A 61,620-nucleotide genomic window follows, 5' to 3' on the forward strand; every position below is an offset into this window, starting at 1 on the left:
GTCTTTTTAGCTCAATTTTGATGGTAGCTCACAAGTGGTTCTCATTTTCTGCTTCCCAATCAGTCCTTTTGATGTAATTTTTCTGAGCAGCCCCACCACCAAGCACAAAAGCCTTGGCTTCCTCTGCTTAGTTTAGTGGCACAATTGTTTTAACCCTCTCCTTGGAGGTGATGCATCATGAGCTTACCCAAGAAAAAGATATTGTGACAAAATGGTCATGATGCACATTACACACCAGGGCATGGAAAGAAACCTGAGAGTTTAATTAACTGCACCATCTGGAGGCAGGACTTGCTACACCTAAACATTTATCTAAACTTCTTAAAGGTGCCTAAGGATGTCTCTTAACAGCCACCTCCTGTATTTCCATGTTTTCTGTGTGAAAATGTTTCTTTCATTATGGATACTGTGAGTTTAATCCCTGCAGCTGCTTTTGTTAATATTTCCAGCAGATTATTTCCTTATTCTTCTCTTCTCTAGAATGTACAGCCCTATTCCTTCAATACTTTCTTGCAGGCAATGTTATCATGCCCTCTGATTATTTGGATTTCTCTCCTCTTTATTTTCCCCAGTTAGTGAACATCTTTCTTGAGCTCAAAAGTGATCCCACTATTCTTGCTGGAGAATCACGAACACTAAATAAAATAGGAGGGTTGCTTCAGGTACCTCATGATGCTGCCTAGTATTGCATTTAGCTTTCTCATAACAACATAATGTTGACTCATGCTCTGCTGTGACCCACCATAATCCCCATATCTCCTCCTGGAGAAGGTTTGTATTTGTACTGCTGATTATTCTTTCCTGTCTCCCTGCATCTTTCAGGTCTCCCTTCTGTTTGCTTTAGGCAGTGCCTTCCATTTGTCAGGATTGCTCTGAATAGTAATTTCATTTGCAGCCTCTCCTGCTTAATGCCACATGCAAATACAACAGGCATCCTCTCTATTCCATCATCTCAGTCATCAGTGGAAATGTGAAGGGCCTGAACTGATGCAATCTCACACTTGAGTAGCAACTCTTGGTAGCTGCTCTGGATGTTACTCATCTCTCAGAAGATCCATCTAGACAATGTTTTCTTAACTTATTTGTGAGGATATCAGCAGAGAGACTACATTAACAGCATCTCTGTGATTCCTATTGATTTCCACAACTGCTGTATAGCTGTACATGGATCTGGGTTCTTTGAGTTAAAATTCTCCTTTTTTTTTCTATACTGTATATTGATCTGCATCTGTGACTTTCTGCTATAAAAATGATAGTAAAATAATGAATTAGAGTGATGGAATTATTCCTCTTTTTCTTTTGTATTTTTTTTTCTACTTAAAGAAATAGATTGATTCAGCTTGAATATTAAAACTGGAGAGAATATCTACCTCAGCAATAGGTGTCTAATTTCCTGTTATAGACCACAAACATCTAGTCAGAACAATTCTAGAAGGCTACTCAGCTCACCCAGAGATATGCACTGAATGTTTGCTCAGGTGAGTTGACTTTAGGCTCATTTGTCTTACCTGGGTCTTCTCCACCTGCAGTGGGCAGTCAAACACAGGCCTGATTCTGGGCCCCTTAATTTGAGAGCCAATCCTGCCTGCTGAATTCTGTGTAACACACAGGATAACATGCTGTCTTCAAGATGTTCCAGTCGAGTTTTGCTGAATGTTTTTAGAGTGTAGAGGAAAACCAGAGAAAGGATAATATTTACAATGCAATTTGGAGTAATGCTGCAGCACTGGAATTTGTTATTGCTGATCTCAGTAGCTGCTTACAGTGGTGGGTAGTGAATCTGCTAACTGACCTATGAGATCATCTTAAATTACCAATATTGCTTGCAGGTATAGTAATTAGGCATTATCCTGTCAAAAAACTGAGGGGCTGGGAAGGAAAGTAAAGTAGTAACAGAATGAGAAGCAACACTTAAAATTTCTTTCCCTTGTAACTCGATTTCCTTTCAAAACATCTTCTCTTACATATGTGAGAAGGAGGAAAGGATACTGTTTGTGAGAGATCATAAAATAGTGAAGAACTTTTGTGACAGATGTAGTTTCAGCTGAGAAAGTCTTTTCTGGGAAACATGTCACTAAACAATTTGCCTTTTCACAGATCTTCACAACCATAAGGTTGGGGGGGATGTATATCTTGCACAAGTAGAGAAAAAGATGAGAAACTTATGAGAATCCAACTGAAACAAGCAGGCACTAAAAAGCAAAAAAGAAAAGTATCATCACCTGATCACTCTTTGATATCCATGCAAGATCCCACAGCTGGCAGCAGGATGTCCTCAGTGTAAAGTTGCTCCTGTAAAAGTTTGCTGTCCCAAACATCTGTTTACCTCAGGAAAGCCTTGAGTGTAAAATCATGGTAGGTAGAATTTGAGGTCATGTCATGATCTTCTGTGACTAGGGTGTGATCTTGCTGGCAGCTTCATGTGTAAGAAAAGTGGAATGCAATGATTTGACTTTTTCATGTTTTACAGATTTAAGGACCACTCCTGTCCCTACTGCAGTATAGAGTTTTTCTCTACCAAGGACACTCTCATTCTTCATCCTCCTAAGCTGACACAGGCCCTGCCTGTGATGCCTGCTAGCACTTTTACAAGCCTGGCTTTGTTAGACAAAATGTGACTAATTGAAGTCCCCAATTGATTTGGGGTTTGCTGCTAGCATAGAGCTTTCTTCTACTTATCCCTGCTACTATTCTCCAGCATGCCAGATCTCACAGAAAGGATGGAAGAATTAGGAATCACACACTTTGCAGCTGATTCCCTATGCTAAGCACAAATTCTGCCCTGCTGTCCCAATCACACAGTCATTTTTTTAGCTTGTGAAGGGCCTGGCTATTAACCTGAGCTGTGAGATTATTTCTGCTTTCTCTCCTTGCAGGGCTGGCCTAGGCCAGCTATGTCCAGCAGGAAAAGCAGTGGTAAGTGAGCTCCACCTAAAGGCTTATCCTCAGCTCTCTCCCAGAAAGGAAGGAGAGATGCACAGAGATTTCATCATGCCTGAGCCTCACGCTGTGCTCCTCCTCCAGGGGAAAGTGTAGGTTACTCAGCAAAATCTAGGAGCAATCAGTAATGCCTTTTGCCTCCATGCAGCCCGGTGTGCTGCTGATCTTGCCTCATTTTGTATTTAGCACCTGTTATTTTATTGTTTTCAAGGTCATTCATGCAGTTGTATTGTCTAACAGCCATGGCACTATCAAGGCTTAAATGCATAAAAACATGTTCATGAATATGTAAAAGCAGGGTTGTTCTTGTCTCTATATGTTTCTCTTTTATAACTCATCAAAAGACTGTAATATAAATAATTTTCAAAAAAGCTGTAATTATCCAAGTCAAGGCTATAAACTACAGCTTTTCACATTCCAGAACAAGCACCATCTCATCCTCCCTGTGTGTGTGTGTGCACATACACATCATATTCCTGTGTCTATCATTACAGTTTAAGGGAAAATATCATAATGTTTTGTTCTGAAGCTCATGGTGCCTGCAGATGAAAAGCCACAATTAACACATATATTTTTCCCCTTGAGGCTGTTTCCAAGCTGGAGAATACAGATGAAGAGTGTTGGACTACCTGCTCCTCATTGTTCAAAGCTTCCTTAAAGGAGGAACCAAATATAAACAAAGAAACAGCATGGGAGAAATCAGGGAGCAGGGGAATGGGTTTTCCCAGTGTAGGGAGTCTCTTGTGCATAAAAAGGAATTAAATATGTGAGACAGTAGCAGCTCTAGTCCCTGGAGTGGTAATATTTGAACATATGCAGCTCATATAATATTAGAATCACTTTAAAGTTTGCACAGTCTTGCTGCTGCAGGTCACACTTCCAGTTACTGAGGGTGTTTGGACAGTGTGGAGATGTCTGACATCAGCAAGGTGAGTGTTTCTACACATTAAGAGGTGCAGGGTAGGTAAGGATGAGCAAGGTAGGTGAGAGGGATGAAGAAAATTAATATAACTGTGTTTTCCTCAGTTATGAGCAGTTGCCTTGTATCTAATATCTGATGCTCAGGACCAATATCCTGAGCAGGTTCTTTGCAGGAATGGGTATCTCCCTCCTTGCCTCCCACCAGCCTCAGGCAGGAGGCTTTGCTGGCCAGGCTTTGCTCTCACTGAAGTTGCTGATTGCTCTTCTTCTGTGTGAATGAAGGTGGAGTTAAGTCAATATTGAGCACCCTTGAAAAATCCCACTCAGAATTCATTTAGTGTTTATTCAATTGAGTATTAATGGTGGGATTTCTTTGGCTAAAGGAAATCCTTTACTGTCTTTTCATCTACATTATAGTGTCTTAGTTCCCCCAAGCATCCTCTGCTGTGTTTCATCTTCTGACATATTTTCCCCCACAGTCTGTAAAGGAAAACTCCTTTTAAAATATTTTTCCAGATTTGAGAAATGGCACAATTTCTAAAACAAAAACAATTTTGTTGAAGCTCCAATAATCTCTTTCTCAATACTCTAAAGGGGAACAAAACAAGAGTTGGGAAAATCTGCATTAAAAAAAAATTAAACCCATAAAAAGCACAGATGGAAAGAGTAAACACAGACATGCAGCTTCTCATGGGATCACCCTGATCCCTTTTCTACAAAACATTGTCTGGAATATTTATTTGGCTCCAACAAGTCATTCCTGAGGTGGCCACAGGGAGCTGTGTTTGAGCAGCCAGCTGAGGGACTCAGGAGGATTTGGGCACCAAGTGATGTTTCCTTTCAGGATAATGAGAGATTGAGACCACCTGCTTCCTAAAGTTTGTCCATCTTGCAAATGGTGCTGAAACATAGCTGCTTTCTAGTAGCAGTGGAGAGGGTCTTCTAGAGTTCCTTTCTCTTCTCCAGGCTTTCAGAAATGGCAGAAGAGGGATGTCTGTGAAATAGAGCCTTGTTTTGTGCATATATGTGCATATACATTTACACAGGGATATGGCACACAGATCAAGAGTTACTACTTCTAATAGTACCAAACTGCATCTTGGTAAAGCTGTGGGGCTGATTGCCCTTGCCAGTGTTTCAGTTCTGCAAAAGCATTTTTAAGTCATTTTCAAAGAACAAAGCAGACAGTGAGCATGTAAATTCAACACTTCAATACTATTAATGTAAGTTCTTCAAATCTAATTTCCAATTCACTCAGACACCTACCAGGGACATTTTCAGCCTCACAGTTTTAGATAAAAGTCTCTCTGACCAGCAGAGGTTGTCTCTGCCTTTCCTACAGGGACTACCTGGGAATGTACATCTGCAGAAAACTCAGCAAACTCAAGGGCAAAGAGCAGCTTAATATTTCTGCCAATGCTAAGAGCCTGCTTAGCTCACTCAGACTTTATTGACACTGCCTTTATTGACAACTGCTCTGTGATTTTACCTCCTCACTAATGCACAGCTTTTGTGGGAAAATATGATCATCCAAGACAGTGGAGACTCATCACAGACTCTCATCCACCTGAATGAGGGGCTTTGATCCCCACCTGTTACAGAGTTCGTGACTGAAGATTTCAGGATATTCATCTCCAAAAATAATTTTGGAGGCAGAACTAAATCCAACAAGTCAGTGGCTCTAGTGGTAGGGTAGGGAGCTGGGGAAATTAATCCTGGCACACAATTTACTGCAGCTCCCCAGATTAATCTTTTTTGTACAGTAATTGACTACAGTACAAAATATCTGTGCAATCCTCCGTGATTTTTATGTCTGAAAAACCTCAAAATAATGGAAAATTATCAAGTCTTGAGACCCATGTAAAGCTTGGAATATTAATTGTGCATCTGAATAAAAACAGCTGTAACTCAGGACCTGCCCTTTAATTCTTTCAAGAATAAAAGATCATGTTAATATATGTAGATTAGCTGGGAATATGATTAACTTCTTTTAATATTTCATGGGATGTGCTGCTGGTTAACATCTAAAGGAAGTATTAATCCTGACTCAGACAAATTATAGATGTCCTTTTGTATTTTTATAGGTGGTTTTGATTCCTTGACCTTTTCTGAATGGGAAAATGGGATTCCTTTCCCTTTTCTATTAGGGAAAAAAAAAAAAAAAAAAGCAGAACAAAACACTTTGATATATCATTCTTGGTCCAAGCCAAACAAGATTACTTCTTCTTAATTCCTTAATGAACTCTGAATTTTCTTATCTTGATACACAAAGCATCTTTTTATATAGAACCACCAGGAAGCATTTTAGTGCATTAAACTGCTTACTAACATAGTTTGCAGTGTACTGGTGATTGCCCTCTCTCTTTTAAACAATAAATAGAAATTGTGACCCTTTCCTTGCAAAATAAAATTAATCGACTCACAATTTGGATTTCCAATCAGCTTATTTGTATACAAGTTTGCAACACAGCAAACTTAACTGGGCTGCTCACTTCCATCAGTCTGATGCACTTTTGTGAGAATATCAGTCTCACTACCTGGTAGCCATACTGTAATCTGTCTTAGAAAGCTGTCAGCTCCTTGTCTTTCAAATAATTACAGTCAAAGAAAGCTCCCCCTCCTTACACCAGCTTTTTTAAATGGCATTAGAATTTTTCAAAAAATATTTATGGCCCAAGTCAGAGATAAAATGCTCTGCTAAGCAGAACTGTGTTTTGTAGAGGGTTTAATCCTGATTCAGACAATTTCTGTACAAAGCTACTGTCTCTAAACAAGTAGAATTAGACACTGAAAAACACTCACCCACAGGAGGGAGCTCAGAGGCTTCTCTTTTTCTCACATCAAGGGCTAAGAACTGAGTTTAGACACACAGAGCATCAGACTGTTCCTGTGGGACAGTAACCTCTCCTTCTTTATTTCCCTCCTCTTTGACAGAAACATTTTGCCTGCAACTCACACAGTCCTGCCTGAGCTTTGGGGCTTTTTGGCAGGTCTGGAAGGATTTGGTGAACAGATTTAAACTAAGGCTCACATGAAAGCCCACCACAGGCTGTGGTGTACCATGGATGCCAGTGAGTTTTACTTCTCCTTTACTGCATGAGTCCTCTGACAATAGCTGACAAAATCTCTGATAAAGGCCACTGGGAGACAGCCAGGCTCAGGAACTCTTGGCAGAAGTTCTTCCAGGTCAGCAGGCAAGGTGAGGTGTTGTCAGGGGGGATATCTCCAAGGGAGAAGTGAGTTATTCCATTTAATGATTCTTATAAAGGTTGAACCAGTGTAGGGGCTTTGAAACTGGGAGCAAAATAATTAAAATTTGCTACGTCATGGGCTCTTTCATTCTGGCAAATCACAGATTATTTCTGATGGGCACCAACTGTGGGGGCATTGTAAAGCTTTTCTTACAAGCAAAGGACACCACTGAAGCTCTGGTGTAATATATTGTCTGAATAGTCTCTGCAGTCAGATATGATCACCTGCAGTCCTTGAACCTTAACCTGTCACTGTTTTATTAATAGAATATTACTCCATTAACTGTTAATGTGAGTCCTTCAAGGGTGCTGCCAGTTGCTGATAGTGGGTGAATGTGTAGAAGGAGGTTTTTATGCTTGGTGTGTGACCCTGAGCAAGTCAGCCAAAGCATCCTCTGACACAGCAGGACTGTTTTGAGAAGAGTCTCCCTAACAGGACACTGACAGACTGGTTGGGCCCAAGGGTCTTGGCTTTCCTGGGGTACTGAAAGACTGACCAAACACTAAGGGTTTGAGGAAATCTCTCCTTTTCACAGACACCTTGACTACAGTCAATCCAGCTGAAGCATAACCCCAACACTGCTAGGACAGGTGACTTTCACAAAAAAGCCAAGCTCATTTCAGAAACTTAATCAAAAGAGAAGAGAGCACAGGAAGGTGACAGTGGAAATCTATATCACCTTATCCTGAGCAAACCACAGGGTGATCACAGCTCAAGCAGCCTTTCTGTGGGGGAAGATGGTGCCTGAAGGGTGAGGTACAGTGAGAGGAAAAACAGGGACAAACCCTTCTCATTCAAATCCCAGCAAGAGGATTCTCTTGCAAAGAACAAGCCCCACAGTATCTGGAAAGCTGGACATTGTTATTGAATTTAAGAAGCCCTCACACAGTAGTCTGACTTGAAAAACAGAGCTTTAGTGTCCAGAGTGGTGTGTGAGTAAGAAATCAGGAAGCCAGATCATCTCCAAGCACCATTTAGATTCTTTCTCACCATGAGCTAGATGTTGTAATTTTTACCTGAAGCCCCATTTTTGTTTGCTTCAGTACACTATCTGAATTTAACACAGGTAGCACTTGTGTGCCTCATTTAGAACTGAGTTTCCTAAAATACTGACCAAAAAAGTATGAAAATATGGCTTTATAACTGACTTTGGGAAATTTGGTTATGAAGAAGAGCTTCTCCTTTTCTTAAATGCTAGGATGAAGATTCTGACAAAGCCAAAAGAATTTGGAAATTTGATTCATTATTTAATATCAAGTTGTAGATATTTACAACTGTTTTGTTTTGCCATTTATAATTTCAGTTATAATCCTTCCATGCACTTATTCAACTCAACAGTTCAATTAGGTAATGTTGAACTCAACTCAACATTTATGCCTGGCAACAGCCTTTAAGGTCACAAGGTGATGATTTCATCAGAGGAACTGAGGAAAAAGTGGAAGGAATGGGGTGAGGGGAGAGGGAAAATAAAGCTTTTGTTGAAACACAAATTTCTTTTGTGAGGCTGCTCTGGGCAATTACAGTTCTGGGTTTGTGTTAGTGAGGGGAGTGTGGGTATAAATACCTGCCAAGCTCTCCTCTCACTACAGACATTCTCTTTTTTTGCTAAATTGGCTCAGGCATGGTCTCTGCTGAGCCCTGCTGTCTCTTCTTACCTGAGGACCACCATCAGTGCCATGCTGTTCTGCCAGGTCCCATCCAACCCTTTTAGCCACTTGCAGCACCCAGATTTTGTGTCCCCCCCATTTTGCACTGGCAAAGGAGATCAGTGGCAGCACAGCCCAGGGGGAGGTGATGCTGGATATAGCAATTATCCCCCAAACATTCCCATTCCTTAGATAGCTGCATAGTGCTGCTGGTGTGCAGCAGTGTCTGTGCCCACTCTCAGAGGTCATGCATATTTTGCAGTGTAGTTATTTTGCTATCAAAGGTATTGCTGACGTTTTGAATAAAGACTGGAATTTGCTATATATAATTAACAGTAGGGGGTGGTGCTTTTTTGGATAATGAGATCTTTAGATGCTGGAGGTTGAAAGAGAGTGGAAAAGGGATGCACATATGATCTTTCATATAAAGTATTCTGGTGATAATGCCCAGCTCATGCTCCCTAGACTGGCCCTTTGATGTTCAGACCATGTATCAGATGTGAAAGGAATGACTGACAGTCCTGGAACAACACATGTGTCTAATGAGCTCACTGGGGCTCATCACTCCCAGGTCTGACATTTCAATCTGAGCCCCTCAGCTTTTGGATTCACAAATCCAAAAAGGAAAAAGAAAAGACTTCCCCTCCTTGCCATGGGATCCTGACAGACATTGCTGTGTATGGGAGCCAATCCAGTCTGCCCCAGATAACCGTAGGGCTGTGCTCACAGGGGCTAGTGACCCTGAATCCTTACACAGCAAAGATGCTTCAAAACCCTCATGACTTCTACCAAAACAATGGTTCAGCCAGGTTGCTGTGAACAGCACAGACTGCATATGCTGCCACTTAAGAATGTAAGAATTTTAATATAAGAACTGTTATGTTGTTCCCTTGAAGTCACCATAGACTGTGACTGAACCTTCCAAAACCCTCATATTAATGGAGGAGGGACAGAGTTTCTCAGCAAATACCAAATACCATTTCCAAACTTTGGATCCCCTGTTGTTTTGAGATTTAGGATCTGGGGATTGTTTTGAGATTTAGGATCTGGGGGTTGCCTGTCTTTAAAAGGCAGAATGATATCTGCTTAACGGCCTAAGAACTGTAGATGAAAATAAGTCCTAGGTTTAGTCATCAATATGATGGCTCAGGTTCTGCACATCAGCAGATCTACTCAAATTAAGAAATTACTCCATCTAGTATGTGGCATTTTAATATTTGATTAGTTTTTAACTTTTGAATAATGGCTTTTGCAATAGATGTGATATGTCACATTTTTGGTCTTTTAGAAGGGAATAGTGAGTCTCATGACCTTTCCCTTCCCAAGAGTTGCCCAGCCACTGAACTCTGATGACACATGGTGCAAATAATTGTCTCAGCTAGGCTGGGTATTCCAAGCATGGCATTTCATATCCAGTTCACTTTTCAATGGTTTATTTGTAATTTCTGCTAAACCACATTTTAAGTTATCCAGCATTTGGATACTAGGTCAGTAACAGATGACCCTTGCCAACAGCACAGTTTGCTTTGAAGGCCAGTATAACTAGAAAACTAAGAATAAATTCATAGGTTAAGAGGTTGTCTGTGGGAACTGATGCCCATCCTCTGTCCAAATGTCATTTTCCAGGTTGCAGTGCTGTCATCTGGCTGACCTTCTTCTCTGTTCCCCTGCTGCCCATGGCCTATTGTAAAAGCACCTCTCCGTAGTCAGAGCTGAGTCTGAAAAAGAAGAAACTCTCAAAAATATCCTTTCAGAAAAAAAGAAAGGCTTCTTAAAAACAAGTCCTCACACTTTTGCCTTTGTCACAGCCCACACTGCAGCACCATCCAACAACCCAGGATATTTTGTGCTTCTGCTCTCAGATTCAAGCCAGTTGGTCCCGTCCTGTGCTGGGAGCGCCGGCCTGACGGGATGGTTTCTTGGGAGTCTTCCCCCACAGCAGCACCCCATTGTCCTCACTGCCATGGCCTAGGAGCTGCACTCCATTCTTGGATGGTTTCCCTCACATCAGCACTCCACTCCTGGATGGTTCCCCCACAGAAGCACTCCACTCTTGGATGGTTCCCCCACAGCAGCACCCATTGTCCTCACTGCCATGGCCTAGGATCTTCACTCCACTCTTGGATGATTTTCCTCACAGCAGCACTCCACTCCTGGATGGTTCCCCCCACATCAGCACTCCACTCCTGGATGGTTCCCCCACATCAGCACTCCACTCCTGGATGGTTTCCCTCACATCAGCACTCCACTCCTGGATGGTCCCCCCACAGCAGAGCCCCGCTGTCCCTGTGCCGGGCCCTAGGAGCTGCACTCCTCGCAGTGGCAGGAGAGGATGTAGCGGTAGGTGGCTGTGAGCCGCATGCCCCCCGAGCAGCGCAGCCTCATGGCCTTCAGCTTGGAGGTCTGGGGGCGGCAGCAGTGGCAGCTGGAGCGGAAGGGCTGCTTGAGGACGGCGCTGAAGGAAACCAGGGGCTCCGAGCGCGAGCTCTGGCTGCAGCGGCCTTCGCAGCGAGCCAGCAGCACCATCTGCCAAGGAGAACACAGCGTTAGGAGACCTGTCCCAGCACACAGCTGGCACAGCTGGCAGCACCATCTGCCAAGGAGAGCACAGCGTTAGGAGACCTGTCCCCAGCACATGGCTGGCACCAGGTGGGAGACTCCTTCCCGCCTGGTTTGGTCACTGCATCCCAGCCCCACACCCTGCTTTGCCCTGGGCTGTGTCTGAGACATTGAAGGAGATAATGTGGGTGTGATAATGTGGGTTTCCCCCTGAAATCCCTGGTGTTGGAACCCAGAAGCCTGGGAGTTTTGAACTTTCTGTGTTTTCCTGCACTGAGCCTCAAAAGAATGCTGCTTTTGACCTGAGGCCTTGGAGAAGGCTTCCAAATTTGAGTGATGGAGTTGGAATCACTGGTGTGTAGTTTGAATAGAAGTGTGTTATTTCACATGGTGAAGGGTTTGGAATTTAGGATTTTAGAATATAGTCATAGGTACTATTACTATAGGGCGTTGTCCTTTTTTTCCTTCTTGTTCCTTCTTCTTTTTAGTTTTAGGTAATAGTTTTTGGTTGGATAGAAAGTACTGCACTGTGGGTCACAGATGTTTGGTCATTGGGTCAAAAGTATAAGTAATAAAATTATTATAATGTTATATATAATTATTATAATTATAAACAATGTTAGTTTTTAATTGGACAATTAGCCTTTAAAAGACGTAACTAGCTAGATCCACCAACATTTTCTCTCTTTTAGCTTGTTAGCTAGAAGTGCTGAAGAACTCACTGCACTATAGATAACAATGAATAAACAGATGAGTCCAAACACAAAAATCCTCTCTCTCGTGCTTTCAATCTCTGACTGAAGGCAGGAAGAAAAAAGAAGATTAGTCACTAATATGTGGTGCCACTAATACCTGGCACTGACACCAAAGACTTCAGGACCCGGACTGACCTTAGGGCTCCAAATGATCACAGCCAGCCCTGCTTTCCAGACACCATGACTGCAACTGCAATGTGCTGACTCCAGATCCATGGCAGTCAAGCCCTTAAATCATCAGTCAGGCTGATTCTTTGGTTGGATATTTACCAGTGTTTTGAGTATACATACCACTGATCAGCAGAACTGGTTCTCATGTCTCAAGTTTAGATATATGAACATGTGAAGTAGAAATATAAAGAAGATGCTCAGTGCATTGCTTTAAAGAAATATGTTTCTAGCTCATTTCTTTGACAAAGATCACCTTGAACATGTATTTGCAATTATATCTGTATCTATCTATCATTGCATCAGTTGTATCTCTGTAAAATGCTCTGCATAGCATAAGGCAGTGAAAATGTAAAAGTTGAACTGGTTGCCAAACAGGAAGATTCCCTAGTGAGATTTTCAAAAACAGTGCAGCTCCAGGTTTCTTCTTCAGAGTTCAAATGTGAGCTGTGACCAGAACAAGGTAACTTGCACAACTGGAGACACGAAGGAAGGAAAGTCCATGAGCAGTCACCTTCTCTCCAACAAGCCCTTGAGCAAAGATACAGCATTAAGCACTACATAAATCTTGAAAAGGACCCTCTAAAGCTCAGCAAATGATGTGTTAGAAACAGCTGTTACCACCTTGATAACGGGTGTTGTACAAGTTTAAACTTTCATGGGGACAGAAATATTAAATCCATGTCAGCTAATTTTGCTTAACCAATATAAACTTCAATATCAGCTTATTACATCATCTCAAATAGGCAGTAAAACAGTTTTAAGTCTTTCCTATAACCAAGGCAGAGCATTACATTTTAACTACGCTACACGTATCTCATGTTTTTTTCCAGAAAATCTGAAAGAAAAACTACAGATGTGACAGCAAACACTTTACAGTGCTAAACCTTTTTAGGCTTCTTTCATTACACAAGCTCAACTGGCTGCAAATCTCTAAGTTATGCAGGCAGGTACATTGAATGTTTAATTTTCTCTTTAGTCAGAGTTGTAAGGAAAGGTAAAATAAAAGAGAGAGAATATTCCTGAAATCAAGTAGGAAATGCTGGCGTTGTCTGTGTCCACAGGAAAGGTTCTGATCATCCATTGTACAGTGCTTAAAAATTCTCTTCCAAGAGTACTTGCATGCTAAATGTTTTGCTTGAAAATGTATTAATGTATTAATACATTAACAACTACACTTCCAGTCAACAGAGGTCACAAAGAAGATGTCTTCATGAGCTGATGATCTGTGCTTGGTGCCATCTTGCTTCTTAGTTAGAGAAGGGCTTTTGTTGCTTTCTGACAAACCTGTCATCCTTTAAGATTTGTAGCATAAATTTATGGAGTCCTTCCTGTGGTAGTGCATATTCATACATAAATCAACTTCAGCTGTTTGTACTTATATGGTGGGAGGGAAACTTCAGTATATTTTGAGTCATACCTGAGCTTCAGACCTATCAGCTACACCAAGCTCCTTAATAGCAGAATCTTTAGTGAACAGAGAACATGAAAGGGACAATCACTGCAGTGCTGTCACCCCATTACTCAGATAAAGATCCACTTTTTCCCCCTTGGTAAACAAACCTCACTTCCCAGGCAGGCAGCTGGTCAAGTACCTAATTGGATACCAGCAATGCAGCTATCTAATCCTGCCTGTATTGCAAGGGAAAGGAGAATATTGGGACATTTAACCCAGTAATTCCCTTCCCAGCATCTTCACAGCTCTTGTTGGGTCCCCTGCTTTGACCAGTTCACCTCACTGTGCACTCTCTGTCACAGGCTGTTCCCAAATGTTTGGCTGAATCACAGAATCACAGAATTTACCAGATTGGAATAGACCTTGGAGATCATCAATAGATTTTAGGGGCAAAGAGCAATCCAACAGCTCTGACAACTGTTTGAAGGCTTCAAAAACAACAGAGTTGAACTCTCCTCAGGAGTGGTACAGGGGGATGTACAAAAGCCATATATTGCTTTTTGGGAGGTTAAGGGTATTATTTCTATGATTTCAGCCCAAATGTGACAGCACATTGTCGTAGGGGTGACTCCTGATGGTTGATGTTTCTGGAACTGGAAAAATCACTTTCCACAAAAAGTATTTTCTGACACTGTTACCTCAAAAATTTTTATGACACACATCTGTTCCTGTATCTGCAGGTACTTTCAGAAATGCCAATAAAAATAAAACATGCCCTCAAGAAACTGGCAGGATTAGAGAAGAATTGCCCAGAGTAATTATAGGGTAAAATTATCTGATGTGCCAATATCTCTGTTTCAATATCTTTCTCATAAACAGCTGGCTTCCTAATGCAAACCCAGCCAATATTTAGTCAATGTGCCACTAATTTCTAATTTCTAATTTCTAATTTCTAATTTCTAATTTCTAATTTAAATTTTGTAATTTATAATTATAATTTACAATTCATAATTTCTAAGCCTTGTCTTTAAAAACTTGTTTTAATCTGTGAAGACTCTAATTTTAATCTGCAATTTTGCTGGCTGCTTAGTTTTTCATAAGATTAAGGTCAGTATTTATATAATGTAGAATCACACAGTGTTGGTTTTATGCCTTGTTTTTTGGATGACAGTGTAAACTCTTGCCAATGGTGCAAACCCAAGTTCATGAAGTTGAACTTTCAGGCTAAAAAAAAAATCAAATTTCCCATTTTAATAGCTTTCTAACCTTCTGGGCTACCTAAAGTCCTAACCAAAATTTACCTTCCTCTTCATAAATCCAGAACAGCACCAGTGGATTTTGGCAGGTGTAAAAATGAGCTGGAAATAGCATGTACTTTGAAAGCCTTTTAATCAATTGCACCAGCTGCTTATTGCTTAGTGTACTATAGTGTAATAGAGATTATCACCTAAATAATTAGTAGTGCTATGATGGCATAGCACAATGATACAGTGGGTGTCTATATATAGTAAAAACATGTGGGTATTTTATAACCTGACACCTCTTGGCTCCCCTTGGCCCCTGCACATGTGGGTTTGTGCCTGTCACCTTGCAAGGCTGGATCCAGAAATACAGTGTCCTACAAGGGAGCCATAAGGGTCTATGAGCAACTAGGGAAGAATATTATTATCATTATCATTATCATTATCATTATCATTATCATTATCATTATCATTATCATTGTTATCTAAAGTCAATGGTCTCATAGGTACAAAAACGAGAAACCTGAGTCTGAGGCAATATTTGACTCTGATTATTTGCCCTGTATTCTGGAAATCCAGAAGCTGTGAACTGATTTGTTATTAAAGGTGTTTGTAGTCCTCTTTTTGCACCTTCAGCAACAAGCTGAAGCCTGAAAGCAGAAGGGCTGAGGTGCCTGAGAATAGATTTTCACACAGTTCTCGTGGCCTGGCTGCAAGCAGGCATTACTGAAAATCTCCTGAGCTACCTCAGGAGTTAATGTCTCCAAACATCTGCTAAATCTTTCTTCATCTGCTCTGTGTCTCCCTGGGCTGGATTTTTTAGTGAGAGACTGTCAGTAGTAGCACACTTCTGGCACATCTGGATGAAGCACTTGTGACAGCCAAAACTGGAATTTGGGAGGCTCTGGGAGTAGTGAGGGAACCCAGCACACTGATGGAGACCAGTGAGTCTCCATGGCAGAGGTCAGGGTAAATCCAGTATAGTCAGGAAAGGCAATATCTCATGAGTTGATACAAACATTTCCTTGAAGACAAAGGAAAACACTGCTTTTCTGGAACAAATGGCCTTCTTCCATCCCTCTTTTGTGTCTCTTTTGGATGTTTTGTTACTATAATAGATGATGTTTCCAAAGGATTTGGAAAACTGTTCTCATCGCCTGCCTGAGGCCAAAGCAAAAGGGATTTCAATGATTAAATTATATTGGCTGGATGTTTTACAAAACTGCTTCCCATGTGGGTACAATTGGCAGCCTCCACAGAGAACCACAGTGGACATAATCCTTTTTCAATCAGGACAGACAGCAAACATAATATGTCTTGCAATTTCTGAAGCCACTTTTAACTTCTGTAACTCTATGCTGCACCAAAAGGGAAAAAGTGGAGTGAGAAAGGATATCTCAGTGAAACCAGTCTATCACCCCAAAAAAGGGCAAAGGCTCTGCTTGACACTGTCAGTCCAAACTTCCACAATGGAAACTTGGTGGAAACCAGAGGTACCACAATTCCCACAGCTACTCCCACAGAACTATACTTTTTTTGTCTTGGTTACATTTTATCACCATATATATATAAACAGACATTGCATCTAGTTTTAATTAGCATGTCTAATATTTCTCTGTGTTTATATGCTCCTAGATCCAGAACAGAAGCCTTATGTCTACCAGAATTATTCAGATTCCCCAAGACCTTAAAACCAAAACCAAACCAAACCAATAACAAAGCAAAAAACCAACCAAACAAAACGAAAAGAAAACAAAAAATTACCAAACCCCCTCCCCAGAAAAATAAAAAAAAATCTCAAACAACATAGAAGAACTTGAAATAAGAGAGTTTTCTAGGAAATATTTCACTGTGTATGGAAACTGTTTTCATTTTCCACTTCATGAGAAAGCCCATACAATTCACAGCATTTTTATAGAAGTGTTCTTGAAACTGTGGTGGAATTTGGGAAGCCAAAATACGTAATAATACATTCAAATATTATTTCCATTAAAGGCTTGATGTGAAAAGAATCACTGACTTTTGCAGCCAGAATTGCTAATGTTTATGTCAACAGCTTTTTTCCTCAAAACTCAGTTGTGAAATTATATGGTTTTCATTACATCTTCTGTTTTCTTTTCCATTAGTCCCAGTCCTAAAGACCTGATTGCTTCTCTACTTTACTCTGTCATTGGGGATGCTAAAAAAGTGAATTGTCGACAGGTTCTCTTCCTTCCTTCCTGGAATCCTTCCTCATTTTAGATCTAACAGGAGACCAGAAAAGTGCAGAGAAGGGAGGACTGCTGGCACACAGACACCTGTAAATGAAAACCACCCACACACCTACACTTTGTCACTTTTGCCTCTTGCTGAAGTCAACTGCAATAAAATCAATATTGCACAAAGAGATGCCCCTCTGCAGTTCTCTCAGTTAATGCTATGTCTCCCAGATGGTAGGGAGTTCTGGTCCAGCCTAAAGCCAAATAAAAAGATCTCTCCTGAATCTCAAGTAATGCATGATTTTACTGTTTGGATTCAGAAGAAGTAGGGCAAAAGTCTCTGGGCTCCCACTGCTGTGAATCAGGCATGGTTATACAAAACAGGCAGACAGCACTGCTGAGAGGGCAGTGAAAGGCAGCCCAGAGCAGAGCAGGCTCCCTGTGCCCAGTTTTGAGGCTGTCAGCCCCTCTCTGCTGAGCAGGCACAGCATGAGCCTGGCTGCAGAGGCTTGGCCAGGTCAGCAGCTGTCCTGGTGCACAGAGCACCCAGCAGGTCTTATTTTCTGTGGACACTTCTCTCTATGCTGTGTTTTAGTTTTTGTGATCTGCAGCTGCCTGTGGTGTTCCCTCAGCCCTGCACTGATTACTGGAAGCAAGGCATTCCTTCTGCACACGAAGGCATCTGGGGGTGTCTGCAGCCAGCACTGCATCCCCCTCAACTCTGCATCCCCTCTCCTTGTAAATTCTCCCAGGATCCCTGCTGCTGGGCTTTGCCACCAGGCAGGCACCCCTCTTGTGATAAACCCTGTCACACACTGGCCTCCCATCCCTCTCTTACCCAACACAGGGCTGGCAAAAGCACTGGAGCTGGCAATAGTTCCTCTCCTTAATCCTGGGATGTGAGTGCCTGAGGCAGAGCCCCTTCCCATGGGACAGAGGAATGGCCCAGTCATCTGAATGTACAGACTGTGTTAACTCAGACAGAACAAATTAGGACAAGAAAAAACGGACCAACAAGGATTTTCCCATTGTTTCTCCCAGTTCTTTTTCTCCACACAATGAAATAAATGGCCGTAGGCTACATGCACAGGCTGCTAAACCATTTTGACACAAAACATTTCAGGCTTGAAATCCCAAATGAAAGTCAATCTTGTATTTCTGTCTGCTGCTAAGCCCTACAGTTACCATCCAAGTGTCATTCTGCATGAAAATAAAGGCTTTGAAAAGGGTGTGGGCAAGGAGAAAATTAGCAATGTTCTTCACAACCTTTTTTTAATTACCATTTTATAAGTTCTTTAGCTCAGTAGATGTGCTACTATCACTGTAATTATGAACTTGTTCCAGATTAAACATTCACTTGAAGAATGGGGTGATCTAAACTTCCAAACTAGCTCATCTCCTGTGACCATCAGCTGAGATCCCAAACCAGCTCCTTTGAATCTTGTAACTTGCTGCGTGTAAACTTGTGAATTGTGAATTTCTCCCTTTGAAAAGGTGAAAAGCGAGTCAAGAGCCTTTATCTCCAGTCCCAGTCCTTACGTACACACAAGATATCTTCACATCTGCGTGTGGTCAATAGGAATTTACACTGAGAAAATCACCCAGAGGGGCTCATTTTACCAACTCCTCCTTGCAGGATCGTGCTGTGAGAGGTGAGGGGGGGCCTTACCTTGGAGCTGCACTTGTACAGGGGGTGGCTGATGGAATCCACGTAGTGGTGCCTCATGCAGCGGCTGGGGTCCGAGTCCATCAGGAAGGACCCGTCTGTTTTACTGTCCGTGTCTCCCACCATCACCAGCAGCGACAGCATGGAAATCGAAGCTGCGAGTACATGATTTCCCATCGTCGAGGAACTTCTCGCTGGTAACAGCAGAGGGAGGTAGAGCATCAAAAACCTTCCAAATTCTGGAAGCCAGTTCCTTTCCAGGATGGTGAAAAGTCTGGTTTATGTGTCTGGGCTGTCATTCTTCTTCTCAAGCTGGAGTCTGATGAACTTGTAATCCATCGAAGAATCTCCTGCACAGCTGGAATAAAAGCAACATAAATCACAATCCTGAGAAAAAGGACCTCTGGAGAAAATAGACATAAATAATATTAAGGCACTCAGGACATTTGCTAGCCAAAATACCTACTCAGAGTGAGCATCATTCCCACAGTACATAGGGAATATGTCCTTAAGGAAGGAGATGTCAAGGCCTTGTTATTTTTAGCATTGTTCTCTCATTTCAGGGAGAACCTTTTGACTTTTAACATCACAAGTGATGCAATGCCATTCTTTTCCACTTGGTGATGACCCTATAGTGTTCCCCTCAAAACTGGTGATTAGTGATACATCAGAAATTTTTGCAAATCGAAATCTGTGTCCACTCAAAGAGTCCAAGAGGGGCAAAGCTTGGCTGCTTTCTGCATGACAGATGGGAATGCCTGGCCTAGGCAGCACATGGGAAGGCTGGAGGCAGGCTGAGCTGTGGCTCTGGCCATACCCTGCAGGGACAAGGGACACCCCCAGGGTGGAGGGATGCTGAAAGTCTGAGCCAAGGCATGAGCCAAGTTGAGAATTGCTGAGCCCCAACCTGCACTGCATGAGGAGATACCCGGGCCCCTGGCTGCCCTGCCCTCTGAGCACCAAACCCCCATGCACACACATGGACAGGCTCTCCTTGCTTACTTGTCAGGCAGCACTTGCTCCGTGTCAGTCTCCTCTCTGCTAATTGAAGGGCAGCATCTGAAAAATACATTGATTATTACATAACATCCCAGTACTGTCCCAGCTATCAGCTGGGAAAAAATGTGTTCAGATGGAGACATATGGCTATCTAACCAGCACCTGGATTTCTGGTTCATGTTGGAGATCACAAGATTCCCCAGGAATCAGGTACAGGACAGCCCCTGAAATGTGCCCAGAGCTTTGTGCCAGGGGAAGGAGAATATCTCCATCAGCTGCTTCTTCACAATCCCTTGATCCTTGTCACAAAGCCCTTAGTCACAACTGGGTGATTAATTTCACTTTCACTACAAACAGATATAACTTGAAAGAGCTGTGAATTATCCATCTAAACACAGCCCACCGGAGGATAGTCAAAGGATATTCATCAGTACAGCTAAAAGTGCAAAGACTTTCTGAAGAAACTTAAGATAAAACAGTTCCCTACTCACAAAGAAAAACTCCCAGAGCCTCTTGGGTATTTAAAGAGCTGATGTGTGCCTTTATTGCCTTATACAAGCTTCTTTCAAAACTGCTTTCTGGTTTGCTGGCAGTTCTCTAAACCGGCTGATACTCGTCTCCCAGTCAGCCTCCCCACCAGAGTGCTCGATGATTTGCATATTGCTTTACAGCCTCCTCCAGCACTTCTGTGAGAGGAGTGCCTAGCAGTGACAAACACTTCCAGAGTTCATCCAAGCTGGGATGGCGCTGATGTGACATCCAAAGTCTCATGCTGGGAACAAATGTTATTAGGGATGCTCTGTGTGTTAGACAGACAAAGATGCTCTGTGTATTCGATGTTTTTGTTGTTGTTGTTTCAGGCTATTATCCATGTGCTTAAGTAGGAAAGAAAAAATTATGTGACTGTGGATTTAAATGACAGAGTGACATATGACCTGGTATATTTTTCTCAGCAAATGGGGCATTAAAAACCTACCATGTCTATGAAGTATAAAGAACTTTAACAAACAACACCAAATGCTTAGGATCTCAGACACATTTATGCACAGCCTCATTCATGTCAATAAATATCCCTCCAAACATTTTAGCAGCATAGGAGAGAAATCTCTCAGTCATGGGAGCTGGGACAGACTCCCTCCCCGAAGTGAACTCTGCTACTCCAGTTCATGCAGATGATGCCCAAGGATTAGCTAACAGGAGGACGGATGCACTATTATTTTCTCCATGTTTAACCTTTTACCTACATTCCTATTCTTTTTTTATAAAGAGGCTGACCAAAACATGCTGCTTGGCAAGGTCTCCCTCCAACATAGTTAATCATTATTACACACCCAGTAATTCCTTCTCTGTCCAAATAAATTTACTTGATATTAGACGGTCTCATTTCATGTGATATTACACCCAGGGATCCCCATTTCCCATTCTCTCTGTCCCACTGTTAATTCTGTGCTTCAATATCTTCCCATGGTTTTGATCAGTATGATTTAATGCAGTGAGAGAAATCTGAAGTCCTGGCTCAGTTTTCAAAGGCTTATCTCCCTAGTTTTCTTCAGGAAATAATTGGATGACACAGAGTCTGCCTCATGAAAACACTCTGAGAAAGCTGGAAAGACACAGGGAAAAGTGTGAGAAAAGGAACATGGCTGTACCTTCTTCAGGACAAGCATAGGACAAAAAGTATTAACACTTCCACAACCTTTTAAAGTCACCCTCAGTAACAAAGAAATGTAGCAGGTTTTGGTAACAATACTTTAAAGAAGTATAAAGTATCACATATTTATAAGAAAAAAGAGAGAAAACCATTGTAAATATGATCCATCTCTTGTGAAATAATTGGATACAGTTGTTTATGGACATACTGATAAAATGCGTAAATGTATCTCCTGACATACCTATGAGAAGTATGCACATACATTTTCCAAGTATATATGCTATATATATATATATAACATATATAGAAGAAAAAATCTTACAGGGATGTTTAAACACATGGAAGTTAGGGTGTAGATTTTTGATTCTGTATAAAAAGGTCAAAGTATTTTCACTCACATTACCATGATGAGGTATGTTGACATGACATTTTCCATTTCCAGCTGATATTGTGCAATGTCACTTCACTTGAACTTAGCATTATTATTATTATTATTTTTATTTTTAAAATTGCATGCCTTTTGAAATGCTGTCTGAAATGATAAAATCCTAGATAGCACATGCTATCAAGATTGGCATAAGTAGTTTCCAGTCTATACTTCTGTCCAAAACACAGAAGCAAGTACAATTGTGATCATAAATCATCATTACAATGACATTTTGTTTCATTTGGAAAAGACAGTTTTTTATTAAAAGCAACAATTTCACAGAGAATTTTTTTTCTTCTATTTCAGCTTTTTTCCTCACTTTCTTTTCATGCAAAAACTCTGGTAGACAAATCACCTGCCAAGCTAACAAAAAGGAAGCCTAAACCCTCCCTCTTTACAGCATCCTGTAAAGAAAAAGATGCAAACATGACTTCATACCCTTAGGCTGAAAATTTGCTACAAAAATATATGGCCTAACAGTGGATGAAAATCACTGCTCCACATTTTTTTCCAGAATTCACTGAGATATGGGAAGTACATTTTGTTAGCAGTGGCTTAGTTTCCTTTCCATATAACTAGTTTCCAAGATTTCATAGAGACATAACATATTAAAGCTTGTCACAGCTGTTACCTAAAACTGCTACAGCTGTTAACCTAAAAACTTGAGGGAAAAATAGAAGACATCCCACAGAAAAACCATATTAACATACAGCTAAGACTGTATTGCATATGGACATAGGCTCAAAGTTAGGGTTATTTTTCCAACTCCACATTCTTATTAACTGCTTTCTGAATAATAAAGATTTCTTATCATAGTTTTAATATCACTTAGAGAGTGGTGAAGGCTAAGGTTTTGTTTTGTTTTAAGGACAGAAGAACATTCCATCATCTGGAATTATTTAGCCAGTCACTTTGTGAGAACGTAAACAGAAATTCCCTTTTTGCTATGTATCTTGGAAAAAATAAAAAGCTGAGCAATTCTCCAAAGGTCTATTGGATCTGCACACTTTTACCCTGGGAGGTAGGAAGGGAGCAGTGGAAAAGCTCATTTGTGCTGTTCTTCTTCTAGTTAGTTCTTCCCTAAGCCCCCCATATTAGGCATGCATGTATGTTCAGCTTGGCCTTCATTTGCTGGGCATTTTCTATGTTTGAAACTCTGCTTGAAGATGAGGGCACCATTTAAGTCACTCAATGCTTTTTGTGTTTTGGAGGCTGCCAAAACCCCATTGAAGCAGTGGTGTGTGTATATAACTTAAGCCTGGCCTTGCATGCTGTGCATATTTAGTAAACACAATTACTTGGATCCTACCATGTGGTTCCCTCAATCTGAATTTGTTATGTAAACAGAAGAGTTGCAAGACTGCTCAGTTTCTCCAAACTCCAGACTTAAAAATGTATAGCCATGTATATGTATATATATGTGTGTGGGTCAATTCACTGCTGCTGCTCTGACCAAAAAAAAAGCCACAAAGTTCTTCATGAGACAAAAATGGATTTCTCAAGAACTTGATCGAGTTTGGAAAAGTTTTTGTTTTCTAGGAAGATGGGAATTTGGGGGCTTCACTCTCCAGGATCTGGATCGGAGTGGAAACAACTGTGATGGGCAAATTATTCAGTCAGGCTCCAGTTAAATTCTCCACTGCCATGACAAAGGCAGAATGGTCTGTTCCCAAAAGATCCTTCAGCACCCACAGCACTGGGGTGGCTTCCAGCCCACACAGCCATCCACACCATGTCTGGGAACAGCTTGGGAATCACTGAGAGCTGTGGGACTGAAGCAATCTGAGCCATTCCAGAGAACAGTTCATGGAGTAGGAGAGGCAACCCCAGATGGGATGCTGTGTCCCACACTGCTCTCTGCAGAACCACCTCAGAGCCTTTGCCAGTTCCAGTATAACTTTTAGCTCTGTAAATAAATGCAGTCATCTTTTTATCTAGCTATTTTACTGTGGCCATTTCTGTGCCAGCAGTGAAGGAGCTGGCCTCCTGTGTATGCTATCAAAAATCCTCACTTCACTCTGCAGCTGCCTGTCAGAACACCTGACAGAGCCACTGAGTGACCACATGGCAGCCAGGCAGCAGCAGGTGAACACAGGCAGCCCCAGGTGTCTGAGAAATGTCTCTACACAACATTTGAGCAGGTTTCTTCCCATCCTAAGGCAAGGCAAATACCAAACCAAATATTTTGAGTGAGACCCTTACAGGTCTAAATAAGTGAATGCTCCCCCAAGGTCTTCTTGTTCTTGAGAGGGTTTGCTTGACTGGCACCCAGCTGATTTGGAACTTGTCCCTCTCCATGCCAAGGGAAATGTCTCCATCCATGGTCCAGGAGCTTCATCCACCCATTACACAGCAGGGCAGTGTGAGCCTGCATGGGGGTACACAAACAGCACACACTCCTGGACAGAGCTGGCAGCAGCTGGTGGGCAAGAGGAAAGGGGAAGGAAAAAGGCAGTAAGAAGGAAAACAGGCTCAAAAGTAGGAAATTCAAGCTTCTTCATCTGGTTGTCCATGCTAGAGGAGTCCATCTTCTGGTCCTACTAAGGTTATGCTGAGAGAAACTCCTGGAAAGCATTTTTTACTGGGAGACTTCCTTAAGTCTGTTAATATTTCAGGAGATTAATGCCTGTGACTGTAAGCAGACTGAAAAAGAAAAAATAGGAAGACCATGGCATTGAAGCAATTGCAGCAAACATAATGGGAGCACCCTGGGAGCCCCAGCACACGTGGGGTGAGCACACATGGGGCTGATTCCCTGGGCTTGTTCAAGGCTCCAAAAGTGTTCCTGCCGTGGGGACCCAGTGCATGAGGTGGAACAAATCCAGCTGAATGGCACTTGAGCTGTCTGAGCTTCCCTCTGCTTTTGAAGTTCCCAAGAATATTTCCAGCATTTCAGGTAGTAGGAGAGGGGGAGCAGGAGGTGCCTTCCTGCTCAGTGGTTGGAATAACAAACTCCAGTGGGCACAGCGGGCTGGCACCCGGCCAGCAGACAGGCACAGGCCAACACGGAGAAAAGGGTTTAATACACTGGCAAAGAGTAACTGCAGGGGGACAAAAGACTGCTTGTATTTTTATTCTTTCCTTTTCCTGCTTCCAGGAAGCTTTAAATAGATTGATTAGGGGCATGCATGGGATATCTCTCTAATGAGGGAGTAGAGCCTTTTAATGGTGAGGTGATGCCAGCCTTGGATTCTTTCTTTATTCTTGTGTCTCTCTGAATATCAGAGTAGTCATGGTCTCGAGTCTCAGACAGCAGAGGAATACAATTTTCCACTTGGTCATCCATCCAGAGGGTGCTGGATGGGATTAGTCCTTGGTGAAGCACCAGGTGCAGGGCAGGGCAGTCTAGGGCTGCCCATCCCTCTCAGAAGGCAAACCAGCAAGGGTGGCTGCTGGCTACAGTGCAAGTGTTCCCAGCCAAGCATTAGCTATAGGATTTGCTTCAGTAATTACCTCTACTTCAGTCTTATGACCCAACATGAGGCAAAATTACTCTTGGCCAAATTACAAGTCTCTGAGAGGTCTAGGGCATTCAGGCATGTGTCCTCTACCTGTTGGAGTGTGTTACAAGCAGGTGGGCAGCTTTTGTTCTCTGTCTTTTGCACATTTTCCAGCCAACTCAAAGGCCTGAAATTATCAATAGATGCAGGAGTATGGAATAAAAGCCATACCATGGAATGGGTCTTTTTATTCTTTAACACTAAGCAAACACATCCCTGCCACTGGGGCCAGCAGAGAGTGTTACACATGCCGGAGACAGCACATGATTGAAGGGGATGTTCCCTCTCTTCTGACCCCAGGGCCAAAATCCTTTCCTCTTTTATACACAGGCAACATTCAGACCACCATCCATATACCTCATCCTCTGATAATTAGGGAACCTAAATATTTGGCTCATGGTAACAATTCTGTGTCTTCTAACAAGGGAGCAGAGTTCCCCCAAGTCCCACTCGCTTTGAGCCGTGCTGCTATGACAGCAATGTGATTGTCACTGCCATGGTATGCTTAACCTTTGCCAAACCAGAGCTGAGGCATTAACTCAGATCCTCAACCCACATGTCTTAAAGGGCAACATAACCTGTGCTGCCTCAGCCCAACACAGTCTGCAGCTCAGCAATAACAAGCATGAAAATGTGACAAGCATGAGCCGTAAAAATGATTGATGCAACTAGAAAAATAACAAAGAGAAGCTGAAAAATAGCAATGAGGAGGAGGAATTCCTGGGACCTGTGTCTCCATGGCACCAGCAGCCCTCTACTCTCACACCAGCATAGAGGCTATACTTGCCTGTAGAAGAAAGGATCTCCATGCCACACAATGAAATTCCAGCAAACAGGACAAGGACTGATGGTGTCTGGAAGTAGTAGTGCCTCTGCTACCCAGATAATAGTTTGAATTAGATTATGTGAGAAAAGGAGGAATTTATAGACGACCAGCTGCTCAAAGGCTTACTACAACCTTGCTTTTATTGTTCTGCTAAGTTAGAGGTGGGGCATCAGAGGGATTCCTAACATACCACTACTGAGAAATTTTAATATGTTCCACACTGACACATATAAAAAAGAAATAACAGCTGATCACAGCTAGCAGAGACTGCAACATCTCTTCATGTGCATGCACAGAAGTGTGGTCAAAGCGGGGTGCTCTTGGCTCAGACACCTGTGCTAACCTGACCCAACTAAACCTTCCTCCTGCCATTGAGCTGAGTTTCAGCAAAAGGACTGTAAATGTGAAGTCAGGCAGCAGAAAAAAAGGTGATTTGGACATGGCTATTCACCCCATCCTGAGATACCAGGACACAGAGAAGGGCAGGGAAGCTGAGAGGCAGAACTCTTAACACTGATGAAAAGAAACACGTGTTTACACAACCGGCAATGATCCGAGGGAACAAGATATCACAGAGGGCAAAAGTTTAGCTGGGCTCAGCCAAAGGACCTGCTGTCTAGGGGGGGTTACAGTCACAGGGGTTTCATTTCAGAAGAGTTTTTGGAAGGGTTATAAACCCTCAGGAGAGTTCAGTGGATGGGGTTAGGAGAAAATCCTTTGCCCCTGCAAGTTACCCCATAGCTGCTTCCACAGGGTCTTTGTGTCTTTCTTTGATGTGGCCACTTCCAGAGGTGGATTCCTCAAATAACAGGGGGCTACAGTCTCATGTAGCAAAACCTTCCTAGAACTCACAGGGACAAGTCTCTTCTCATACTCAGAAGGAGTATGAGATTAAGAAATTTGTAATACTTATAATACAACTATCAAATATTTAATATAATTTTAATTACAATAGTGATTGGGAGGTGGGGAGGGGGAAAGAGAGGATTTTATTATCTTTCAGTAAAACAAATAATCCACCAGACAAGCTGCAAAAATTACTATCTCAGTGGTTTCATGCAAGATTTGCCATAGATAGTCAATTCTCTCCAAGTTCCAAGGACAACCTTGAGCACTTCCTGGTGCATCTGAGAGCAGACAAGCCAAGAAAGGAACAAAGTCAGCCCCAGGAGAAATGGGGAATGAAGGCAACCAGAGGAGGACTCCCTGTCAAATGAGCCACAGCAGGCATCAGTGTGAGTTCCCAAGGAGGTGGCTTGTTTCCCTCCCACCTGGGCAAGAGAGATTGCAGTCCCGGCCAGCCAAAAGGGCAAGAATATGCAAATGCTACCACAAGCCTCAAAGGTGAGTGAGGGATGGTTCCAGTGGGGCAGATGGCTTTTGTGGAAATCTGCCATGCCTGAGCAGCTACCTGGGGTACTACAAACTGTACCCAAGACTGTCCATAACAAATACCCTGCTCTGCAAAGGCCAGTCATCAGCACACATTAATCTGATCCAAACCAGGCACTGCACAAACCCAGGAAACCTACATGGGACATCTTCAGGTAGAGAAATGAGCCTGTAACTAATCACCAGCACCTCCTAATTATACTCTGCTCTTAAATCAAACTGCATTTTACTTTGCAAGCTTGAAATACCTATTCATTCCACATTTGTTTTTAACTGGAAAATCTTAAAGCAGCGTTTTACAATACAAAATAAGATTGCACTAGCAGCAAGAGCATATCAATGTACTCATAAGGTCACATTGGGAGCCCCTGATTCAAACTGGTATGTAATTACTCACCAAATAGTTCTATTTAGGTCCAGGAAATTATTCATGTGTATAACTACTCACAAATATGAGTAAGGTCCCACAGCAAGAGCAAAAGTAAGCATTATCAGTAATTCAAAAGGAAGGGGAAAAAATAATAGGTACAGGTCCTAAAATGTAGATATTCTTATATTCTTTTGAGGGACAAATAACAGCACTGTGATTATTGCAGCCACACTTATTGCCATACCAGGCAGCTGGGCTGCTTCTATTAGGAAAAACTTTGCAATGAAGTATTGATTTCAAGTGAGTTTGTCCCTGCTGTTGGTTTTAAATAATCATTTGCCTTCAAGCGAGTTTGTCCTATCACTGGTTTTAAAAAACCTTTTGCCAGTCCTTTTTCAACAGGCAGAGTTTCTTTCTCTCAGCCACAGTTATAAAGCTTTAGGAACTGTAAGTAACATATAGGAATAGGAAACAGAATATAGGAAATATAACATATAGGAAATATAGTATATAGGAAATACATTTTTCATCTCTAAAGAGCTGCAGAAACCCTGACTTACTTGCCCTGCCACCTCTCCCAGGCAGAAATACACAGGATGTGCTCTGGGGAGATTATGAGAGAAATTTCAGTGAACTTGCAGGGTGGGATAAATCTGCCTGGCAGCCCCATGACAGTCAGTGCACACACACACACACACACACACACACAAACACAGACACATCCCATCTTGCAAATCCAGATTTGTCACAAGAAAATCGCGCACCCCCCCCGCCCCAGCACACACTGTGTGTGACACTGCAGCAGTCCTGAGATTGGTTTTCTTTGTTACTCTGTTCTGTGCTGCTGGACCCATTAGCTTGAGCTTTTATGGGATGAATTCACTCACCTGGATCCCAGCAGGAGCCGGGCTCTGTTCTCAGCTGCTGTCCCGGGGCAGGGTCCGCTCCTTACGCTGCACTGACACTTGGTCCCCGGGCTCACAGCTGAGAAATTCTCCTTGCAGAGAAGCAGAGAACAGTCATGCTGGTGCCTCTGGCGCTGACACACAGGGAAATGATCAGCGGGGAAGGCAGGAGAGCCTCCCTCTTCCTTCGGCGGGCGGTCCGGGGTCGTGCAGCATCCTCCGCTGGCAGCTCCGAGCGCAGCCGGGCACCGCAGCGGAGCCAGCACGGGCTTTCCTCCCGGCTCAGAGCCGATCAAGAGCGTGTTAAACCTGCCCCATCCACAGCCACGCTGTCCGCTCCGTCGGAAAGCCTTGCGGAAGTTTGGATAAATAACAAAGTGCGAATTGTGAGCGCTGCCGCGGAGCGTGAGACACAAAGCTAGGAATAAATATTGCCTGTTGTTTCAAGTTATTCGGAGAGCTCCAGCAGATGACTGGCAAGAGAACAGCAGGCGTAAGCAGTGATAAAAGTAAACAGCCCAACTTTAAAGTAGCAGGCTTGCCCGTGTTCATTTGTTGTAGTGGGACAAAGGGGGTGCTGGCGGTACCAGCGCTCTCTGCGTGAATTCAGGGCAGCCCAGAATGTCCATTCACTCCAAAGCCACAGCTATGGCCAGCACAGAGCTGCACACTGGGGCTCAGCAAGCTCACAGGAATAGGTGTTTAACCAAGCTGCTCAGAAGCAGCCTGGGCCACCTATTTGACCACATACAGCAACCTTCAGACAGGAGATAAGGAAACGAGGATAAAGAGACACAGGGACTAGAGCTGGGTTGATTCCATTTAAACATAGTTTAATTTTTAAAATGGTACAAGGAGAACATGTCTTGGTCAGATAAAGAGATTAAGCACTCAGTTTAAGCCCATGTAATACTCAAAATCTGTAGGAATCTCTTATTTGCATGCTTACCTTTGGAAAATGCACCACTCCCTCCTTCCCTTGAACCCTTCGGAGAGCTAAAGGAGGTCCTGTTACTTCCAAATGCTTTTGTTCTTCTGTCCCTCCGTCACATGGCTTGCCTTTTATATTTGCAACACACAAAAGTTAGGGCTGTTGTTTAAGAGAGAGAGGGAGAGAGAGGGAGAGAGGGGGAATGTCAAATGGAAAAGTGCCATTGCAGTCATATATCAATCAGGGCAGCAGCAGCAGCAGCTCACTGGCAAATGGGAATTCCACAGAAATGTGAAGCTCTTGTTATCTGAGAAATCACAAAACACCACCAGCCAAGCTCCCCTCTGCTGGGACTTCTTATTATTGGCAAGCCAGGAAATAGAAGGAAATGTAGGCGCTTTTTTATTGCTGTTATTGTTTCAGATCTGGAGATAAGGACACTGTGGCATGTGTAAGCCAGTGGAATATAAATCCTGAATCAAATTCCTTCCTAAATAAATGCACCATGTGCAAGATAAAGCAAACTACTGAAGCAAGGTAGTGCAGCTAAGTGAAGAATCTGACAGTAATGATTTAAAGAATTTGATAACTGCACTTGGAAAATATCCATAGAAAACTACCTGCTCCCTGGATTACTCATTAATCTCTCTCTCTCTTTTTTTATTTTTTTTTTCTGACCAGTTTTTCTTAGGCTTTTTAAAACTGTGATTGATCTCAGATATCTTTAATTCAAGCTGTGCTGCTTGACTACAATTGGTCAACTAAAGCATCAGACATTCCCTGGCTCTCCAGTTGGGCAAGCAGGAGAGCATTTCCTGTATCAATATTTGTCTGCAAATCTGCAATTCCCCTGCTCAGACAACCTACCCTGAAATTCTGAAGTTTCTGACAAATAAACTCAGAATTTTGCTCGGAGAAGAAAACATTGTCTTTACACACATTCTCTGAAGAAGGTCAAGTTTGAAAGAAGTTATCCTTAAAATATTTTATAAAAAAAAATAAAAATGTCCTGAGAGGCTGAAGACAGGCTCCATCCACTGGAAAACCCCACTTACAACAAGCACATCACAGCTCTGGATGCACCAATCCCTCTTCTCTGCAGAGGAGAGTGTTTCACTTCCCTGTGGAGTGCCCCCTAGTCATCCTGCAGGATCATGGGAAGCACAGACCTAAGCTGGTTAATTGAAAAATAGGCAATATAGCTGGCCATTCACAAGCTGGATCTGTTCAGAGGCACTGGCCAGCAGATGGACTGGGTTCTGTGCTGATTGTGTTTGAACTCCAAAGAAAAGTTGGTATTTGATGGATGATGTCATTAGCTAAATGTCTTATGTGATATAAGATCAAAGAACAGATGGGAATCATCCCTTAAAAACAGAATAATCTAAAAGGGGAATGGCTTTTAGATGAGTAAGCATCATGGAAACAATAAAGGAGACTTTCTTTGGCTTGCTTTGCTGCACAGCCAGGTTTGACTGGTGGGATAAACAAACAACCCACTTAGGACTGAAATTCTTAGGATGTGAGTTTTGCTGAACATTTTCCCCTTCATATTCAATGTTTAAATTGTTTTTCCTCTTAAGTCAACACCAAAGTGCTTCTCTCCCTGACCAAACATGTCCCAGCTCTCTGTCTCCTCCCAGATGCCACCGAGGTCACCCAGGGTGGGTGGTGGCAAAGCTCAGCAGCACCTTCACCTTGCTGTGACCACAGGCTGAGACTGCTGCTCTGGCTCAGCACTCACCTTGAACAGAGACAATACACAGCAACCTTTTTTAATTCAGCCAACATCCTCCTTTAAAATGGAGGCTACTGGCCCTTTGGTCATTGGACTGCTGTGTTGTCTTTCTCCACTGGTAAGAAAGTGATTTAAATACTCTGGTAATTTTCAGTAAGAACATCCACATGCAAAGCAGCTTCTGGATGAAATCCTCCAGGAGACAGTAAATATCCTGCTCATGCTCCTCACTGAAAATGGTGCTTTAGGACTTTTTTTACTGGCATTGCTTAGGCTTCTCATCTTTGTGTCATCTGCAGGTGGCAATATCTTCATAATTTTTTTTTTTTTTGTTGGGTGCTAAGCATACTCAACAGTTATCAATAATTCCTCAAACCGTATTTTTGAGATGTAGTGCTCAGCAGTCTGCTACTATAAATTTTTACTACAGGAAAATCAGCAAAAGTGACTTTCAATTTTTTTATCTTCAGCTTTCAGACTCTGTTTGGCAGCCAGTGGAAGTTAATCAGCAATTAATTGACCAGCCTGGTGACTTATAAACTGACACTCTCATTTGTGGCCTTCTGAATGAACTTGCACATGAGCACAAGCACTAAAGTAGAAACATCCAATGTAGCCTCCCCCAACTCAAGAACACTGAGGCCCATAACTTTTTCATAGCTGTTCATAAATCTTTAGCCTGTCCCAAACACTGTGACTTAATCCCACCCATAAAACCAGACATTTTGAAGAAACAAATAAAAGCAGAAAGAACAGGAGCTCAGAGCTCAGTTTTCAAAGACCACTAGACATCTGAGATGACCCCAGATATAAGATAATATTTCCAGAAGATTTAAGGTATTGTGATCAGTTCTGATCTGAGTTCCCTTCAAAAGAGGCTTATCTCACTTAGAAGTATTGGCCTGAAAACTAAATTTAGGCTCTTCCAGAAGTAAATGTAGAATTTCCATTCCAAATTATTTCCAGTACAGGCCCAATTCAGATTGACATTAATTGCAGTATTTCTCTCTGTGAACAACCATAGATATTCTGCTGACTCAGTTGAACTAAATATATGTGTTTTGGTGTTTTTTGGTTTTTTTTTTGTTTTTTTTTTTTTTTTTAATAAAAAATCAGGTGAGATAAATCCCTCCCTTGTAGTCTCAGAATGCAATTTTGAAGAGATGGACATCCACTACTTCACTAGTTCAATTCCCATAAAGTGCATTGGAGACCTGCACCCTATTCTTTATTCCACCACCACCATATGACCTACAAGACTCTTGTTTGTCCTCAGAAGATCATCGGACTAACATTAACTGCAGTTCAATGGGACCTAAATGTTTGCCCTGTTTGCATCTCAACCACCATGTTCCTTCTCCAAAGGAGCAGGATTTCACCTCTCCATCCTGCATGTGCTGTGAAATGCATTCAGACTTGTGCAGAAGACTCAGTATTTCATTTTTATATTAAGGATTTCCCAGTGCTGCCACTTTGCAGTCTCCCCCAGGCAATTTTTTACATTCTGAGACAGCAGGTAACAGACCTCAAAGCCATCAAACCTGCTGTCAGAACAGGCATTGCTTGGTATCTGTGCTGGTTGTGTCTGCAAAGACCAGGAGAGGAGTACAAACACAAGGACAGTCTTTAAAAGTAGATACACATGCACAGACATAAACATTGCACCCTTTTGCTGGAAGCAGTTGGAGGGAGTGGGATGCACAGGAATGCAGTTCAGGGAAAGGCCGTGCTTTGTTCATTACTGAATTGATGAAGGAGGGCTTATATTTGGAGATTGGCCATCAGTATTCCTCTCATAGTTGTGAATGTAGGAGGAACTGAAAGCATTGTAATGGCAATTTGCAGCAACAAAAAAATGTATTACTTATATAATGAATTTGTTCTTTGTATATGTAAGAGGTACTCAGGATTCTTAGAGGAATTATTTTCTGTCATTTTTGTAATAAAAATAAATATTAGGCACGTAATATTCCCAACAAATAAAACTACATAACCACATCAGCAATGAAGGAGCAGGTGGCACAGAAGTCTGTTTAGACACTTAATGCTTTTTATCTCTCTCCCCATGGTGTTTTATCTCAGATTTGTTATGCAAGGATATTTAAATACCTAAACACACATAATCTTCTGTAAACTAAATTGGTCTCTTCTTTCAATGTTTATATGTATTAATGAATGTGTGTTGTTAAGAAATAGTAAATGGAAATGTTCATTCAGCAATTTACACTGATACTGTTATTACAGCAAGGCTCCCATCATCTGGGGATAAGTCTGTGAAAATTAGGTCTAAATTATATGCTTATTAATTTTAAGACAGAAAGACATGCTGCCTTTAGACAATACTTAGTCTTTAGGCTGACTTGAAAATGCAGCTGCAGAAGGACCAGCAGTTGGTGTCCCCTTGGCTCCTCCAGCAGGAAGGAGGTGTGCTGAGGTGTGCTGCCCACTAGGCACAAACTACTGTGGACTACCAGTGCTCAAAAAACACAAGCTGAGGAGCTGACAGTGCAAACGATGTGCCAAGGGGAGATCCTGCATGGGCAATGTCTTGGCCATGTCTGGAGGAGAGGTGGCACTGCTGTGGCATGGGGAGGTTTCCATGGGTGATCTGGGCACTCGAGGTCAGAGCCAGGCTGTGCCCGTGGACAGCTGCTACAGGACAAGTGGAAAAACCCAAATTCCTGCTTATTCTTTCCCTGTGTCACCCACTCAGGTTTTCCCCTACATAACCATCAGCTCCTGGTCCACACATCTCTTGATTATATGGGTTTAAACTCTTTGCCCTTTGCTCACTCCCACCACTTTTGAACTGCTTTTAAAGCCCCTACAGGACTGCTGGCTGATTAAGGGGCAGCACACCCTCACTGAACACAAACACAGCCTGTGGCTTCCTGCCTCCTCAGGCAGCAAACTGGGGCTGCTTTGGTTTCCCTCTGCAGGACAGCAATAGGATGCAACATCCCTGTCCTTGCACCACACCTCCTCAAATGTCCAAGAAACTGTCCAGAAATTTAGTTTTCACTATGTGACTTCAGCCTTGCTGTTAAAATTGACTGAATTTGAGCAGCTGGATAAAAAGCTATAGAGAGACACTAACATCAGGGCTGAGAGACAAAAAGCAACTCACTTCTATGAAAAACTTGTAAATAAAAGACTAAAAATATCTCTGTTCTACCTTCAGGCTGCTGGAAGAGATTGTTTCCACTCTGATCCCCATTGGACTGACTGGCTTCTCCTCTCTGGGGTCCTTTGCCACTGCTTTGTGCCTAATGGAGAAAGGGGAAAGCTACTGTGTTTCCCTGAGTTTCAACAACATGGATCAACAGATCTGCAAGCACTTTTGAGGTTCATCCACCCTTCCTGAAGGCAGCTGTCTCAGTTTCAGCTGGGCTCCTCTCTCTGTCAGTGGAAACCTCAAATAGGTACTGCTCATTTTGCTCGTGATGGGATGAGGTGGAGCTGCCTTTTGGTAAAATCTGTTTATTTTATCTCTATTATTAACAAGAGGAGCCAAGAGTCAGCTTGACTTAGTCATCCATCTGTTGAATGCCTTGGTTAGAGCAAATGAGTTCCACCTTTAAGGTTGTTTCAAATTATCTTATGAGCATAGGCAGTAGATGCTTAACAAGCCAGCTAACAATCTACAGTTGCACCTAGGTCAGTGTTAAAAACCACACTTCTTTCCAAGGCTGCAGGGAAAGTTTTGATCAAACACTGCTGATAATGACACCTGATGTGCAGTGTGCAATTTGCAGCACATGCCTTCCACCTGATAGAAAGGATCTCTCTGTGAAAACTTGTAATTTGTCAGATGTTTATCTGAGTACCAAAGAGCAGATTGGGATGCCATATCTAAAAGCAGCTGTATTAACCCCAGTCTCTTGTAGGAAGGAATTAGTCATGGCCCCTAGACTTCCAGTGTGGAGTTTGGGACTTTGGGATACAGCTTACATGTTGGATTTCTGGCAATTTCTCCCATGATTTTCCAGCATTTGCATGTCCACCTTCCCATGTGGCTGAAGTGTGGTGCACCTTGGGCACCTCTCTACCCCCTTATCCCAAACTACAAACAATAACATTTCTGCTGATTCCTGTCCCCAGTGTTTCTCAAGAGGTCAGAGTTTGTCAGAAAGTCCTAAACAGCACCCAGTGGCACAGCTGGAAGTTTTGCATAGACACAAATTGGAGGTTAAGGATTCTAAATGTGGTTTGAAGCAGCTTGCCTCAGCAAGGGTCAGATCCTAAAGGCTCCCATGAAACTTGAATGTCACTGAGCATCAAACTGCAGCTTCATTTCCAGGATGCTTTGCACAAGATGGAGAAAACTGTAAAGTAGCAAGAATATCTCCACTCAATTGAGAAAAGCAACACTGCCTTCCTCAGGATAATATCAAGTTATGATTGTGGTTTGAACAACATCTCCATAATGACAAAAAAACTACCCATAAATTTGCTCAGAGCTGTAAAACTGACCTGGCAAGATACAGCCAGCTACTAACAATAGCAACCTTATTTTATTGCAGTCTTCTGCCAATACCCACACAATATTATTTTCTTGCAGTAAAAATGCAATAAACAAAGTGGAGATGATGTTTTTCTATGCTATTTACCATGAAAAACTAATGAGAAATCATTTGTCTATGACTCAGGTTTGTGTGGCCACTCCCTGTGCAACACCTCGTGTTTTAAAAGGAAGCAGAAAATGAAATTCAGTCTCAGCTAACCAGTTTAAGTTAAATCTGCAGGGCAGCTCATCTTATGGGAAGTTGCTGAGAAGAAATGCTATTTAGAGCAGGAAATTGGTGATTCATAATTGGCATTAACTCCAGTTACCCTCCAATGTTCATGCTGTACTTTATGTGAAATTATTATAAGGAAAGAAAGGCCATTCCCTTGAGCAAGTTCAAGTTAATGTTTAGGAACCATTTAAGTTATTATTGGGACAAAAGTCATTACAGTGGAATGGTCAGATACCCAGACTGTGCCCTCAGCTGCAAAGCCTGAACATTTTAACACCTCTTTGCAGGTTGCTCTTCAGACATTTGGTCATTTTGGCCAATTTAATGGAATTCCAGCTTCACCAGTGTGCCAGTCAAATCTCCCACCTACTGGGCAGAGCCAGAAACAAGTCCTTTTTTAGCACTCCCTAATTGCACTGAAATCCTTGCTGGTGTCCAGTTTTACACACACAGGTCCCTGTGATCCTGCAGGAGCTCCTGGAGGAGGTGGGAGCAGAGCCACAAGGATGTGCCTTGAGGACCTGGCAGATACCAAAACTGCAGAGTGATGCAATTCAGACAATGGAATGAGAGAGCCCAGGGGCTGGGTCCTCACCTGGTGAGAGCCAGCAATGCTCTGTGCCTTTTGCTGTAAGCTGTGACCTTGCACCAGGGGCAAATCTGGTGCCACCTCTGCCTGGTTCTTGGCAGATGGATGCTTTGCTACTTGGTCTCCACAGCAGAGGTGAAGCTCACTGAAGTTCCTCAGAGTATTGCCCTTTATTCAAGCCAAAAGGACATATGAACTTAATTATTTCACCAAAACATTAGTCTAGAATAAGGTATTAAATAGATTTGCTATGGATTTTGGTGTGAGTAAAGCTTTGGCATCTTATGAAACTTTTTATGATTTTGGTTTTTTCTGAATAGAAGCAGAAATATCTTTTAATATGGAATGTGCCTTAAACTGCAAGTGTAAATCAGAGGCAGGCTTCGGGTAAAGAAAGAGATTAAAGACTCATGCAGTTATAAATTTAAGTACCTTTGAGCTTGAGAAAAGCACTTTAAACCACTGCCTCACTATTACCTTTAGAAAAGAGGGATTTGGATTCCTCTCTACAAGGAGAGATGCTCTGCAGCCCCAGTGCTGTGCATGGCCGAGGACCCCAGAAGAAAAGCCAGTCACTGTCCACAGCTGGTGGAGCTCCTGGGGCCCTATGAACTGCAGTGGATGCTTGGGGCACAGAGAGGTGACAGGTCATGGAAAGCCAAAGCACTCACCAGCCTCCTTCAGCTGCTACTCGGGCTGTGATTAGTCAGACAACAGAAGGATTTTTTTTGGGAGGGGTAGCAAGAGCATCAGCACCCAGCCTCAGGAGCAAAACAAACTGAGAAAACATTCTTTGTGTGAGACCAGAGGTGCAAGAAGTCCTGAAGCATGCTGGAGTTGAAATGGACACCAGAAAAGGGTGTAAATTGTGATGTACTGAGAGTGATCATGGAAAAGGGTGAGAGAGCTTGCAAGACAAAGGCAGAAGAGGCAGGAGAAAGAGCCATTCATTGGTGGTTCCAGATTATCTTCAGTTCTGCTGGGCAAAGGAATCTTTGTAGAAATGTGAGTCCTGCACTTCATCTGAAAGCTAAAAAGAGAAATAAGAGTATATCAAACAGAGGCTAGAAATAGGAAAGTTTGCCCTCACTAAGCAGAGCCAAAGCTACAGCACAGCTCCAGGAGCTCCAGGAACACAGTCCTGGCAAGAGCCTTTCTTGGAATTACTGCCTGGGTTAGGACTTGGAGGCTACTGCAAGAAACAGAATTAGCTCTGGAGCAAGGAACTAGGATTTCCCAAGCAAAGGAAGTCAATTAGAACAGGCTGAGGCTGATGCAAGGATGCACAGAGACTGAAAAGAGCCCTGAAAGGAAGGGAAAGCCCAGCCTGCTGCAGCAGGAGACACTGGAAACCACAGATCATTGTGCATACCTTGGCAAGTCACAGCTGAGCCCAGAATTTGAGAAAAGAGTAACAACAGATTACCTTTTCTGGGAAAGAATCAACATGAACCTGTGGTGCACAGTAAGGGAGAGGAGGATGGTGACAGCACCATTAGAGGCAAAGGGCTTATTTACAGGAGCCATGAAAAATGCTGTGGGCCAAGATAAAAGGACAAGCAGCCCATAGGCAAATGGCAATAATCAATTTTCAGCTGGACAGAGCTGCACAAGCTGATAAGGGTCTGACAGGGTTACAAGCACTGAGAGAAAAGCTGCAGGCAGCATAAGGGAAGAGAAGAAAGGGCTCAGGAGGACTGCTCCTCACTGAAGGAGATAAAGGCATGGGCAAATGAAAGAGAAAGTTCATAATAATGTCAGGGATTTTTAAAATGTCACATCCTTGATCTCACCCCCAGGGTGAGCACACTGGGTAAGAACAACAGCAGAAATGGCTGGGGGACTCCTAAAACTGCAGAAGAGAGCACAAAAACACATCTCTGACTCCTTAAACTGCAGAAGATACCACAAAAACACATCTCTGACTCATTAAACTGCAGGAGAGAGCACAAAAACACCTCTCTGACTCCTCAAACTACAGAAGAGAGCACAAAAACACCTCTCTGACTCTTTAAACTGCAGGAGAGAGCACAAAAACACCTCTCTGACTCCTCAAACTGCAGAAGAGAGCACAAAAACACCTCTCTGACTCCTCAAACTGCAGAAGATACCACAAAAACACCTCTCTGACTCTTTAAACTGCAGGAGAGAGCACAAAAACACCTCTCTGACTCCTCAAACTGCAGAAGATACCACAAAAACACGTCTCTGACTCCTTAAGCTGCAGGAGAGAGCACAAAAACACCTCTCTGTCCCATCTCCACAAGGGTGGCTGGAGCCTTGCACCCCCAGCCCAGGGTGAGGTTGGAAGCACACTGCTGTGAGAATCAGTGGTCCAGGGAGAAACTCAGCCCTGGAGACACTCCACATCCATCCACAGGAAGAAAAGTTGCTTCCTTAGCAAATAAGGAAAATTAAGTCATTATGTGAACAGGGCAAGTTTTCCTCTCTGCCCAGAGGGAATGGTTTCTAGGGGACAGTTGACAGCACAAATGACACCTGACACATCGAGTGCTCTGGTGTTGAGAGTCCAGAGGAGGGACTGAAGATGATTAGAGGGATGGAACACCTCTCACAGGAGAAAAGACTGAGAGAATTGGGATTGCTCAGCCTGGGGAAGAGAAGGGTCCATGGCAACCTTACTGCAGCCTTTCAGTGCCTGAAAGAGATTTAAAGTGGAAAGGAACTTTCAAAAGGGTATATAGGGATAGGATAAGGGGTGATGGCTTTAAACTAAAAGAGGATTGGCTGAGGTCATATATTAGGAAGAAATTCTTTGCTGTGAGGATGGTGAGGCTTTAGAATATACTGCCCAAAGAAGTTGTGGATGCTTTATCCCTTCTTCAACTGTACCTTCCTTTGGCTGCACTGAGACCCTGGGCAGATACAGCTTCTGTAAGACTTGGCTGAGGTCACAATCTTCTACCAGCCTGGAACATCTCTGGAATGACTGCAGTGATGCTTTGGAACTGAATGGGTGCATCCAGTTAAGCAATCATCATCCTTCCATTTCAATTCTTCAATTTCATCCACCCATCCATCCCTTCCATTTCAAAATTCTGGAAAGCATCCAGGTTGGATCCCTTGCCTGCAAGACAGGAGGCCTAACCTGAATTCCATCAGTAAGTCTCCTAAACTCACACCAGCACTAAATTTCCCCTTCCAGCCATAAAATGATAGTACCTATTTTGTTATTTTCAATATTTATTGATCTAATAAATCCAATTATTGGGATGGTGCAATTGCATTTTTTCAATGCTTTAAACATAGTACAGTAGGATGCTGATTTCTCATGGTAGTTTGGGGAAGGAATCATGGCTGTGCTCTGAGCTTCCTAAAACCCTCTGGAGACTGGGAATTTGGTACCTGCATGTACCTCCAATTTATTGTACTGTTGCTGAACACAGAAAAGGGATGATCAGGAATTGTTGTTACTTTCTTCTTTCATTGTTGATGTTCTCACTTAAAAAATGAGAGGTCTTCAAAATTAATTGTCAAAAGGGAGATACACTCATAACCAACAAGAGCAATTATTTTAATGCCACAGAGCAGACTGTGGTACAAGGAAGGCTCTGGGAATTGTGCATAAAACAGGTTTCTGGTCCCTGCTATCACAGCTGCAGTCCCTGTGTGCCTGAGCTGCCTGTCCTCAGATCTGGCACCTGCAAATAGCCATGCAAACTCACCTTTCTGGTGTTTCTGCAGTGAGAATTAAGGCTGTAGGGCTACACTGGAAGTAGAAAAAACCCACTGGAGCACAAGGAGCTGTAGTGTAGACAAGACACCAGCATCTCTGGAACTGTGTCTTCTAGAGCTGCTTACAGGCAGGAGAAATCCCTGTCCTCCTTTCTTCATCCAAATCTCTCTCCTGTTGTTACTGGGGGTGAATTGCAGCTTCCAGATCCAGACTGCAGCTTCCAGAGCAGTGAGAAGTCACAGTGCCAAGGCTCTCAGAAAATTCAGAGGGCAGGAGGAGTTTGCCATCACCAACCCTGGTGCTGCATCTTGCTCCAAACCACGAGGCTGCTCCCAGGAGCAGCCTCCCCCAAGCCTGGCTGCTCCTCAGCACAGCATCCACTGCTGGCCAGTGTGGAGCAGATTCTGGCTGGGAGGACAGCAGCCTGGTGCAGCACAGAGCACTTAGGGCTCTGTGATTGATGCAGTAAGATGTGTTGTATCATGGCACAATAGTTTACTGAATTAAGAGAATCAAACAGTGAAGTCCAAATGGTTTTGCTTCTTTGGAGAAGAAATTATCAAAATAATTAAAATCAAACCTTCTGATACAGAAATGCAATATCATGGTTTGATGACTTTGTTTTTCTAGGGATTTGGGTTGTGGTTTTTTCTGAGGTTATTACATTTTCACAGAACACTTCATTTGCATTTATGCTGTACTTTCCTGTAGAAAATTATGTCATTAGAAAACATAATTTATCTCTTCTGGAGTTTAGCAATAGTAAAATTGCAGTTCAGATTGTCTGCAGTTGTAAATCAAGCACACTTATTTTAATGGCCAGCTCTATCCATCCAGTTTGTAATGAATTGATGAAGATCCCTGCTCCCCCCAGCAGTCTCAGACTGCTCATAACACTCAAGCATTGATGTCTCTATATGAGCAGTTTCTTTAATTACCATTGCCAATTCTGATTTTCCAGGTAAAGGCAGCCACTTTGCTCAAATGTTGAAATCATTTATCACCTGTCATGAAGGAGAGTCTCTTGGCATCCTCTTGTGCACTGAGATATGCTTTGATCTCAAAGCATTCTATCTACAGTGTGGTAAGACAAAGCACCACCTGCTATGAAGCTTGACAGACTATATAAAATATAATTTATGTACATTACCATCTTGTCTGACATAAAAGAATCACGTTAGAGAATAAGAAGAAAAAAAAATCTTTGTAACTGTAGTCACAGGCACAAATATCTTTAATTTATGGCAGGCTAAATAAAATAGGTTTTCTCCCAAATACATGACTCTTTTCAGGAGCTGTGCAGTGACTTCATTTACATGATCTTAAATGAAAAGAATGTCTGTAGTCAATACAGTGCTACCAAAAGAAAAATAAAAAGATCCAGATGATCTGATGAACTTGTATGGTCAGTCTCATGTGTCCAAAGGATCAGAAATCTAAAGATAAGAGCAAAACCCACCAGTCAACATGTAATTAATTTTCACATCTTCAGGTGGTAGAACTCCATTAGCAGCAATACCCCAGCACCCTCCCAGATGCAAAGGAATGAGCAGGAACATTGCAAAAATGAGTTCCAGCTCCCACTAACAGACATCACCACATCCAGGTCCCTCAGATGAGCCAGAGGTGCCATCCTGGATCACCCAAAGGGAAACCAAAACCCTTCTGCTCATTAGCAGGTTCTAAGTGGCCAGGGGCCATATTAAAAACTGGGCAGAGGATAAACAAGTGTTTGCTGCCAGAGGAATCTGATGGGATGGGTTTGGGGGCTGCAGTGTCAACAGTCCCAGCATCAGTCACTGCACTGGGAGGGTCCAGGCACATCCCCTCATGATTCAGGGCATCAGGATCCTGCACTTCCATGGTGTGTCCAGGCGGCCAAAAAGGCCAATGGCTCCAGCCTGGATCAGGAATAGTGGCCAGCAGGAGCTGGGAGCTTCTTCCCCTGGACTCAGCACTGGTGAGGCCACACCTGGAGTGCTGTGTCCAGTTCTGTCCCCTCCATTTAGGAAGGACTTTGAGATGCTTGAACAATCCAGAGGAGGGAACAATCCTGGTGAGGGGCTTGGAGCACAAACCCTGTGAGGAGCAGCTGAGGGAGCTGGGGCTGTTCAGCCTGGAGAAAAGGAGACCCAGAGGTGACCTTATCAGTCTCTACAGCTCCCTGAAAGGTGGTTGTGCTCAGGTGGGGTTGGTCTCTTTCTCCAGGCAGCACTGACAGAACGTGAGGATACAGCCTTAAGGTGCATCAAGGGAAATATAGGCTGGATACTAGGAAAAAGTTTTTTACAGAAAGGGTGATAAAGTGCTGGAATGGTTTGCCTGGGGAAATGGTGGAGTCACCATCCCTGGATGTGTTTAAAAAAAGTCTGGATGTGGCACTTTGTGCCATGGTTTAGTGAGGTGTTAGGGCATGGGTTGGACTCAATGATCTTGGAGGTCTCTTCCAACCCAGTGATTTTGTGTGATTTCTTCACAGACATGGCATGCTTGTGGGGTACTGTGTTTCAGGCAGACCAAAGAGAGATTCCTGCAACAACTCAGGGTATTTCATTGTCATCCCTGCTGTGTCCCTCAAAGCATTTAGCTTTATATCCAGGGTGAAGGTCCTTGATAGACAGCAAATCCCTACTTGCCATGAACCATGCTGCAACACTCAGAACTAAGACACAACAGGGGCTTGTGAACCTCATCTGAAAGGTTTCATTCTGGTCTTCAACTCACACTAAGGCTGGGGAGGATGAACAGCCCCTTCAGCCTCACACAGAAAAATCTGGATGAAGCATGGTCTGGCATCCTGCTTTACCTGGAATTTTTCAGGAATCATTGCATGGTGGTTTTTTTAACTTTGTCCATCTGTAGTACTCCATCACTCCTTTTCCCAAAACAAGCCAGAGCTTTTAGATAGACTACAGAGATGGCACAATTTTGTTTTCCTGCTTCCTGAGCAGTTTCAGAGGGTGAACACACAGACCAATGCAATGTTCTCTTCTCATTTAGATTCAAGAGCAGTGCCAGAAACTGGTAGCAGGGGTTACTCAACCCTGCAAAGTCAAATTTTTTTCTTGTTTGCTTTCCAAATGAAAAATATTTTTCAGTCATGTTTTTGATGGGGAAAACCAACATAGCTGTCATCCCTTCCAATTTTTTTTATTCCCTTCTTTTTATTCCCTCAGTATTAAACCCCTGTTGTAATGCAAAAACACCAAAGAAAGTCAAAGTGATTTTTCATGTTATGAATTTTCCCAGACACTAAACATGTTTAAATGTCATCTTCCATTTTCTGTTATGTCATTATAAATTAGATTATCTTGCTATTGTTCTGCAAATTTGTTCTCAGGAAAAAAATTTCAAGCCCCATTTCTTGCTTTTTACTAAAGTTTGAAGTTTGCCCTTAAATTTCCTGGAACTAGAACAAAAATGGATCAAATTGTCACTTGGTTGGAAAGACAAGTGCTTGGTGGGAAAAGAGCAGGGAGATACTGAGAGCAAACAAGGCAAAAAAAATAGCTTTGTGTTTTACTGAATCTCTAATTTCCAAGTATCCAACCTACAACTGCTATTGCCAGCCAAGCCTGACGTTTATACATTTTCTTTTGACATTTGAAGATTAGGTAAATCATGTTTATGTGTGATAGCACCAGCACACACTTGCCTCCAGTCTCTCCCCACCTCTGCAGGACCTGTCACCAAAGGGATGCAAAGGAAACAGCTCAGGTGGAGATGGCCAGGAATACCCACCCATGCAGGAGACCAGCACAACTAATTAATCTCCTGATTAAAGGGAGCATTGACAAAACCTCCAGCTCTGCTTCCCTCCTGGGCTGAGCACTTGCTATAGGTCTGTGCTCGTGTGCAAATCAAGCTGATAGGCATGTGCTTGTTATCTCTAGATTTGTGTTCATTTACCTCTTCAGTTTTTAGTAAGGGTACAATTAAGGATAGCAGCTCTTGGCTGCTGTTTGTTTTATTAAGTAAACACGAAGCAATTGACTGTAAGTATGGAGTTTGCAGTGCTTTACTGAGGTCTGATTAGAAAACCACTAAAATCTCCTTAAAGGCACTCCACTTTCTAAAGGTTTCTGAAAGGTAGCTGAGATTGGCTTGCAGAAGCACAGTGTTGAGTTGCCTTTATTGTCATTTACTTCTGATCCTGCCTCATGTGGCTACAAGTCCATTTCAGCAACTTTTGCTGATGGTGAGAACAGACTTGAGCTCTTTTTCTTGAGCATTCCCATTTTGTATGGAGAATGAAAACATTGAGTCAGATACAGAGGAAGAGAGGAATGGGAGGGAGGGAAGGAAGGGAGGGAAGGAATGGAGGGAGAAAGAGAGAAAGAAAGAGAGAGAGAGAAAGAAAGAGAGAAAGAAAGAGAGAAAGAAAGAGAGAAAGAGAGAAGAAAGAGAAAGAAAGAAAGAAAGAAAGAAAGAAAGAAAGAAAGAAAGAAAGAAAGAAAGAAAGAAAGAAAGAAAGAAAGAAAGAAAGAAAGAAAGAAAGAAAGAAAGAAAGAAAGAAGAGGAATGCAAAGAAGAGAAAGGCAGAAAAGAAAGTGCAAACTGTTTTATAACCTTGATTTAACACCCAGTCTAAGCCAGACCTGTTATACAGAATATGGATCCTTGGGGGTTTATAATGCAGCTACTACAGAGAAACCAGCATGATCTGACACAGCATGAGCTATTCAGCAGCCTAGTAAAAATATGAATAGCTCATAACGACAAGAGAATCCAACTATTACTGTCTGGAATGTGAGATTATAAAATGTGAGATGATAAAATATCGTGATCCAGATTGAAAATCAATATATTTGTTAAAGTTGCCAGCAAAGGAATGTGGACTATTGGAAAACAGTCAGTGCATACCTTAGAGTTGCTACCAGAATTCTTTGGATAAGGCAAGAAATTGCAAGTTCAAAGTAAAGATAAATTAAAAGCCATCAAATCTTACAGCATTCAAAAACAGAAAATTTAATGGGAAACAAGTAGTGAAAATACAGAGTGGAGGGGTGAACCAGGGCAACTGCAGCCCTGGTATCTCAAAAACAGCAGGCACATTACCCTTACCTGAAGAGGTTTTCAGAAGCTGATTTGCTATAAGGCAATGACCTTAAAATATTTAAAGGAATTTGCTGTTAGAAGCTCTTGGATTAGGAAATTTTACATGGACTAAGTGAAATATCAAAGAGAGAACTAGCCAGCCTGCCAGGTTAGTCACTGGGGTTGGTGCAGGTAAGTAATAGCAGTGAAGTATTCCTGCTCAGGTAAGAACTTAAACAAATGTTTAGAGTGTGCATATTGTTTAAGTGTTTATTTAAGTAATTTAATACACCCTGGCCAGACTAATGAAATTCAACTGCTATTCATCCCACCACACAAGAATGTCCTCCATAGCATAGATATGCAAGCAAATAAGATAAAAGTGAAGGGAAAATAAGAAAAGAGGTGCTACTTACCTGTGCTATGCATTTTGTCTTTTTTTTTTCTTTTTTTTTTTTTTTTTTTTTTTCAATGGAGCCATTTGTAACCAATCCCTAGCATGGTTTGTATTAAGTCTGGATCACAAATGACACCTTCCATGCAGCTGTTTACATCTGGCTCACAGGTGTGTGACTGGTGTTTGCCAGGGGCAGATGGATGCCTTAGAGGCACCTTTTAGTGCAGAGATGGAGAGGAGGAAAGGGTGAGGGTCTTCATTGCTCCCTACCTGTGTTCCCTCCCTGTTAAGCCTCAGGTTATGAAATACAAGTCAGCTTGCATGGAAATACTGATTGAAAAAGGCTCCAGATTTTCCTCTAAGGTAGTGAAAAGTGTAATAGTGAGTATATGAAGGAGTACAGGGCAAGTATTGTAGAAAAAACAATATTTCTTGGCAATCCAGGGAAAGCTTCCAGCAACAGGAACTCAGGGTACAGCCTTTGGCTGTGCTGGGATTGCAGAGTTCATTCTCCTCACTGTATCCTGCCCCAGGGGACAGAAATGGATGCATTAGATTAAAAATCTGTCAAATGCTCTTACACACACACACACAACCAAAGATCTCTCCACAGAGGCATTAAAACCCCTGTATGATGCAGAGCTCAGTGCTCCTGTTCCCCATGGGCTGAGGGGCCAGCTCTGCTTCTGAAAACCCATTTACTATTTTCTGCTCAGAAACCAAGTGCTGGGTCTGACAGAGGGCAAACCTAGAGGCTGAGAGGAGACCTCAAAGTGCTCTACAGCTTCCTGAAAGGAAGCATCACGTTGCCCTGGGGGAGGATTTTGTTAGATACTACAAAAAATTTCTCCACAGAAAATGTTGGAACAATGTATTGGAAGAGGCTGCCCAAGGAAAGTGGTAGAATCACAGGAAATATTCCAGGCATGTGTGGATGTAGCACTTGAGGACCTGGTTTAGTGGGGAGCACGGTGGTGGTTCTAGGCTGACAGGTGGATTTGATGATCCTAGAAGTCTCTTCCAACCATAATGATTCTATGATTCTGTGCAAACCTGACTGGAGAGCAGGATTTGATAATGGGGGGTCTAAACCATCACAGCTTGCCTGTATTCCCACCCATCACAGCCTGGGAAAGCAGCAAGCAGCAGGGAAGAAGGATGCAGGAGGCAGGATGGGGTGAATGAGCAGGAATTACCAGCCTGGCACTTTCAGAGCCAAGCACATCAGGGCTTTGGCAGGGGAGGTTTTTGGAGAGGAACAATGCCACAGACACGGGTGTAACAAAGAGATCTTTGTGAGCACGATTGGCCTGCAGCACAGGATCAGGGCTTCCTTTCAGGCTGGCTGCCTGGAATACAAGGAGGACAAACAGCTCCCCAAGTCAGAACAACATGACCAAAAATCCCAGTGCATCCCTGAGCTCCCAGCCTGTGCAACTCCTCAGCTGTGCAGCATCCTCTTCCTGGGTGGATTTGAATGGAAAAGAGGGGGAGATGTGGGGGCTCAGTGGCAGAGCAGGAGCTGTTTGCATGCCTGCACACAGAGCTCTGGCTGCAGGCTTTGGGAAGCCCTGTGGCACAGAAAGCCCTCTTGCACTGAGATAGCAATCCTAAATTCAGTGCTTTTGCTCTCCTGAGCCAATGAAAGAAATCCCCCCCAACTTTGGCAGATCAACTGCTTCCAGATTTCCTGATGAATTATCATAAGGAAGAGGAATCATTCTCAGCCCTTCCTCAATCAGAAAGCTGAGGATTTTTCCCATGGTCTGTGTAAAATGAAGTACCCCAAATTGCACCATTCACACTGCCACAGCCAAGAATTGCCTGTGTAACTACATCCCCAGCAAGAGTGTTGCAGCCTGTCTTAAGAACCTACAAAATAAAATGTACCCACAGATTCCCAACTCAAACACACCACCAAACTCACCCACTGCATCTCTGACTCTGCCAATTTATTTTTTTTTTCAATAAATTTAGGCCACAGGAACCCCATTTACCCCAAAAGATTCTAACTACTTTATAAACCAACTTCACAGAAATCTTTCTTTCTAACTGTCACCAAGCCTATGTTAACCAACATTCAGAAATCACCAGCTGTATTGGAAGCCTGTATTTTATTTTCAGCTCCCATCACAAATTCAGTCATCAGCAATTCATCAACAATGCCATCAAGCTGTCTCTGAAATATTCTTACACCTCTATCAACTATCATTAGTGAAGTGAGACCCTAAATCTTCCATGCACGAGCATGCCTGCAGATCAACACACATATTGCCACTGGACTTGCAACCAGATATATTCAAAAAAATATCAATCACACTGCTGTGCCTCAAAGGGGACTCCCAGGGATCACCAGTCCCTTGGAGGAGGGCAATGATGGCACTTGCTTTGCTGGTGTAAGGCTGGGCTCTGCCCTCCTAAAGAGCTGCCCTTTCCTCACAGTGACTTCACTGTGTCTCAGCATCCTCGTGAGGGGAGGCAGAGGGGCAGGCACTGATCTCTCCTCTCTGGTGACAGGGCTCAAGGAAATGGCATGGATCTGAGAGGTTAAGGCTGGATATCAGGAACAGGTTTTTCACCATGAGTGGGGCTGAGCACTGAACAGGCTCCCCAGGGCAGTGGTGACAGCACCAAGCCTGAGAGAGCTCAGGAAGTGTTTGGTCAATGCTCCCAGGCACAGGGTGTGACTCCTTGTCTTGGGTTGCAACTCCTTGTCTTGGGTTGCAACACAGGATGTGGCCAGAAATGTGTATTCTGTCACCATCTGTTGAAGGTGGGCTGGGCAGTGACCCTTATCTCCACATATTATCTGCTAATGGGCCAAATTTAAACCAGCTAGGGCAATCATCTTTATCTTTTCAACAACTCATCCTTCCTCCAGGAAGATATCATCTGCTGCTGGGCCATTCAGTCCCAATGTATGACTGATAAAATTACATCATCCCACTGGGAGATGCTCCAGCCAGGGGAGGAGCCAAGCCTTTCTTACCTAGATAAAAACTGAGATTTTGGACAGCAAGGTACCTTCTTTCCACTGGATTCCAGAGGAAAGCCAGACCTTTGCCCACTCATCCCTGGACCTTCAGAGGAAAACTGCACCTTCTACAGGAGCACTGCTCCAGCTGAACCACATCTGCCACTGCAGGAGGATGCAGCCACCATTGAATGGGACTGCTGCCAACACCCTGACTGACTGACAGGGTGTCAGGTTGTATTCTGACTATGTCAGCATTTTGGGTTTGTTCTTCTATTGTATTTCTATTTTAATTTTCCTAGTAAAGAACTGTTTCTAATTCCCATATCTTTGCCTGAGAGCCCCTTAATTTCAAAATTATAATAATTTGGAGGGAGGGGGTTTACATTCTCCAAAGAGAAGCTCCTGCCTTTATTGGCAGACACCTGTCCTTCACACCAGGACAGTCCTGGGGTGTCCTGTGCTGGGCCAGGAGTTAGACTCAATGATCCTGATGTGTCTCTTCCAACTCAGCTTATTCTATATGGAACCAGAAGCTTTCTTCAGTGCAGAAACCAGAGCCAACCAAGTGCCTCTATCCCTCAGGTTTCACATACTAAACCCTAATGGGATCCAAATGGAAAACCATCAGGTAACTAAAACCAGCAATAGAATGCCATGTGTTTTGAAAGAAATTTCCCCCAGCATCTAATACAAACTGAAACCTCCCTCGAAAAAGTGAACAGCAAGAAGCAGAAAATAAAGAGTCTGTACCCCCATTTCTGCAGCCACTGCCACAAGTGCCCTCCAAGCAGCCCCACTGCACCCCAGGGAGCCCTCATTGCTCCCCAGGGAACCTGACACACAGCTGTGCACTACAGGGCTGATGGAAACTCTGCACTTGGACAATGTGCATGTGCTGGAGTGAACTCGGCTGGACAATCAATAAAGGACCAGAGCACCCAGCTACCATTTAGAGGATGTTTTTCACTAACTGTTCCCACTAATATCTCAAAGGACCATCCTGAAAAGTGGCTTCTGATACAACTCCAAAAGGCAACACTGGAAAAAAAATCTCTCAAATCTACTAGAGTTAAAAAAATAAAGAAATCATGGACTCAACAAAGTCCAAGCACTTAAGGCCTGCTTTGATCTTCCTTCTGTCTGGCTCAATAAAGCTTGTTCCACATGGGCTGTCTGCCAACATATCTCCCCCTGCTTTTCTCTGAAGAAATGAACATGTTATCAGCTTCCCCTTGCTAAAACCTCATCTGGTCACAGACTGTAACCACCCTTTTTCTCTCAAGCTGACTGGTCATCTGGCACAACTGTGTTGAACAAAGAGCTTTTGTCTCTCACCTGTGTTTTGGCTTCCTGTCTGGAAGATGCTGCTACTGGTTTCTGAGTCATGAGGTGAGAGCTGTGTGTCCACCAATGCAACTGCCAGTTTTTTGGGGTTTTTAAAAAATATTTCAGCTGGTCTAATGATAGATTTCATAATGCTCTTGGGCCCTTCACCCACGATGAGGTGTCCAGGCAATACTGCTGTGAAAAAACTTATCACATGAGTGCCACACACTTTCTTCCTTAAGCCACAAGGAACAGAGTTCAGGTGCCTTTCATGCCCACTGGCCTGTGCTGAGTGAGAAATGAAAAATGCACTCAAATCAGGTAGAATTCAATAGAACCTTAACAAAAAAATCCAGGATGGAAAACAAATTGTGACTCTGAGAGCTGGGAAAAACTCCCTGCTGCCACCCCTTGCACCATAGGGAGCCTCATCCCTCCTCCAGGAGTTTGGCTGCACTGGCTGTGCCTTGTGGCACCCTTGGCAGTGGCTGCTCCCCCCACCATTCCCATTCCCATGCCCATTCCCAGTTTCCCATGCAGGGACAGGCCAGCTGCCATCCTGAGGCTGTGAGCATCTTTGGCACAGTCTCTGCTGCAGAAACAGCTTTCCTGAAATGCACGTGAGACCTGGTGCTCCAGTTACTTTCAGGAATGTGTCCCTACCCAGGATTAAGCAAAATAAATATTATCTGGTTCCATATCTGTTTTCATGTTTGCTTATGCATACCTGCCTCCAGCCCTGTCCAATGCTTAAACCTTCCAACAGCTCCCAGTTGTTAGAGAGCATCTCAGTTTTACAGGGTCACTTCTCACTTTTCAGGAGCCTTTTCTCTAGAGGACAGTTACCTGCTTCTGTTCCCTCCCTAAATCCACAGATATTATAAACAGAGTTACAGTTCCCTACAAAGGCACTGCAGAGACTATCCCTGCACCACAAAGAATTTGTGCTAAAAGCAAAAACAATAGGTCATAACTGAAGAATTCTAACACCTGCAAGACTTCTTTGGGTGTGCTAGTGAGCTAAGGGTGTCCAGATACTTTTTTTCCTGTGAGACTTAGGTGAACTGTCCTCTTAATTACTTAATTCATACTTTTTATTTTGGATCTCTTTTTGTGATTAATTTTTTTAGAGCATATTTTCCTCTCATTCATAAAGCAGAGTTTCATTAAAAATTACTTTTCTTACTCCATATTCAAGCTACTGCTTCACAAAGGGGTCCAGATTTTCTGCTAATTCTCACTGATGCTGTCAGTGGCATCTGCAAAGTGCTAACCCAGAGCTCCACCTGCCCAACAGTCTGATTTTTAGTGGACAATGTTCTTCCTCTTCCTGCACCCAAAATTTGCAGCTATGACAACTTCTGATTTTCTGGAGATGAGAAAAGTCCTGTTGGACTTAAGGGAAAAGTCCAATTCTCACACCTGGGGAGATGAGGACCTGCAATGTCTGTCTTTGCCAGCCCACTTAGCAAGCTGCTAGGGAAGCACAGGGATTGTGGCTCCAAAATGAGGGGTGATATGCTTTAGTTTTGTCATAAAAGGGGACAACAGCATCCAGTAAAGAAAAGCAGAACTGAACTCAACTTATGCTGAGTGAGAAAAAAACCACAACTGTCCTTATTGGTCTAAGTCTTCTGATGTGCACAACTAATTTTGGTTAACCAGGTCCTCAACACTCTCCTCTTTTATGCCAACAGAGAGTTTGGCCCATAAAGTTCATATTGCCACAAAAAAATCACAGGAAGCTCTTAAAAATGGCTGTGGGTAGGTTATGTACCTTGGGCATTTCTGTGGAGGGTTCAGAGGCAGCTCCTCTGCAGTCCTGGAGAGCTTCAGGGTGGCTGGATGGTGTAGGCAGGTGGATAAATTTGCAATCACCACGTGTAGCTACAGGAAAACTCCCTGGGTGAGTTTTGCAGAGCACGTGGGGCTGGATGTTGTGGGTGATGCTGAATGGAATTGTTGGCCATTGCTTCCTGTGGAAAAAGGAGACAGAGACACAAATTATCTCAGTTCCAGGCTGGAGCAGCACCTACTGCTGCCCAGACAACTTACTTATGCAAAAAACCCCTAGATCGACAACTATTTAACATTTATAAACTTTGTGCCAGGGTCCAGATGAGCGCTGTGTGTGGAGCCCTGCATTTATGAAAATTAATGAATGTACAAGAATATTTGTTGGCCCCACCACCGAGCCAGGGATTCTGCCAGCAGCTCAAGCAGTGCTTCAGGGCAGATCATTTAAAAATGTGTCCCGGAGCTTTCAGCCACACCTGAAACGTGGCACTTTACAAATGAGCTGCAGATGCAAATAAGACCATTTGAGTTCCCTTTACCTGCTCTGAATGAAATTCAGCTTTGTGGGGAACTCCTGATGAGTCCTCAGGGTGAGAGCAATGTTTGCTCCCCTCTCCTTGCACTCCCTCATTTCTGGGTGATCCCTGTAGGACCAGTGCACAGGAGGGGACCAAACCCTTCCTTGTGAAAAATCTGGCTTAACAAGACCTGAATAGAAGATCTGTACCTGCCAGGAGGACTGCAAGGAAGCAAAAAAAGGAAGAAAATGGGAAAAAAAGGAAAATGGCACACAGTGGATGTGCAGAGCTGTCACCACAGCAGCAGCGAGTCCCTGAGCCGCGAGAACCTCACTGCAGCCTGGGCAGGCAGGGCAGTGCCAGGCAGACCCACCAGCCCTGGGCCATGCCCTCAGCAGAGAAAGGACCCCCTTTTCTGGCAAACAAGCTGTGGGCAGGGTGCCAGCTGCCTGCTTCTGAACGGGAAAGGCTGGACCCAGGCACTGGGAAGATTTAACCCTTCCAGGGTTGGTTGGTTTTGCAGAATGCCATGGGGGCAGCTGGTGTGCCCAGTGCACCAAAACTCACCAGTGACAAATCCTGTAGAGCACAAGCTGATGAAGCTCACTTCTACAAGTGTTGGGCATCCAAAGCCCTTATGCTGCACCTTCAGAGCAGACAGACATCTATTTAATAATTTGCAGCACGGTGCCAAATCAAAGGCACGACAGCAATTGTACTATCCCCAGACATTTAGGCACTTACCATATTTCTCAGGGTGGTGTTGCAGTCTCCACAAGTCTATGCAGCTGTGTGCCCCATACTGGTCAGCATTCCTCATTCCAAAAAACATGCATCTTGCAAAAACAGAAGGCAAGGACAGCTTAGCTTGTGTAGTGCTGCCAGTTTGCTTTTCCTCTGCAGCCAAATGCAGCTGATCTCCAGTGCTAAACTTTTAAGTCTGTTTCCCCTGCACCTCCACCCTCAGTTTATTTGTTTGTTAGATGTGTAAGGGCATGCTTTGAATTTCTTACTTTTTCATCCATCCTCAGACTACCCATCTGCTGCCTCACAGACCAGCACAACATGTTGTATACCACAGACTGAAAAGCACTTTCCTTTCCCTTCCAGAGCCTTGGCATTACAAAATGCTGAGCTAAACTACAGCTTTATGTTAAGAAAGAGCAACTATAAAATCCTTAGAAACAACCTAGCAGGACACCTTTAACTTATTATAAAGGTAGCAGTTAAAATGCAGAAGGGCTAAAGAATATTGCCAACTTCAGAGAAAATGCAAAAGAAGGCTCTTCTCAAATTACACACACTTTGTAGTAACTTGTATGAGCAGGAGGGGAGTGAAGCAGTCTCAGAAGATTCCACTGTGATTTACTATGGGTTTGGAAGGAAATGCACAAGTTAAAAATATTGCTGGTCACTTTGTCAGGTCCTGCTAAGGGACACAAGCATCACACAGTTGCTGTAGCTATGAAGAAGTAACTTGGATAAGAGTCACTTGATCCCATGTCACATCCTACAATTGGTCTGGTCCCTTCAGGCTTGCCCTGGTTCTTGACCTTTGTCTCTGCTGCTCCCTGATGCCCTCCCAGCATCTCTCCACACCACAGACAGGCTGCTCAGGGCAGCCATGCATTATGGATGATGCATGCCTTCCTGCACTGTGCCTGAGCACCTCAGCACTCTCTGCTCAGGTCACCACACGACCCCTTGGCCTTCTGTGAGTACCCAATAAAGCACTTACCCTTCACATGAAATTATAAACTCATGTGGCTCCAAAAATAGCCAGTGTTGCCTGGTTTGGAGTTGTGAACCTTAAATCTTTGGCTTAAAGACCAGGGAAAAGCCTGTTCTTCTCCATTAATATGAATAAATAATTTCCAGGATGAAAAACACAGAGCAATTTGGCCTAGAACTGCCTACATCCCACTTTTCTTTTAAATGTGGGTGATTCTGGTTTGAGTGGTACAAGTGCAGCAAATTTGGGAATAATTAAATACTAATGTGTTATTTCATCCTTTTTTTTTTTTTTTTTATGTGGCTCATAGAACAAAATTCCAAATTACTATAGCAACAGGCTGAAACCATATTCTGGAACTTGTCAATATTTATCCCGTGATCTAATAGTTGGTTTGTGCTACTCAGCAAAGCAAGGACATTAAGTCAGAGCTTTATTCTTTTACCATATGGTCCCCAGGAAAGAAATTTTCTCTTATACTTTGTGCTCTGCACAACACTGAAGTGCACCAACAATAAGATCCATAAAGAAAGCCATTAGTTACCTGTGATTAAATCCCACAGCCCAGGTATGGATTTAAAATTTATGAAAATAAAATTATAACCATAAAACTGAGGTTGCATAGATCCAGATGAGTGTTAACGAGTGCAAAGGGCTGAGAGTGTAATGTGTTATTTTACTGTTATTGTAACATATGTTTATCTTTAAGGAAGGTGCCTGTGAAAGGTATTGCACAGGGATTTAAGTCATGTGGGCAGGTGCAAGTAGCACAGGATTAGGTGGCTGGGGGACCAGGCTAAGATTAAGGAAGTTACATCATTCCCAAATTCAGAAAACTCAGGAGTGAATCTCAAAGGAATGGGGAGAACTCCAATAGAAAATTCTTTAAGACAGAAGTGAATGAGAGAGAATGTTGCACTTTTTTGATTAGTGGGGTTTTTGTTGTTTTGTGGGGTTTTTATGGGTTTGGGGGTGCTTTTTGAGCTGTCTTCCTATGAGACCTTCAAAAAATACAGCCAGACAGACAGTGATTCTGTTGGTCAGCTCAGGGATCACTCCCAGACCTGTACACAGAGTCCCACCTCTTGTGGGACAAATTCAGCTCACAGAATTACACTGAAATTTTTGACTTGACTAATTTGTGGTAGCGTTTTTTTCCTATGGCTTCATGCTTGCAGTGTTTTGGAAAGCAGCAAACTGCTTTTTAGGAACACACAGCTCATTCAAAGCTGGTTAGTCAGGGCATGTTGATCTACCTACAGGACTGGCCATGTACCCCTTGAGTATTGCCAGCATTCCTGGCAATCCCAGGAAGAGTGCTTCCAAAAAGTCAGGTATGAATGAGTTTTGAGATGTGGGATTCACTAACAAGGGGAAAAGCACTGGCTGGCTTTAGAAAGAAAAAGAAAGTCCACATGGACAATGATAAAGCAGTCAGTGGAAGCTCAACACCATGAAAAATACTCAGCTGACTATTGACAGTCAGTGGCTCTGAGAGCATAAAGGGAAGGAAAAGAGCCAGCATGGATTTGTGAAGAGCAGATTGTGTGAAACCACCTGAATTTCCTTCTCTGGCAGGGTCACAGGGCTGGTGGGTAAGGGTGTGCTGTGGATGTGGTACATCTTGGCTTCAGAAAGATTTCCAACAGCATGAGGCTGGAGAGGTCTGAGTAGCACTTTCACAGATAAAACTGGAATTCAAAGCAGCCCTGATAAAAGAAAATAAAATGGATCTAAAATCAGCAGGATGACACTCAGTGAGAGGGCAGCACTCAGGAAGGAGAGCTCAGGTGCCCAGAAGAAAGCCAAGCTGGGCAGATGGACTGGGCTGCTGCACAAACCAGTCTGGCACCACAGAAAAGGGGGATCGAGCATGAATTGACAATGTGATATTGTTGGAAAAAAGGAAAATGTCATTCTGGGACAGGCCAGCAAGTGCTGCAGACAATTTCTCCACTCTGCTGTGCTTTGAAGAACCCTGAGGAGCAGCCCTGTGCAAGCTTGGCACCAGGCTCTGCAGAGGATTTAGGCAGATGGGAACGTATAGGGAAGGGGAGCAAGAGGAGCTGAGGAGGACTGAAATGGATTATTTATGGGGAAAGGATGAAGGAGAAATTTGTTTAGGCTGTAAAAGGGGTTCTGGCATAAATAACACACAGAACAATATTAAATGAGAAATTCATGGGGCTGCTGGCATGGGGCAGCTATGCTGGTGATCTGTGAGAGACATCAGGCACAGAAGAGGGGAACTGCTCCAAAGTGCTTGGGAACAAACAGGCTGCCAGGGCCAGGCAGACACACGGGGGCTTGCTGAGCTCCCAGGCCACTGCTCCACAGTCCCACCCCCTTCCTGACCAAGACCCAAACCCACCAGAGCTACCAGGGTGAAGCCCTGGTCTCAGCTGACAGCTCTGCTGAAAGGAGCCCAGGGCAGCGAGCCCCATGCTGTGCATTTCAATGTGTGACTTCCATGAAATCCTGAGCCCCTGAGGATGCCCCAATGGGCTTTGGGCATGCAGGGTGGGAGGGACAGCACCCTGCTGTCAGTCTGTCTTCTGCCATATGGCAACCTGGGGTGGCTGGACAGGAGTGCAGCAACAATAGTCTCCTGAAAAAAAAACCAAAAAAAAAACCAAACCAAACCAAACAAAGAAAAAAAAAAAAAAACAAAACAACAACAACAACAACAACAAAACAATGAATCAACAAAAAAAAAAAAAAACCAAAAACTAAAACAAAGACAACAAAAACAAAAAATAAAAACACAAAGAAACAACCAACCAAAAAAAATGTCCAAATCTTCCCAAACCCCCATAAAAGTGAACCAAACCAAACTACCACCATCACCAAGAAACCAATGAAGAAGATAACAGCAAATAATTTCTGAATGTGAAGCTGCAGGTGGTTAGCTCCATGAGTGAACCAGTCAGCTGAGAGGTTGAGCTGGAGGTTTTTGCTCTTGTCCAGGACTGTCTTCCTATGAACAGACATCAGCCTGGAGGGTGAGGGCAGGCTATCTCCCTCCCAGCAATACAGTCTGGGTTACCTCTGCCAGCTGCCACTCATTTTGGGGTGGGAGGGTGAGGGACACATCACGTGTCCCTGGCAGTTGCCAGAATTAGGCTTGCTTGCCTTTGGAAAACCAAAATCTCACTCACCTTTCCTGTGCTTCACATGACAGCTGTCTCTGCCTTGGTCCTTTTAGAAAAATCACAAAGTGACTGTGAACTTTGCTTTGCAGATCATGGCAACAAGAGCATGCTGTCACTATTTGGCTGGCACTGCACTGTACAGACCAACATATCCAGGGACTTCCTTCTCACAAGCTGCACCTTGGCTGCTTTTGCACTGCCCTTCAGTCCTCCTTCATCTCTCCTGGTGAAAGAAGGTTAGTGATAAATTATTCAAGATTGATTCTGGAACTGAAGAGGACTCTTTTTGTTGATTTCTGGATTTTCCATCAACTTGCTGGTTTCAGACTAATTTTCTGAGTAGCTGTCCTCTGCAGTCCAGGATTGGATCACATTAGAGAGTTCCATACTCTCTGACAGTGGTCCAGCCCTAGGTAAGTGTAAACCTTTTCCCCCTCCACAGCCCAGCTCATACCAGAATACCCAGGGCTTTCCACGAGCCCATCCCAACCGAGCAGTAAATCTGCAGCTCTGTGATCTTACCCAGCCTAGAAATGGCTTTCCCATCAAAGGATGTGATTTAGTGCACCTCTGCTAAGTTGTGCAAAGCCTTGTATTTTACTGCTAGCACATCTTGTGGGACTGTGCATCCCTTTGGGCTCCCTTGGAGGGGTCCCATGGCAGCTTGGAGAAGGGAGGGGGAGGTTGTTTCCTCAGGGCACTGAAAGATACCCTCCCTGCCCTCACCCCCATGGCTTCTTCCTCACAGTGGGCAAGCAGTGCAGACAACCAGGCTTTCTGAGAACTTGTGACAGTGATTTTAATGCCTGCTGCTTTTCCCAGCCCTCCCCTGAGTTTGGTTCCTGGGGTTGTAACAGCCTCCAGTAAATAAAAGATTTTTGAGCAGCCCTTTGAGAATCCTTCTCCACTGTGTGGAGAAACAATACCAAGGAACAAAAAGCATTGTGGGCATCCCAGTCTGAGGAATACTCTTCAGCTTGAGCACACTCATCCATGGAAGGTAGAGATCAAATGAAAAAACCAGAGAGGCATCTCAGTTATTCCAATTAACACAAATACTGACTCTCACAAAGTCCTCATTTCCACTGACTGAGGCACAGCCTTTAACCCACCAGGAGCTGTGACTCTGGGCAGCTGCTGTGACAGTCCTGGTGACATCCCACTGTGTTCATGTTCTGGGTTATGAAACTATGCAGTTGCTCCAGGCTCAGTGGGTTTGCTTTGTTGCATTACATTTTGTTCTACACAGTACGCTGCTCAGAAGAAACTCATAACAAAAAATTGCTCAATATTGGGGCCCAGTATTCAGAAACTGAGGCTCTGCACCCACAGTGGGCGTTAATATGTCATAAAGATTTATGGGGTTGGTAGATACCTTTACTCTCCATTATATGAGAATTCTGTTCCCATCCTGGCTCTCAAATGCAAAGCAGCTTCCATGGGCAGGGAAGCTCTGGCTCTCCAGCAGCCATGGACATTGGTCTAAGGAAATGTTGCTCAAGTCAATGCAGTGTTACCACAGGTCTTTGCACAGGAAATAATTTGGAATATAAAACATTAGTGTGTAAAATAACATGTATAATGCATTTTCAAAAGCTTTCTGTGTAACCCTAGGACTGGATGGTAAAATCTGTCATATATAGAATTTTAGATAAGAACCCATTGTGAGTTGGAGATTTCCCAGCATTAAAAAATGCTGGTTGATTACAACATTCAAGAACTTTTTCACTTGAGGTCTATAAACTAAATTATGCCAGGCAGCCCTAGCAAATTCCATGATTCTCATAACTGCATGGGAAATGGAGCTCAGGGAAAAAACATCTCCCAGGGAGGTAGCAGAGACCAGTTGCCATCCATCTTCTCTTCAGCATTACTGTAGGATGAAAAACTAGAGGTCTGCTATAAGGCTGAGAATTTATGATCATTTTTGAACAGTTGCATGTCACTGGTGAATCACACTTGTCATACAAATTAAAAGCAGGTAACACAATGGTTTCTGGCTGGACAGAGGAATGTTGTTTACAGTTATAGTTTTTTTCCTGGAAAATGCTGGCACAGATTGAAAAGAATAAGTTCTAATTTATGCCCAATGTTGCCTTGGACTTGGTCAGATAAATAAGAGCCTAAAAAACCCTAACAAAGTGAAAAAATAATTAAATATTCATATTCTAAGGAATAAATGCTATGCTTTCATGTCTGAAAGAACAGTTCTAATTTCAGTTAAGTAGTTGTTATGTTTGAATACGGGCACAAAAAGTCATTTTTCCAGTCACAATTTTTTTTTCATTCTTTGGTTCATCTAAAACAATTTGAATATTCTTATTTTGGGGCAACCTGAAACTAACTGTGGTTTAGTTCTTTCAGTGCTGTCACTGAATTGAAATAAACCCTAATTATTCAATCTTTATTTGCAGGTCCCATGCTCTGTTTTAATTCTTCAAAGCCTCTCAGTTTTCTAGCAATTGAGGGTGTTTAAGAAAGAGCATGTGTGTACATTTACCTGTAAAATACATTCTGGCACAAAACTTTAATAAGATGGGAAAAGCTTTTGGATTTATGAGCTGCTTTGCTTTGTTTTGCTTCTTGGGTACCTAACTTAAAGAGGACTTGAGAAGGATATTTTATTTTAACCTAGCATTATAGTTGCTTTAGCTAATGATGATCAAAGTCTAAAAATGTGCCTTCTGTCTCTGTCTGAAAAATAATCATCAGATCTCATCTGTGTTCTAGAAGTTTTTCTGACATTATGGATTTTTTTTTATTTGTCATTTAAATATGCCTGTGAAGTGTCAGATGGTTTGAGTCCTTAATGGGTATTTCCATAAAGAAGTAGTCACTGACTCACATGAGTGTTGACAGAAACCAAAATCAGAACTGTCTGTCAGCAGAACAGGAAACAGATTGAGCTGACACTGGGCTATCCCTCCAGGAGGAGCATTTCTGGCCCAGTGAAGAGCAAACTGTCTGACTGAGCATCTCTTCCCTGTGGCCACTCTGGTTTTGGTAATGCCACCACTTTCCCAGCTGTCCCACCAATGCAGCACCATCCAGGAATGCAAGATGTAGGCGATTTTTTTCATTTGTCAGCTCCAGAAACCACATGAGAACTGAGGCAGTGCCAAGGCTTTGGATCCCAAGAAGATAAAAAGCCTCAGGCCAGGGCTTTGCTCTCCCAAGGGCTACACAAAGATCAGCTAAAACTTGTCCTTGTGTCTATGGCTGAGTGAAGCAGCAGCCCCATGTGCCCTGTCCTCCACTGTCACCCCAGCTTTGCCCTCCTGGCCACCAAGCTGATGCTCCCAGGAGCAGAGAAGGAATTGCCCAACATCAGTGCAGGTGCTGCAAAAACCTGGCCAGGCAGAAAAAATAAACTCTTATAAACCAGAGTAAGGCTGAAAAAATCTGAGGCTTGGAGGGTGCTGTCTGTGAGAGGAGAAATGTTCAAGATATGGTTGTGTCTCACCCAACCCTTCATCTCTCCAGAACATGCACTTTTTGCAGGGTGTTTTGCAGGTAAAAAAAAAGGTGAAAGATAAGCAGTTTTAAAGTGCTGGTGTGTGTACAGGATGTCCATCCCACCCAGGCAGCTCTGCTGGGAACTGAGATCCATCCACTCATCTCTTTCACTAACAGATAAAAATGAATGCTCAGCAACATAATGATATCTCCTACTGGTGATTCTGACATGAAAAATATGTGATGTGTGTGTCAGGTACTCCCAAGCAAGTTACATTCTTGGAAATAGCCAGTGGAAGTAGAGAAGAAGATTAAAATGTGATGGCTGAACTAAAACAAAAAAACAACAACAAAACAAAACAAGAAACAAACAATCAAAAACAAAAAACAACAAAATAACCCCAAAAAACTCAAACAACCAAAACCAAACCCCCTCTTTTCCCTGTCTTTTTACAAAGCTGTTTTCATAGAAGTTATTTCCCCCAACACCCTGCAATCTCATGTTTGCACATGCACATATTGTGGGCAAGCATTTTCCTTCCTCTCCATCATGGTTTCAATGGCAGTATGGGACACGAGAGTGTATTTTCCTTTAATCCAGTTCTTCCTCCAATTTGAATCCAAGGTTTACAGAGCTAAAACTGCTTTTTGTCTTCCACATACTTCTGCCTTGGCAACATCAGCTGTGGTATGAGAGCAGTAGCTCCCCAGTGGAACATGGT

The 61,620-nt window shown here is 43.1% G+C and overlaps 1 protein-coding gene across 4 annotated transcripts; it reads right to left on the reverse strand.

Annotated features, from left to right (window-relative positions):
- Window positions 1–10,175: 10,175 nt before the first annotated feature.
- Window positions 10,176–30,056, reverse strand: NDP (norrin cystine knot growth factor NDP). 4 transcript variants are annotated; one of them, XM_056502000.1, is made up of 5 exons: window positions 29,762–30,056; window positions 28,795–28,904; window positions 19,745–19,801; window positions 18,746–19,100; window positions 10,176–11,285 (listed from the first exon to the last, which is right to left on the reverse strand). In XM_056502000.1, exons 4-5 carry the CDS (start codon window positions 18,962–18,964, stop codon window positions 11,058–11,060), a joined length of 447 nt encoding a protein of 148 aa, XP_056357975.1. In that variant the 5' UTR covers window positions 18,965–19,100; window positions 19,745–19,801; window positions 28,795–28,904; window positions 29,762–30,056; the 3' UTR covers window positions 10,176–11,057. The 4 variants fall into 4 exon arrangements, with proteins under 4 accessions (XP_056357975.1, XP_056357967.1, XP_056357984.1 ...); XM_056501992.1 differs by having other exon boundaries at window positions 28,795–29,162; window positions 29,762–29,884; XM_056502009.1 differs by lacking the exon at window positions 28,795–28,904.
- Window positions 30,057–61,620: the final 31,564 nt, after the last annotated feature.

Source organism: Oenanthe melanoleuca, chromosome 1, assembly GCF_029582105.1.
Source record: "Oenanthe melanoleuca isolate GR-GAL-2019-014 chromosome 1, OMel1.0, whole genome shotgun sequence".
Lineage (NCBI taxonomy): Eukaryota > Metazoa > Chordata > Aves > Passeriformes > Muscicapidae > Oenanthe > Oenanthe melanoleuca.

What these genes read in the sequence shown, in the direction of transcription:
- NDP (XM_056502009.1), bottom strand. Translation starts at nt 18,964, where the DNA reads ATGCTCTACCTCCCTCTGCTGTTACCAGCGAGAAGTTCCTCGACGATG. An exon ending in TGTACAAGTGCAGCTCCAAG is followed by an intron (nt 11,286 to 18,745) that starts GTAAGGCCCCCC and finishes TCTCCTTGGCAG; the next exon opens with ATGGTGCTGCTGGCTCGCTG.